The 65,539-nt window shown below is 39.7% G+C and overlaps 5 protein-coding genes across 8 annotated transcripts; 2 read left to right on the top strand and 3 right to left on the bottom strand.

The window, feature by feature from the left end:
- Window positions 1-12,128: 12,128 nt before the first annotated feature.
- Window positions 12,129-13,915, top strand: nkx2.7 (NK2 transcription factor related 7). Its single transcript, XM_033620533.2, has 2 exons — window positions 12,129-12,454; window positions 13,323-13,915. Exons 1-2 carry the CDS (start codon window positions 12,208-12,210, stop codon window positions 13,871-13,873), a joined length of 798 nt encoding a protein of 265 aa, XP_033476424.2. The 5' UTR covers window positions 12,129-12,207; the 3' UTR covers window positions 13,874-13,915.
- Window positions 13,916-19,899: 5,984 nt separating this feature from the next.
- Window positions 19,900-21,063, top strand: nkx3-1 (NK3 homeobox 1). The gene is made up of 2 exons (XM_033620508.2): window positions 19,900-20,117; window positions 20,411-21,063. The coding sequence occupies exons 1-2, from the start codon at window positions 19,934-19,936 to the stop codon at window positions 20,794-20,796; spliced, it is 570 nt and encodes a 189-aa protein (XP_033476399.1). The 5' UTR covers window positions 19,900-19,933; the 3' UTR covers window positions 20,797-21,063.
- An 8,038-nt stretch (window positions 21,064-29,101) lies between these two features.
- On the bottom strand, window positions 29,102-40,302 carry slc25a37 (solute carrier family 25 member 37). Its single transcript, XM_033618485.2, has 4 exons — window positions 40,001-40,302; window positions 34,355-34,583; window positions 33,951-34,007; window positions 29,102-32,149 (listed from the first exon to the last, which is right to left on the bottom strand). The coding sequence occupies exons 1-4, from the start codon at window positions 40,193-40,195 to the stop codon at window positions 31,620-31,622; spliced, it is 1,011 nt and encodes a 336-aa protein (XP_033474376.1). The 5' UTR covers window positions 40,196-40,302; the 3' UTR covers window positions 29,102-31,619.
- Window positions 40,303-44,640: 4,338 nt separating this feature from the next.
- Window positions 44,641-52,983, bottom strand: entpd4 (ectonucleoside triphosphate diphosphohydrolase 4). Of its 2 annotated transcripts, none has more exons than XM_033620213.2 (13): window positions 52,826-52,983; window positions 52,319-52,448; window positions 52,009-52,206; window positions 51,717-51,922; window positions 51,399-51,549; window positions 51,101-51,204; window positions 50,734-50,793; window positions 50,429-50,583; window positions 49,667-49,833; window positions 49,252-49,576; window positions 46,846-46,931; window positions 46,563-46,724; window positions 44,641-45,883 (listed from the first exon to the last, which is right to left on the bottom strand). In XM_033620213.2, exons 2-13 carry the CDS (start codon window positions 52,324-52,326, stop codon window positions 45,649-45,651), a joined length of 1,857 nt encoding a protein of 618 aa, XP_033476104.1. In that variant the 5' UTR covers window positions 52,327-52,448; window positions 52,826-52,983; the 3' UTR covers window positions 44,641-45,648. The 2 variants fall into 2 exon arrangements, with proteins under 2 accessions (XP_033476104.1, XP_033476105.1); XM_033620214.2 differs by having other exon boundaries at window positions 50,453-50,583.
- A 1,658-nt stretch (window positions 52,984-54,641) lies between these two features.
- Window positions 54,642-59,192, bottom strand: LOC117252287 (uncharacterized). Of its 3 annotated transcripts, none has more exons than XM_033619062.2 (5): window positions 59,068-59,192; window positions 57,865-58,196; window positions 57,536-57,702; window positions 56,068-57,269; window positions 54,642-55,439 (listed from the first exon to the last, which is right to left on the bottom strand). In XM_033619062.2, exons 2-5 carry the CDS (start codon window positions 58,106-58,108, stop codon window positions 55,079-55,081), a joined length of 1,974 nt encoding a protein of 657 aa, XP_033474953.1. In that variant the 5' UTR covers window positions 58,109-58,196; window positions 59,068-59,192; the 3' UTR covers window positions 54,642-55,078. The 3 variants fall into 3 exon arrangements, with proteins under 3 accessions (XP_033474953.1, XP_033474954.1, XP_078026931.1); XM_033619063.2 differs by having other exon boundaries at window positions 57,865-58,177; XM_078170805.1 differs by having other exon boundaries at window positions 57,865-58,172.
- Between the last annotated feature and the right edge of the window lie 6,347 nt (window positions 59,193-65,539).

Below are 65,539 nucleotides of genomic sequence, written 5' to 3'. Positions count from 1 at the left end.
CGGTTAAAGCAACAGACTTACTTTAAAGAGTGAATGTCTGCGCAGGGTGGGTGGGGAACAAATACCAGACCAGTGTTTGACACCAACAAACAACAACTTTCAAACACTCAAAGCTGTGTGTTTTGTAGCAACATCTGCAATCTTTTCCTAACCATAACCAAGTAGTTTTGTTCTCTAAACCTAACTGCCGGCCCCATCTTAAGGCTGTGTTTGTGCCACTCAAAGCTTGGTGTGTTTCAGCCGCATCCACCATCTTTTTCTAATAATAACCAAGTGGTTTTGTCGCCTAAACCTAACCACTGACCTCTTCTCACCACCAATAACTTCTGCATCAACAGACAACAAAAGGCTGCTCCCAGTGTCATTTTAGTAATGCCACTTTGCCAAGTGGCAAAATATATATGTAATCTAGCAGTTTGAAAAAAGTCCCTTAGCTCTCTACATTCTTCTCCATCAGCTGCCCTAACATATTCAGAAAAGTACGTCTTGGTTTATTGATCAGCAAACCCCAAAGCATGTTGTTTAATAGATGAAAACTCGACTGGTTAGACAAGCTTAAAGATGCAGTTATGGTCTGAGTACAGGTTCACAGTGTAAAGCAAAAAAATGTTTGAGATCATGTTCACGGGCCAAACCCACAAAACACATAAAAACAGAACTGGCACAATCTCATTGGTGCAAGTGTCAGATGTTGTGTGACCAAGTGTTGGAGTTTGTTTCCCAAAACATTTGTGCTAGATTTTCTGGATTGCTGATTCCCTTCAACACCACCCCTTCCACCAGATCACCAGATCTACAATACATGTGTCATCTATGATACCATGATTATATCCAGGTCTATTAGCATTTCTGATTCTGATGAAAAAGACTCAGTCCTCAGGTTGCCATCATCCCATACCCTCTGCACCAGCTTACAAAGAGCTGCACTGATGTCCATTTTAACTCTTAGACCTGCTTTAAATTCAAGACAAAGAAAATAAGTCAAAATTATTCTAAATAAAGTCATCTAACAGCCAATCCATGGACACTCTCTCAACTATAGACTTTCCAAGTGTCCCAATTTCCCACTTGGAGTATGTAGACGCAGAGCCTTCAGGTGCATGCTGCATCTGGGTGGGGCATATAAAATGTTATATGAACAACAGCAGCGAGTGACAGCATAGCTTTCAGGTGAGCTTTACTGCAATTACTGATTTTCTGAAAGAGGTTATGGATACAAATCTGAAATATCATCATCTTTAAACTTGATATGGCAATCTTATTAGCATAGACATGCCTATTATACAACCAACAAATATGGAGCGCAATCTTATTAGCATAGACATGCCTATTATACAACCAACAAATATGGAGCGTCACTAGCATTTAATTGGATTTGTGTTTCTGATCATTGTAGCTCTGTTTTTGGTCTCCTCCAGCCTCTGAGTTAAAATATCTGTCTCTTAAAGGAATACTTCACCACCCAAATGATCACACAGTGAGTCTCACACATGGACAAGTGTGCTGTTTACACGGAAGTGTTTTAAATATTACGTTTTCAGTGAAAATGCACGCGTTTGGGAAGATAAATGAGACTTGCATTACACTGCCTGATTTAAGTGAGTGTGTATAGGTTTGGGTTAGTTTTGATATAGTTCTGCTGTTTTTGAATGTAGACCCCTATGACTGCAATTCATCAAGAATGTTCTCCTTTTTGGATTCTTCATTTGCAGTGTAGGGATGTGAGAAAAACACAAATTATCTTCCTGTTATCAAGGTAACACGGGGTGAGTAACTGATATACAAATGATGAATTGGGGGATGAAGTATTCCTTTAAGCTGCTAAATCTGCAATTGCTGTATGTCCACAAGCAAATCCCTAACTTTGTCTGCTTTTTGGTGCCAGCCAGGTTAGTGTGCAGAGGGATTCTTCTTCACTGTATGCTCACGCTATGTGGGCAGAGAGACTGAGCCAAAACAGTAAACCAAAACGATAAGCTGAAAGAGGCTATGAAGCTCCATAGAGCTGAAGGGAAGCAAAGAGTTTGTGATTATTCTCCGCGGGCTTATCAGTCCAAGCATCCCCTTACATATGATACAGTCACACATCTCTCAGTTTGGCTCCCATTGTATATCCTAGAATTACAGAATATACTGTACAGTAGAGGAGCTTCATTTTGCCTGAAGGTTTATGATTTTCTACTTTGGTAACATTACAGTGGCTTTGTTTCCCTCCTCAGTCTGTGACTTCACATGAGTGACTAAGGCACGTGAGGATTCAGATCTATAATTCAGATTTTCCTAAAGATATGTTGTGTTTCTTTTACCTTCCTTTGGTAAATAATAATAATAACCACCACATATTAGCTATTTATTAATGACATCTCTATAGTGTGTTGTGTACCATGAAACTAACAGTGAGTTCTTTCCAGTGAGTGATATTAAACACAAATCATCAGCACATAACATTGTTGTGGTTTACCACATCTCCTCTGTACATGTGACAAATCCTGCAGGACCCACGGATGAAGATGAAGGACACAGAGAGCACCTCCTGATGAAAATGAACTTTCTTAAACTTGAACACAAACGAGCTGAAACTGCAAAGCGCTCCGTTTGGTTGGAGAGCCTGAGGAAAAGAGGGGGCAGAACACAAGACGCTCCATGGACGCTAATCTCAGTCAGAGGGAGATATAATTTCATGCCTATTTAGAGAAGAGTCCTGAAGGGCTTTCTCATCAGCCGCTCTCCAGTCTCATGGATAGGTGATGCAGCAGCTCTGCACACAGATTCTATCATCTCCTTCTTTAAAGAGACATTCACTCTCATCTCATCAATGAATATAGCACAAGCACGATGGACAGAGCAAAATGCTTTTGAATTTTTTTTTCTCACATGGTCAGTTTAAAAATCTGTCTCTCACTGAGCGTTGTTACATAGCTGCAGTTATGTAGTGGGCAACTTTTAAAAAGCTGCCTTCGACACACAGAAACATCTTGTTGCCAGGAAACATTTGAACAGATTTTTAGATTTTTGACCCTGTCTATTCACTTTGTTGCCTGTTGCTTGGACTGCTGCCGAGTGTACCACCGCCCTGACAATCACAACCAGAGTAATAATGAATAATGATGAAATTAGAATATAATTATGCAGATGCAATTCATACCATCTGCTTGTGTTTTTTAATTTGATGTTAATGCTTTTTAAAGCTGGTAATGAAACAGTGCTCCATTTTAGCCATCAGATACGACGTTGTGGTACCTTCTGCTTCAGAACGATGTTGTGTAAACCCTCTGCACATGCATGTGTGTGAAATACATCTGTCTGCAATGCTCACAGTGCCACTTGAATATGAGCAATAAATGCATGCATTTCTTGCAAGCATTTCCACTGTGGGTTGCACAGCATTAAGGGGTGATTTATGCTCTCTTTGGACAAACAGAGTGACCCTGTAGTCAAACACAAATGACCATGGAGCTTCTGCAAGCTGCAGGCAAGCAACAAAACCATCTTTGTTTGTCATTGTTTTAACCTCTTGATCAAATTCTGAGGGAGGAGAGCAATGTATCCATAGTGCATGCATAGTGTCAGCAATTTAATGGGACAAATGAACAATGCACTGTGGTTAGTGCGGCACGGCAATTGCCTCTCCCCTCTCCCAGTGTGTTTTATATTCATTATGTCCTTCTCTTTCCCATGAAACTTGTGGCATATTCATCAGCAGTGTGACAAATTAGATGTGCAGTGAAATGGAGTATGACTGAGAGCAGTGGAAGATTAGATCCACTCCAATCTTACCCAGCAATCACTATCCCTTCATTTCTGTGGGGAAATACCCAAGGACGGGAAAGAAAATTAGATCAAATTTTACTGAAGAAAGCGCTGGAGTGGCAGGGGAAAGAGATGAAACAGAGCATTTTCCATTTCTGCCAAGGCATCTCTAGATTTGACTTGGAATCAAATGCAATGCAGTTTTTGGTTACTGATATGCTGACTACATTAAACTAAACATTATATTCATTGTAGCGAGTAATAGGTTCACTGTATTTTGTCACCATCTTTTTTTTGTTGTAAAATTTGCACAACACTATGCTATTTGTGCACCTAACATCGGCCTCAGCCAATCAAACTGATGGAGCCAATTGAGCATCCTATTCAGTCACTTCACCGGTGGAGTTGAGATGCTCTTGAACACTCTCAAATGTTGCTTTCTCTTGCAGCACCTGACTATTTTAACAGCTCTCTAAGTGAATGATGAACACTGGAAAAGATTCACCAATACGGATGAAGTCCTGTTCCACACAATGTCATTGTAATTTTGAGCAGATGTTATTTATGGCTTCCCACTCCAGCCTTTAAGACATGGAGGAAATGCTGAGACTTAGGGATACACAACTACAGAAGACAGACCATAGATATATGCAGTTGGACATAAAGTGTAATTTCAACAGCGCTCTGCAGGACATTAAGTGACCATAAATTAATGATATTCTCTGACCTATTGATCATCAAGTGTGGATAAATTCATCCTTTTATTGAGGCCCTTGGAATTAACACAGTGTGACAGAGACATCTAGTGGCTGAAAATGGGTCATACCAATAGCTTCCCTCAGATTCAGCTTACCATTGTAATTTCATATGAAGAACAACACAAATTTATTTAAAATATGTCATTTTGATTGTTGTCCTCATTCTCTCAGTGTCCATCTGTTGCAATTCCTCATCAACAACTTAGTTTTGCTTTAAACGACAACCACTCAAAATCTGATGTCATAGAAATCAATCTGTTATGTATTCAGTACCAAGATACCTATGACATTTGTAAGAGGTGGCACATATTTATGTTCAACATGCTGTCCTTGAGTCTCCTTTAGCCCTGTCAAACCAAACCAAAAATGGCTGTGCTTGCAATTATTTTTAATATTTATTTTGATGTATTGAAATTAAAAAAGCTTGTTTTCTCATATTAAAGGGTTAATTTATGTTTCTGAGAAAACAAAAGACCGATTTCTAGGAATAACGAGATAATTTATTACAAGAAAACAATTTTGTTTTCTTAAGATCATTATGGATAATTATGGAGAACTCGAAAATGAGTGTATGGTGCATTTCATCAAACCTGATTTCAGCCTTCAAGATCAGCTGTCATGACTGTAACTGATTCATCACAGATTCATAACTAATAATGGTAAATAATTAATAATGGGTACTCCTCCATCTGACAGTTTCATCTTAAACTACTGTCAAGATGACATGCTGGTATGTCACTCCTGATCTCTGATAAACAAGTAATTATAATAATATAGTGTAATAACTAATTATTATATGTAGTAAGAGGAAACAACCTTTTGTTTTCTTGAGATAATATTTTGGTTATCTCATTATCTCACAATATCTGAACAATTAAATAGAGATCTCAAAATATCGCCATTAAAAAATTGCAAGCTTCACAGTAAGCTATCACCAGGAAGTTACCTTGAATAAGTGAGGAAATAATAGTTATAATGTCACTGCAAATTGGCCCTAATTTAGCTGAAAAATGACTCCAGCAAATGATGTTACAACTGGTGTACATGCCTCAGAGTGTGTAATTACAGACAAAAAATGTTTAAGTACATGCATCATGACTCACCATTAACCTTAACAACAAGTAGTAATACAAAGGGCAAAAGTGAGAATTTAAATTTGCTGTTGTGTAAAGAGCAGTTGTATGAACAGGCTGGTGATGCATCAGAAGAGTTTGACAGTCCATGCAAGTGACAGTCAGTGTGCTACACATAAGCACAAAGATTGATCCTGATATAGATAACAATGACCCACGTTCTGCCGGACAAGATGGAAAGTGTTTGAAATACTTCAAAATCTCCTCAAATAAGATTACATGCCTTAAAACTGCACGAGTAAAGGTACAAAACATGCTCAGTTACATTTACAAGTAACCATTTCAATACAAATGTGCAGTGCCAGTCAATCCCCTTGTAATACAGTCGTGTTTTCCAAGTAATTACTATGTTTTCATTATAAGAAAGCTATTTAAGTTGGCTCCTTAAAACACTGGTTCAAAGCAAACATCTGTATGGCAACAAAACGATACTCTACTCTGTTCTGCCTGTCTAAAAATATTCAAATACAGTCTGAAAATAGAATACAAGCACATAAGAGTCAGCTAAAAATGAAACAATGAGACTTTTTTTTTTTATCTCTCTCTCTATATATATATTCTGTCTTTTTTGTCTTTTTGATTCTGCAGGAGGTCAGAGGTCAGCTTCAGCAACAGATCCTGTTTTCTCGAGCATGTCAGCATGGATGCACACTAACACAGGGGGTGGTGGTGTTGGAGTAAACCTGTAGGTTTAGGTAGCACCTCTCATCTTCAGAGTCTCTCTGTAAACCATAATGCATACCTTGGATAACACAAGGAAACACTCTCACATCTCAAACTTAACTGAGACTGCACTCTAACTGAAAAGTCTCCCATTCCCCTGACTGCAAGTGTCAGTGTCAGAAAACATTTTGATGAGTATCCTCCATTGCATATTGGCCACAGAAAGGCTGGGTTCAGTTTCACTCAGCCTCAGACAGCGCTATCTCCTCTTTCAGCTGCTATCAGCCTCCTATTTTTCTGTATGATGAATTAGGGGTATTTTGTGGTAAACTGTACTTAGCTTAGCTTCTTATGTTACAGCGAGGGGACAAATGGTGGAATCAATAGGAAAGGCTTTGATTTTAAGGAACAGGAGTCACAGAAACTCAGAGGGAGCATTGCTCCGAGCCTTCAGAGAACACTGCTGTAGTGATTAAGTAATTTACCCTTCAAACTGGACACCCTGAAATCCCTAAGGTGTCGAACAATTCACAGCTGACTGTGAGTTTTACCCCCTCTGCTTTGAAGTTCAGGTTTCTTGGTTTGTCAGTAGAAGGTGTGCTTGTTTCACAGAATATCACTGCTGAGAGTCCTTGCATTGCATTAAGTTTAAAGGTTCTGTTGAAACATTATTTAAGACAGTGCTGTTTTTATTTTATATATCACATTGCTAGACTAAGTCTACTTTAATATTTATGAGTAAATAATTCATTTCTTGTTACCTACATTTTTATCTTATTGTGCAACATAGATATAACTATTTGAATTGTGTCAATAAAGGCCAGGGATTACTTCCCTGGACTTGTACAGTGCGGGACACTGGCACTTTTGAGCACTGATAAAAACTTAGAGATGGGTTCAAATATTACAGTTATGATGGGACTTAACTTCACTGGGCTACCAGCACATCAGGGGTCTCAAATCAAGTCAATTTTATATAGTTAAACATCACAGATTTGTCGCAGAGGGCTTTATAATCTGAACAACATGACACCATCCATCCTTAGAATCTGTATTTAGATAGGGGGAAACTACACAAAGAATAAAATAGAAAAAAAGAGTATAAAAATAGAAGTAAAAAATATGTAATAATAAAATAGTATAATAATAGTACAATAGTGTAATTTTTAAATAAAAGTAAAATAAAATAAATTAAAAAAAAGAAATAATTTAATTTAATTTAATTTCGCTGCACTGTTAGGGGAATACAAAACTCTCATCGGGGCAACCTGACCAGCAGAGGTCAGCAGTGAGCCTCACACATCAGGAATTGCTGCTGCGGTGGAGATATGTGGAGACCAGCAGCTTCCACAGCTTACAGCTTGATGAGAGCAGATATTGCTGTTGCTCTTTATTATGACTAAAGCAGATGTTGCTGTGATGTTAGCAGGAGGTGCCATCACTTACTCACCAGATATGGCTGCTGTTTTGTTGGCTTTGTTTTTTGGGCAGTTGCTGGAGGATGAGTCTCTCTCCAAACCTACTGCTCTTAGGCAGATGACTGCTTCACAGTGTGAGGAACAGGAGCTGTCTCTGTGATGTTACAGAACAGGCAGACATCAGTGCTGTTTTTGCCAGGGTGACAGGTGTTTCACTTGTTTCCACCATCTAAGCAGGCAGGAATATGGGTTGTTTCCACCATGGACTGTGTTTGCCATGGCCAGAGCAGGTCTGTTCACTTTCCTTGCTGCAGGGTGAGCAGTCATGTTTGCTGTTTTTTTTGCCATGGCCAGAGAAGCAGCAGCCACCGCAGCAGGCTATATATGTGCTGGCTGCGGTCAGACTGGTTAGCAGCTTAGTTTTTCACTTGCTGTATGAGTAAGTTGGCCTGCTCACACTACTACTTGCTAAAATCAAGTGGTTATTTTGCCAAATGTCTGGTGACCCTGTTGGGAGTGATACTGACTACTGTCTTTGTCTTTCTCTTCTATTCTTGCTGTTATTTAGAGAATAATTGTTCATGTTCCTTTGATAAATGTTTCATCACATGGTGATCCAGAAGCAAGAGGAGCAACAGGTTCCACACACACAGTTACAGAGAGGCCTTACGCCTCTGTAAGACCATCTGCAGAAGGTCTAAGTTAAACCTCAGAAACAGTGACCTCTAGTGGCACATAGGTGATACAGGACACAGCTTGTGGGTTTACCAGTATACATCTGTACTGTAGATAAAACCGTGGGTTAATTAAAGAAAGTAACTAAGTACATTTACTCAAGTAATGTGCTTGAGTGCAATTTTGAGTCACTTGTTCTTTATTTAGGTATTTCTATTTTATGTTATTTTCTATTTTCACTCCACTGCATTTCAGAGGTTAATATTTTACATTTTACTCTACTACATTTATTTGACACAATACAAAATATGAAACACCTAATAAATTAAGATGTTACCTATAACAGGTTAAGATGAGACTTAATTGATACCCTGGTGAAATTTCAGAAGCTGTATATAAAGTAATTAAAATGAGCTCCACATTTTCCACCTGCAACATAATGAACACATCAATGAATCAGTAATTATAATCCAATAATATAATATGCTATAATTTTGAAATGAACCATTCTGCATAATGTGTATTTTTACTTTTGGTATTTAAAGTATAATTTGATGTCAATACTTCAGTACTTTTCCTCAAAGGTCTAGTGATTAGGGTTCAGGGGATACGCTGGCAGAAATTAAATATAAAACTCATAACAATGTTTTCATTAGTGTACAGTCACCTGAAACTAATTGTTGTGTTTTCATTAGCTTAGAATGAGCTCTTCGTAGTTATATCACAGATGCATAATGAATTACTGAACCGGCCTATAGGGCACACGCCCAGGGGTCTAAAGTGTCAGGGGCCTCCTGGTCTTCATCTGCAAAATGTCACTCAAGTTAACACATACCAACCGGGGAGAGACACAAAGAGATGCAAAGGAACTGCAGAGACACCAAATAGCTACAAGAAGGGGCAAAACAAACATAAAGATACAAAGATACAAAATGATTACGAAGAGACACAAAACAACAACAACAACAAAAAAGCAAAATTATCTCAAAGAGACACAAAACCACAAAGAGATGCATAACAACAGGACAACAACAACAAAAGAAGCAAAACTACCACGAATTCTGTGTGTGTTCTGTGTAGGTGAGGTGGTGGCACCTTTTGCATATCTGTGCCGATGGGCCCATTGTCTCCTAATCCACCCATGCATGGATGTATTATTAGATTTATTAAATTATTAGATGTATTATTAGAAATGCCTGGTGCATGCATACACACACACACACACACAAAAAAAACATTTCAAGCTTCAGACTGAACAAACCAAACACTGGCTCTAAAGAGGGCCTTTCGTGTTTTTGTGTTACCTGAAGGGCACCAAAGGTTCTCACACACGCTTGGAAAGGGATGAGGGAGGTATTCACTTGGTTGTAATCTGCAACCTCATGGCTAGATAGCACTAAATCCTACACATTGGTCCTTTAAGTAAGATTTTGAATGCAGGACTCAACAGAATATTTCTGTTCTGTAGTATTGCTTCTTTCACCTAAATGAAAGATCTGAGATCTTCCTCCACTGCTACAGGTGTAGTTTAAACAGCCTCTGAGGACACAGCAGCGGGGTTGAATTTGTTTCAGACAGCTCCCCAATGCTTCACATACATCTGTGTGTTTCACCTGGGACTGTGTGGATGGCTGTTTTGTAAAAGTGGGAACATTTCTTTTCTTTTTCTTTTTTTTTTTTAAATGTCATTTTTTTTTTAACATTTATTCATAATTGACAGACAAAGTACAAACAAAGGACATACAAATTGGACAACAAAAACATTTTTAAAAAATCCCAGCATCTCTAATCCCCTTCGAGTCCAACCTCCACATCCAAACCACTCTCATCCTCCTTCCTGAATCAAAGTACTCCTCGAGCAGTATTGGTCTCAAACACCACCATAATCCTTCTCCTCTCTTTGCACTTCATCCCACAGTACAAACAACAAGCAAGTCTCTGATTTATAGAACAGCACCAACAAAGGAAAGTCATCAGTTTTTAGTTCATGTCAGCAAAACCAAGTAAGAGGTTTAAGAGAGAAAAACAAATAGCGTTACTCATACACACATATATACATATAATATTGACATTAAATAATTTTCCACTGGTGCCCATGTTTCAACATATTCTGTCTCATTATTTTGCAACCTGAAAGCTACTTTTCCCAAGTTTATAGTTTCTATTGCTTCAGCGATGCATTATTTCTGAGGTGGTGCTTTTGAGCAAATCCAATTATTCATGATTACCTTCTTTGTGGCCATACATGAAGAGAGGAAGACCTTTTTATCCTTTAATGAAACTATTGAAATTGTGCAAATCTCCCAGTATACATGACTCTGATATGAGAGGAATAGTTATGCTAGCATGGTTCATTGCCTGCTTTGTTATAACAAACCAGGCTGAACATTTATTTTCTTATTTCTCTGACCTAAGCAAACTGACAGCACAGCTCCACCCAAACTTAACAGATCGAACTGGTTTAGGAAATTAGCCTAACTCTTCTGGAATGTTTGTTAGTTGTGGAAGATGGTAACTCAGCAGGTGGCAGTGATGCAATGATGCAATGAGTCAGCAGACTGGACTTAAAACTAACCAGTGGGTCCAAGGTTGTAAGTCTGAGTACTTAAGTAAAACAACAATGCAAATGTACACATTGCTGTGAGATAACATCCATTAATTGATTATCCATTAAAGTGTTAACTAGTTCCATTAAGTCATGGTGATTTGATAATTTCTAAATAAGAAGAAACATGAATCATGACACCTATGCAACAAACCATTCTGAGTTCTGCATAAGCTTGTGTCTTATAGCCTTACTCTTAAGTTTTTATTTGTTATTACTCCAACTGTTCTAAATAAAGAACCGATCAATAATTTCAGCCATTGCTTTAAAAAAGCTCCTTCTCAGGCCTTTAAGTGTCCTTCATCTCCGCGTCCCCCAGTGGGACAGGCCGTGTCTGTCCTTGTTCCTGTCTGTGCGGACGCGCGTCTCGGCCTCAGTCAAGCATCGCAGGCTGGCGCCGCCGCCTCTCCACTTCCACAACATCAGGTATAATGTTACTGTTTGTTGTGGCCTGAGAAGACTAATAACGCGGCAGGAAAACAATGTTGATGGTAAAGCTGTTCGACATCACCTAAGATCACTCAACCCCGGAGGACCTGTGTGCGGATTAAGTGGCTTAACTTGGCTGACCAGAAGCGTGGTTTGGGTGCGCACTGAATAAATGACACCCTTTAAAAACTGGTTAATTAATCTGGAGCAGTTTCACTTGTTTTAAGTGATGCAAAAGTGTCTGTTTTTAACACATTGATTGTCAGTGTGTCTTAAATCCATTAAAAAAGTGAGTTTTGTTATTCAATGTATTAAACATTTAATGATTTAACTTTTAAAAAATAAACATTTTTCAGTAAACACCACATTTCCTGTCAAAGTAATTACATTTTTAAAGAAAAAAGTTAGGCTGATAACTATAATAATATAACTAATATTTTTGTAGGAATTCAGAAATGTAATTAAAAACCCTCACACCGTCAACTTACTTCTTAATTAACCCTCTTAGCTACACCGTCTCACGCAGAGAGATGATGTGAGGTGTAAGGTGAGAAGAAAAGGAGCTGTGCGCGCAGGCTGGGTGTTGGCCACTGTTTTGGAGAGGGGTGACATATCTGTCTCTACCTTGCTCTTAAGCCGGACCCCTGAATGATTTAAGTCTCCCCATGCCCTCACCTATCAGTCAGTCCAGAGACACGTCCTGCAGCATCACCAGCAGCTCCAGCCCAGCGCGTAATAAAGGATCTAACTAACCCACAGCAGCTAAAAGAGTTGGGATGCATCCCAGTTCAACTACCACGACGCCTTTTTCAGTGAAGGATATTTTGAAGCTGGAGCACCACAATGACTTTGACAACGATTTCTTGATGACTGATCAGGTTGTTCCGATGCATTATCAGCACGTGCACGCTGCGTCCAGGACCGGGGACGTTTATGACTGTCAGCCGGAGCCGTGCGTCTCGGGGACGCAGGAGAAGCTCGATATTCACAGCTCAGCAGCAGAAGAGGAAATAAATGAGCAGGGTGAGATAAATATACATGATAATCAGTCACTTCAGGTGTATACAGGCTGTTGCTGGTTGGTCAGGATTAGGCCGACTGATGGAGTGGGGCCTTGAGCGCGTGATAGCAGGGATAAAACCTGTCCCACCACGACCTGTCACGTTTTTCTTTTCCTTAAAATCTCAAATTAAAAAAAAATCTGTTTATAAAATACAAATGGTGGAGCTCACATATTTGCAATATTTTCCCACCAACATCCAAAAGGGATCAACTAAATTTTGGAGGATATGAGGAGGCAGTGATGGTGACTTTTTTTATTTTTTATTATAAAGAGAAAAATGGCTCAGGAGTGTTTATTTTACTACAACTTTCCCTGGACCTTTATTACCTGAGAGATCAAATTTTAACTCAGAGAAAACTTTGTACTGTGTATTTATTAATTTATTTTTAAAAATCTAGTGAAAATATCGTCTTCATAACGTCAGAATAATTATAATTTTAATATCATCCAGTGTTTTTTGTTGTTGTTTTTCATTTTACTTTTCTTCTTTTCTTCAAACAAGTGGCAGAAATATAAAGTAAACTATGTAGTTTTTTTTCTTTTTAATGTTAAAGCAAAAATATCTGAATAGCCTATATTATAAAATATACTGCAAAATAATCTAAATAATGTATATTTAAATAAGAAAAAAGAAGTAAAAATTGGAGAGATAAACATGACATCCAGCTCCATCAATAGGATTTAAATTTTAAATACAGTATTACGTACTTAGGATTTTTTAATAGTTTAAATGGATGAAATGCGTCGTTTCTTTTGAGCCAAATTATTCAAGTTGTATTAAATTTTTGTTTGTCTGACTGTTTTGTTTTGTTTTTTACTCCTGTGTAGAGATAAGCGGTGTTGACAGCTCTCCTGGCTGTGACAAAAACTCCAAAAGCAGAGCCAGGCTGCGCCGGAAGCCCCGGGTCCTCTTCTCCCAGTCCCAAGTGTCCGAGCTGGAGAGGCGCTTCAGACAGCAGCGCTACCTGTCCGCCCCGGAGAGAGAGCAGCTGGCCCACATCCTCAAACTCACCTCCACACAGGTCAAAATCTGGTTCCAGAACAGGAGGTATAAATGCAAGCGGCAGAGGCAGGACAAGTCTCTGGAGCTGGCGGGGTATCCACCTGCACCCAGGAGGGTGGCGGTGCCGGTGCTGGTGCGGGACGGGAAGCTGTGCAGCGCAGGGTCCCACTCAGCACCTTATAATGTGACTCTTGGACATTTTAATTCTGTGTTTGCATACGGAAACAGCAGCATGTATGGCTGCAGTTATCACAGTGTGTCACCGTCAGCTGCACAGATGTGTAATAACCAGCTGGTTGATTTAACGGTTAGCAGTGAGGGACATCTCAACCACGGACACTTTCAGGCTTCGTTACAGGGTGTAAGAGGCTGGTGATTAAAACAAGAAAATAGTCTGAATTATATCAAAGATTTGTGGTATATTTTGGAAAAGGAATTGTATTTGTTTGCAGATTTCTCTTGATAAAAAAGAAAATTAAAAATCAGCAGTTTGTTTAATTCTCACTGTTTTTAATATCATTTTATATTTTTCGTGGATTAAATTTGACACACTTAAATTTGAAATTCTGAATTAAGGATGTACAATTGTATATGGCTATCGGGTTATTTTACATGTCAACCACAAAATGCGTTTATATTATTTTCTTCCATGAGCAAAAATTATCATTTTCTTTCGCTGACAGTTATTATGTTGAAATGTAGCCTAGTTTTTACACAGGTTTTTTTTTAAATTATCATCCTGTCTCTGCGTCAAAAACATTAAATTTACAGTTCAATTTTTACAAAGACCGATTGTAAAAAACAAAATAATACAAAATAATCTAAGGCGCGTTTTAAAATCATTCATATATATAAGCTCTAATTACAAAAACCACACACCAAATGTGTCACCTCTCCCTGTTATAAAATGTAATGGTCCTCTTAAGATCCAATTAAATCCACACATACCTGATCAGATAGCCTGCAGTGATCGCTTATGGAGCTGTCGTCTGCGCAGCTTTATCACGCAGAGCCATCAGAGAGCTAATGGACGAGGTGACATCTGACCTGACAGGGCTGCTCTATCAAAATGACCTCATTATTGTCCCATTCACAAATCCACTGATAAGGATGGAGAGCTTGTCCTGTCCCGGAGCTCTGCTCGGTAAACAAACCCGCAGACAGAGTGGCTCTTTAACTTCTTCAAACTTTCAGTCAGACTGGGAAACAGTTCCAGTCTGACCTGTCACTCACTGATGGGGCGCTGATAGGACTCACTTCACTTGCACTACAAAAACATAGCTCCCAGTTTCATTTAATTGTTGATTAGCTGTTAAACTTTGTGGTTAATATATTGTAAGGCAACATACAAAAGATGGCAATGTGGATGGATTTAGAATATCACATCAGAAACTCACAGTAAAACAAAGATTTTTTTAGTGACATATTTGAAAAGTATAATAAATCTTGTATGGCTTATGCAGCACACATGCTCCAACGTTTGTAATTACAATATATAATTATGAGATAATGAGTGAATGGATTGAATGTGTGTCAGTTTGTCACTTTTAATTGACATGGAGTCTGAGCTAAAGCGCCCGAGGAGGAGAAACACCTCCAGGAGGAGAGAGGAGCTGAAGGAGCAGCTCTGCATAAGATAAGGATGAAGTTGTAGACAGAGAGGAGACCAGAGACACTTCAGGAGATCAGATAATGCCTCTGTGTGTGTGTGTGTGTGTGTGTGTGTGTGTGAAAAAGAAGTCTTTGCAGCAGTAATGTTAATGGTAGGCATGTTTAGCAAAATCCATGGTTTTAAATGTGATCAGTTTTGTCTGACACTTTTTAAAAAGTAAGAAATACCTCACGTCACTTACAACTTCGGTCACAAATATACAAACAATGCAATAAATAGATAAATAAAAATGATTAATTGCATAATCTTACAAACACCAATCTGTAGAGAACAGTCATAAAAACAGGCAATATGATAAAAAAAAAGTAGACAGTGGTAGACTATTGCACATAAACTATTTTAAAATAGTTAATAATAAGCAGTTTCACTGTGTGATATTTGATACAGTCTTGGGATTTGTTCAGATATTGACATGATGATACAAATATTGGGGGCAACTGGTGCTAATGGGGCAGAAATTGGGCTGAGAGAGAAAAAATATCTGTCGTGTTTCCACCACTTCAGAAGACATTAGTTTGACTTGCATTCATTTCCTGGAGACTTACCCTATCTACTACTTGCCTAACCCTAACCTTGACCTATACCTAACCTTATCCTAAACCTAACCCAAGTCTTCACCCTAAAGTTTAATGACATAGGATATGGCAACTTCTGTCCCCAAAAGGAAGGTGATTCCCCACAGTGTGATTGTTTAAATAGATTCATGTCTCCATGCATAATACAGAAACACACACACACCCATACAGGTTGTGTGTGTGTGTGTGTGTGTGTGTGTGTGTGTATGTGTGTGAGAGAGAAAGATACAGAGAGAGCTCTATGAATGAAAGCAGAATAAAGATGCTTGATTACACTGCGGTGATGATGAGGGTCAGAGGATGACGTGAGTCTGGCCATCAGTAAAAAGACCCATTATGGTTTACTCAAAAAGGTTTTAAGTCATGCTGTACCATAGTTACATCAGCTTTAAAAAGGGCAGACATGTCTCTGGCTATGTAATAGCCTTGAAATGCCAGTCTGATAATCTGGTGTTTATGATTGGTGCTGAGATGATTCAAAGACTCAGGATCAGAACTCCTCTGTCCAAACCACTATGAGCTACAGGAGGATAAAAGATGACTATTGACGGTGCATAATCAGACTCCCTTCAGACTAATCCTGTGGTAAAATGGTTCATTGTGTGGTTGATCCTGTAGTTTGAAGTGGCTGCAGGCTTTGTTACTTTGTGAGGACTTGATGTTTGGCTTTAAAGCTCCCTCTAGTGGAAGACTTTCACATCAGTTTCACATGACAAAAACTCATCAGTGCCAACATGATATCACACAAACAGGCTGTGAGTATCTCTATAAAAGTTTATACAGATTAAACTGGGGTTTAGACAGAAATGAAGACACTATCAGGGTTAAGAAAAATGTAATAAAAAGATTTAGACAGAAGAAAGATTTACAGATTATTAGTTATAATAGAGGTTTGTCTGTAAACCTCTGATTGACCTGTTCAGTCTGATGACATTTGTTGTGTCGCACAATACATGGAGCAAAGAACTTGTGCAATAACCCAGGTGCAGGTTACAGTATAACACAAAACTGATGCTGAGGAGATAAAACTGTGACAATTCTACAGTTACAACAAAGTCTAGCTGCTCGTCATCTCAGACAAAGACACAGCAGGAACACAACAGAAGATTGATGGCACAACAACTTTCGGTGGCTCAAAGAAAACATCGTCACCACATACTTCGTACTGTGGAAGACAAATGCCTTCCTGGGTTAAAAGGTCAGAGGTGCCGCTGTGTCACATCTATGCACAGCTATGCAGCCAAGTATCTGCGCACTGAAGGCTCAGGAGACAATAAATAGGAAGGAAACGTCATTGTTATGAACTAAGAGCAATCATGTGGTTTGTGTCAGGATAAAGGAAGAGGATGACAGCATAGCTGGTGGAGTCACTCTCACTGCTGGCTTTGTTTATGCTCTTGTCACTGAGCTGACTGCTTCTGGCTTCTTATTCAGCTAAGTGAATAAACTTTTGATGACAACCAAACATTTGTCTGACGTATTTTTGAAGAATAAGCCTCTGAGTTTCCAGTGGATTCAGAAAGTTACCAACATTTAGAAGCTGGACAGGGGCGTAAATACAGACAATGCAGACACTGCTGTTGCACTATAGGGCCCATGGGATCGAGAGGGGGAGACGTGAAGAGAGATGACCCTCCAACAATGTGTTGGACAGGAAATTGTGAGTGATTCAGATTGCCACCCCAGTAACAGGCCTATATGAAGAACTCGAATTAAAATATAAGCAGCCAGTAACAAAATTATGATTCTACACAAACTATAAAAAACTGTAAAAAAACTACTCAATTAAATGAATGATTCCTTATTTTATATTTTTGTTTTATATGTATGCTGATGGTGTCCAATGTCAAGTCTCTATTTGATCATGTGACAAGATGATACGATATACGGCAGCTAGTTTAGGGTGTCTGTGTGTGCAATGTATCTTCATACAATGGTTTGTATGATATCCTATGAATTAGCGCCTCATGAGTGGTATCATCATGTAAATGCACTTAATGCAAAGTTACATACTTAACGTAAGGTTACATAGGTCCGGTTTAGACAAGTACAGTTACATAGGTTACATAGAGGAAACGAAACATGGTTGTCTGTGGTCATGTTATGTACTTACAATATGTATGTAATTTACGTAGGTTAGGTTTAGGAAAAGAAACATGGTGATACCTTAAAACAGCTCAAAGTTCACTTGGTGTCAAATGGGACAAGAACACTGGTCTCCTGGGGCAAAGTTCAGTGTTTGTTTGACCCAACAACCACCCCAACCTGCCTCCTTACGCAGATATTCGCTCCTTAAACTACCTCTTTCTCTACTCCCATTGAGTGATTATAGCCTTCCCGATGAAGTGGGTTGTATACGAGTTCCTGTGTGTTATTTATCATAGGTATATATACAAACAGTGCATAAGAACAGCCTGGTGTGTTAGTGTTTTATAAGTAGTGTCATAATAGAGTGCACTGGGTCCCACTGTAGCTGCCTTATGTCATTGAAGCTAGAAACCCTCTATCTATATATTGCTCTACATTTAGCACTATATGATAAAACAAATACACAAACAGGTTTTAAAAATGGAAATCAAAACCTTGCTAGACAGAGGGATGAAAGCTTTCTGTGCTTACAATTCAACACAGTTTTGCAGACAGATGGTCGCAGACAAAGAATTCAAGGTGAAACATATCACACTGATGATCTTAATACTGTGTTGACAAGACAATGGCTAATGCTTAAGAGGAGCCTCAGTATGGCTTTTACAAATGATGTTTCACAGGACAGGTACAGGTCACGCTCAACTTTACACACTTTATGTATTCATGTTGCACATTAATGAAAAGATGATAACAGAAAGTTTAATTGTTGCACTTTCATCAGATCAAAGCAATGTAATGGAAGCACTCATCAGTGTGACATTGTGGTGTCGCTGACTGCTCAGTGTGTGGTTGGTGCCGTAGAAGCTGGAGGAGTCAGCGGGGCCAGGGGCCACGGAAGGGATTATGTTTATCAAACCTGCAGTTATGCATTTACGAATGAAGCACGAACTCCCAGAGGGACACAGACACTGCTAGTAAATGTCTCATTCTCTTGGAGAAAGTCAGGCTGATCCACAGAGAACAACAAATAAACAAGCACCGAGCAATTACTGTGTCTGTTTCAGGAGCCGGCCTAAATGTGTCGAAGTCATTAGTGCTCCAGTAGGTACGACCACCCACTCTGACCCCCTCTCCCTCCTACTACTGTGTCCGTGCAGCAGCAGATAATTGATGGGGGCATAAAGCTTAAGACATACATCCATTTACCTACTTTGACGATTAATTTAAGAGAGATTATCCACCATACACTCCAATAATAAAAAGAAAGACTCATCAAATACTTTTCAAAGTAAATACTCTCTATGAACAAACTATTTGCCAATCTGATACTAGTTCACTAGCTTCGTTTCGCATAAATATTGTGTAAATAGATCATACAATGTACAAAATATGGGATTTAACGACAATACACAAAACATATAGCAGCCTATAAAATACACTCGTACACTTTTCATTATACAGAGAGAATTCTCTAATATTCTTATATCTTATTTATTTAAAGGATACACAAAATAATAGAGACACCTCTCTGTATAATGCAATATAATGAGTGTATTCATAAATATTGTCTGTACAATAGCACCACAAACCACAGCCTCTAATATGCCCCTTAATTTGAATTATTGCAGAGCTATTTTTACTAGGCTGTCTTAGTTTAGGCACACTTTATCAAGTGACAACTAGCGTGTGATATTAGATAAAATCTTTATCAAAAATGGACTACAATCATATATGATAAAATAAGCATATCGTGTAGCTTAAAAGTACACAAACTGCATTTTACAACAGATGTTTGTTTTTCTTTTGATGGGCATGTCAGAATTATTGAAATATCACATTAAAAAATGTCTTTTTGATAAGACATTATTATTGTTTGAGCCCAGAAATTCCCATCATGATGATTTAAAGAAGCAAACAAATGAATGTTAATGATGACAGTAGTAGAGTAGTTGGCTCTACTTGTCCCGCCTACTTCACTTGCCGGTGTAGTCGCAGTAAACCCGCCCCTGCTCTTGTATAAATTCAGCCTGTGTGAGTGTGTGAAGAGACACACTGCTGTATCCCTCTGCCACTGAGAGGACTCCGATTTGTGGATTACTGGATGGAGATGTCTGACTCAGTCAAACCTCTGACCTCCTTCCTCATAGATGACATACTCTCCATGAAGGACAGTGCAAGGCTCAATGCTAAATGCTGCTCACAGAAGATGGAAAGATGGAAAGAAGGATCTGAGAAGTTGTCAGAGCAACTTTGCCCGCAGGAGACAGCATTTGATGTGCAGACAGGTGAGCGCCTGCAAGCTTTCAAAAGCAAGAAGTTAGTGGATAGATGTTTGTTGACTTGGATTTGCAGAGTAATGTTTTAGAAGATGGAATGGATCTTTAAATTATAGGTCTGTATCATGTGAAATTGTGGTTATTTTTTTATAGAAAGTATATCAAGAATGTTTTTCTTAGAGGTGTTTTTTTTTTTTTTTGGTGGTTGTTTTCCTTTGCAGCCTGTCATGCACACTACTCTGTATTACCTGTTAAAGGGTAGTTTTTTCTCTTAATGACTTGTCCACATCTGTACTTTACAGAACCTCTGGACACATCCTGTCCCAGCACCAAAGAATCCAGTAGCTTCTCCTCCACTGGGAAACAGAAGCGCTCCAGAGCTGCGTTTACACACCTCCAAGTGCTCGAACTGGAGAAGAAATTTAACTACCAGAAATACCTGTCAGCCCCAGAGAGGGCTCACCTGGCCAGCACCTTAAGACTAACTGAGACCCAGGTGAAAATCTGGTTTCAGAACCGGAGGTACAAGACGAAACGAAAGCAGCAAACATCAGAGTGCAAAGCTGAAGGACTGGGCCTGAGAGAAGACCTGGTCCGGTCATCACTAATGACCTCTTTCTGCAAAGCTTACCAGTACAGACCCTACCTGTGGGACTACAGTGGCCCTTGGGGGCCAACATTATGGTGAAACTGAAATGATGTGTGAAGCTATGATTTGTAATCATAAACTTATGTTTGGTATCCCTGATATTTAGGCTCTATGTTCACTGCCAGAGTTGATTCTTTGCTTTTTTCATGTTGATTTTGAACCCATGTGTTACATTAACCAGTGTACCATCTGAAATGATTTTGTTCATACACACATCCTGTATTTTACTTTAAGAAAACAGATGTTATACAATATCATACATCTTGTGGTTATGGACACAATGTGGGTTTGCACAATGAAGCATTTGATTACTGATGTTGTGGATAAATTCATAATTAAATGAATGTTGACACATTTTACTTTCCTTTAAAATCTGAGTGTGTTAAAAGAAAATACAGAAAATACAGAAAATACATTACCTGACTGTAGTCACACTTTCAGCTAGTTTTCAGCAAACAGACCGGTAGCTCAGGTTGTCTGAAGTTGTTAAATGATAATGGTGGCATATAATCTGCAGAGGAATACAACCTATGTATGCAACAACTATTTGCAGTTCACTGTGTAAATGGTATGTGTAACACTATAATATGGACAATTTCAGTCTTGTACACTGAAATCACACACTATCTGTGTGGAGTTAAATTCTGATAATACTGTAAAGCTACACAGAAGATAAGACGAGGCAGAGATGAGGGCGATATTGTAAATGAGGGCCAAAGAATGAGATCTGATTTCTTTAAAGAGCCCCTGACCTGATTACATGGAGATAAACCACTCTTCAGCTTTCTGAAGGTGACATCATGAGGAGAGCTGTATGAAACTAAGAAACTGCATTTTGTTATCTGAGACATTTCAGAATATTTAGCTTAAGATGACTCAGTGTGGCAATCAAACAATAAGTATATTGTATGAAAAAACAAAATCTGGGGGAAGCAGTGAAAAGTAGGATACCACAGAGAGAAGCATACCTGTCTAAAACTAAGTAACCAGTATTGTCATACATCAGAGTAACCACTTCACCATCCTGACCTCCAGGTGATAACACATCTTGACATTAAATGTAAGTTTTAAGGCCGTTAAAGTGTATCTGCGGACGGACTGCGTTGTCTTAAACATCAGGGTCAATCAGAAGATGCCAGTTTTGCTCGTGCTACTGAGGCATAGAGCTGATTGTGGAGTGATTATTGTCATAACAAAACCTGTTTGTTAACATGATTACCACTGTGGGACACTCAGAGGGTAAAAGAAGGTGAATGGATTAGAAATCAAAATGCCATCTGACACTGTAGGAAAAGTCTTAGTGGTCAGTGTTGGTTATTTGTGAAAATAAAACAAGATTTATGAATTATACTCTGTGAAATGTGCTGCAAGATATCTGCTAAAACAGGTGGGCCAGACCAGTAAAACCATTGCATAATATCCCACAAATAACAAACAAAAATTTTCCCTTTTTTTGTTTAAAGAAGTACATTTTAAAAAAAAAACAAAAAACACTCATCCATTCACAAAACAGATGGCAAACAGCCTGTGATGCCTTCAGAAGAATAAGTGAAATTTCAACCATAGTTTTCAGTTTTTCCACATTCAGTCAGTCCACTACTCGCTGTCATTACATGTGCATTTTTCTATACATTTCCACTCCTGTGTAGTAATCCCAGCATCACCACACCAAACTAAAGTTAAAAAGAACTGTATTCTGATCAGGGTGGAAAAGCCTCTGAGGCAGCATTTTACATAAAGAAAACTACTCACTGTTTAACTTGCTCCTGAAACCTGACACCTCTTAGCCCTCACAAGTGCATCACTATTAGGTGTGCAAAGTCATCCAGTGGGCCTGGCGGGAAGGTTTTTGCCCCCGGGCCGTATGTTTGACATCCCTGCACTAGAGTGATAAGCTAATGTGATCCAGTCGCAAACTAAATTGCGTTTATATGTCCAGATTTAGATGTCAAGTAGTCTCTAGTGTCAGATAATGAAGTGACCAGATGCAGAAGTTCAAAGGTAAAGTTCCAACAACAACCCTGTTGTGTCCATCACCAGTGTTGGGACATTCAGTTATTGTAAAGTGATTTGGGTACATGTCAGCTGTATACATTACTTACATTTCTGATGCAGTTTGTTCACTTGGGTCTAATCTATAAATGTAAAACTTTTTCATATAGCTTTATTGAGCAAATTAAAAAAGAAAAAGAAAAAAAGAAGCAAACTCATGTTGTCAGAGTTGCAATATACATAGTCCACCAAAGTGTTGGTACACATAGTTGTAATGCACCACAACTTGCAACTTTGTTATGCTCACCCATTGACCTTCTTCTTGTTGCTTCAGAAAATCTGTAAAATCTGGTCACATGGCACTTCAGCCATTAACCTTAAAGGGCATCTGCAGGTGTGTGCCAGGATAAGACAGGGCATGTCCTTGAGCTTCCTTGCCACAGGTATCACACAGGTAGATGCACTTTGTTATCAGTGAATGCACGGATATTATCCGTGCCTTGAGTATAAAATGGCGTGTCTTTTTGTTATCGCATGGCTTCCTGTAAGTAAGTTGCCCTCCACAGCTGAGGTCGCTGCCTCCTTAATCCTGAGGCTGAACCTTCAGGGTCAGTGGAGTTTGATTGTGAGTTTATGAATGGGGTCTGGCAGGATATTCTACAGGGAGTCATGCCTCATTGTCACACTATGTTGTGTCATCTGACAGCCAACCAGTCATACCCATTAAATCTTTATTCAGAGCATTTACATATAAAACAAAACCCAGATTGGGTTTATAGAGTCGTGACTTCCAGTCTTTATTAGAACATGAAAAATAAATATTTTACATCTGAAGCATTGCAGGATGTGGGCCTTTTTAACAAAACATTTCACACATTCTGAATCAGTAACTTCACCATTGTTAAGTGTGCGTCGTTGATCACACAGTAGGGTGTAAAATAATTCCTTAAAGTCCCCATCCACTCAAAATATGTTTTTCATATGTTTATGTCCCCTAAATTGTCTGATCTGGACTAGAGTAACTTGTATCTGTGCAAAGTTTGTCACTAGAGATGTGTTTTTACATTCCTTTACTGAGGGGGGCGATGTCTGTGCACGAAACTGAAACCTCTAGCTGACTTGTCAGCGGACTTGTCAGTACAGAGGAATGACCGCATATAAAGACAGAGAAAGATAAAGATAGATAAATGCGTCTTTAATTCTTCCCACTGTACAAAAAAGAAGCCAATATATCTTGGACACGGCCGCTGCCATCTTGCGCTAGTGACATCATTTGGAGCCAGAGTCTATGCAGTAGCAATCTCCATAGCATTGATTTCTTGTCCATACAGCCGTCAAAAAAATCGTGAGCAGCATCACTGATCACAAGCATAGTGACTGGCACACACAGCTGTCAATCATGACGTCAAAGCCTTTTTATTGCATCAAATAACCAACTAATACTAAACTAATCAGATAAATGAGCACTTGAACACATTGACATGATAAGAACTACTTAAAATGACAAACACTGTGATTGGGAAAATATTATTTGACACGACCTTTAACTTTTTATAGTGGAGTACTTTTATTTGGCCCATGTACCATCGGCTAATATGGAGAGGGCAGGATGTACTGCAGCCAGCCACCAGGGGGCGATTGAGATGTTTTGGGTTCACTTTTGGGAAGCTGTCATGTTGTCCACCTTTATTGTGCCATCTGTGATACAGAAAGCAGAGTTTGCATTAGCATATTGAAAGTTTTGACAGCAAACATGGTAGAGTGTGTTTCTAGGTGTAAACTGAAACCAGTGTGAACTCACTGTGATACCACACCAAATAGCTAATGCTAGTTAGCCTACAAACTGTCAAACAATATAAAAAAATATGAAATGTTAATCACACGTACCATTCTGATGCAATCTACTTGTCACGGATGTAAATGCAGAACAGTCTCCTTATTTAAGTCTGGGTCTGACTGAGGTTCAAACATGAAAGGCTGAGTCTCTCTGATGCTTCCTTGAACATTAATGGAAACCATCTTGATAATGCGTACTGCCCTTTCACCAGTCAACCTAGGGCTAGTCTCCCATAGCAAGACCTATCTCCACACTTTGTTTTAGTGCTGTGACAGTGCTGGAGAAAGCAGAAAGCTAAAATTAGAGCAAGCAGCAGTGGCAAATGGATCGCAAGGCCAGATCCAGAATTTCTGTGAGGGAGAAAAAGTAGATCTGCCTCCAGAAACTTTTTATATAGGAAAGAAATGTTGAACTATTTCTAGTATTTTTACATACTTAGAGCAACTTTAGAACTATTTATATAAAAGCTGAATAGCAACAATGAGGCCTAAGTGAGTAACCTAGAGTCTCATGGAGGTTGGCATGCAGATCTGACTCAGTACACTACCTAACAGTGCCGATAAGATGGCATGCAGGATTTAGGGCTTTACATATTTTAGGAAGGGTAAGTTTGTGGTAACACAACCAAAGTGTGAGCAGAGGACTGATGCAACTGATAAAGGGAGACTTGAGAGCTGTCACGCCAGTAACCTGTCTGACTTTGTGAAGTAGCTGCCCTCATAGGGATTTGTCTTATAGCTATGGCAACAAGTGTCAGATTATCAGGAGCTTATTTTTCTTATTCCTCACTGTTTCTCTCCACATCCTTATATTTTTAAGTGCTGATCATTCTAACCTCTTAAGTCTTTCTGTGGAGAGTTTTCATCAACTCAGTTGTCGTATCTAGAGGCTGATATGAGCCTGGATGGTACTGTCCTATTCAAACGTGCAGAACATAGTATGGCATATCTTAGAATGTAGAAGCTGGAGAAAAAAAATGAATCAAACATGAATCTCAAATCTTAACGATTTCCTTAAACTGAAGTGCGCTCTTATCAACAGCACCATTCATTCTAGGCCCTTGGAGTAAACAGGTAATTAGACATGAAGAGGGCAGATAGCATCTGTTTTGACGGCATTGAAAATCTGACAGTATCTCTCAGCGTCTCTCAGTGTCTCAGGCCGCGCACGAGCACGCTCATCAGATAAAGGAGCTTGTTGAAGGGTGAAGTTGAAGGTTAGGAGAACTATTATTTTTGCACTTGCCATTGTAATACCTGCACTTCCGCAGGCTCAAAGAGACATGGTGCATTGATTCAGAAACACAGAGGACTTTAAAAAAAAAACATCCTCCTATCTGTTTACCTCTCTGGCTCTAGGGGTGTGTCTGTAAATCTGTCTGTGCACCACCTGGATTAACTGGATTTGGAGAGTAAATGATGAAAAGCAGTTAGGAGGAGCGTACAAAATCATGGCCTTATCTCCTCTATACTGGGATCATAGCTTCTGCCAGTACGTGGCTACATAAAGATTTGCTGGGATATGGCAATAAAGCTGGTTGATGCCAAGAAACACAGTGTTAAGTCTCTGCTCTCAAGAGTCTATGGTCTTTGTCTATATATTTAGGGATCTGATTGTGAGACGCAGTGTGGTCACGGAGCCATCGTTGCGCTCTTCAAGGTGGCCAATGATGCTTTGAAAAACAAGCAGATCTTCATAACAGATGAGTAGAAAAACCAAGCCCGACCACAAAGACAGCCTTTGTCAGTGCTCCAATATGCCGTGACTGTCTGACAAATTTGTTGGAGTTGATAAGGAGGTTTAAAACAGCCCTGATCTTTTCACATGGGAACACTCATAAACTTCCTCGGGTAGTGTAACTGGATCCCTCATGTTACAGTACCAGTAGAGCAGCTGCCTTTCTTCTCCCATCAGCAGATACACTGCTGCTTATCCGATGGTTGACATTGATTGCGTTACTGCGAACAAGTGTGTGTGTGTGTGAGGGAGAGGAACAGGGGGAAGATGGGCAGACAGAGAGAGAGAAGAGTAATTTTCCAGTGTTCTTATCTGTGGGAGAAAGATATAAAGTAGTGGGACAGTTTACTTCAGATTCGAGTGATTAGAGGACAGTATGACAAGGACATGGGCTGAGGGAGCTGCTCATTGTGCGCTTCGGATAAACAACCTGCTCAAGGACAAGGGCAAAAACTAAACACATCAGGGACAACAGCCTTACAGCACAAGTGTACGTGTCCTGAGGCATGCTGCTGTGGAATAAAGCTCTGCACTGTCTGCATCTCAATAAAAAATCTGATCAGTCACATCAGTATGTCATTACAGACTGTATTATATGTAGGACACACATGTGAAAAACAGTTTTCACCTTCATATAAACAGCAGAACAAACAGAAACATTTAGACATACCATAGGATCACTGTGAGCAAAATGAGGTCAGTGAGGGCATGCAAAAACTGATGTATGTATGCAGATGATCTTCAACTTTTAGTGCTGTGTTCAGTGATATTCACAAGTATTGAGTAACCAGAATTATGTGATTGGGCATATTGTCTCTGCATATGTGTTATCAACTATCCAATGTGCAGCTGGACTTTATGTCCATGTCCACGTAGACCTGCAGCTGGCTCTTTAAACACTGCGCACAGACTGGAAGTGTTTCTTTCTATGAGACAAAATAGGCGCAGAGCCAACAGGGCAGGACTGATTATGTCAGCATGTGGATCCAAACACAGTGACATCACATGTCAACATCATCTCTGCTGTTGGGGATTGTTCCCCAGGTGTGTGGACAACCTCTAAATGGTACTATATCTCCCTCTACTGGAGCTGTATAACTCCTGCAGGATACACACTTTGAAGGGTACACAAGGGTACAAAGGGTTCACACAAATGTCATACTTACTTAGCTATGCAGATTGTCTTGGTTTCGAGACACATCCCAGTTTGGAGAAGCAGACAGGAGTACTAACATATAAGGTCAGAAATGCACTGGTGAGGATGGGGGGTCAGCAGCAAAACATATTTTGACCATTTAAAAACTGTCAGCAGGACAATTCACCCCAAAATCAACAGTAAAAAATCAAGAATGTTTCAACCTCATTTTCCTTGAAGGCGAAACTACTAGTTTTCTGTTTTGGAAGATTTAGTGACTGAAACTATGAATGACTAGTTTCTGTACCTGTACCTGTTACTCCACAAAACCAAAATTACAGATTTTCTTACAGAATTGTTTTGGTGTGAGTTGCAGAGTGTTGGTGATATCGGCCATAGAGATGTCTGCCTTCTCTCTTATACAATGTAACTTGATGGCGCTCAGCTTGTGGTGCTCAAAAAATACATTTGAAAAACTCTACAGCAATGTCTCTTTGCAGAAGACTGATACATGTAGCTCACTTAGCACCACTGAGCTAGCTAACGCTACGGCTCAGCTGAGGAGGACACCATAAATGTTTACATCTCGCACTGCCACAAGGTCGTGCCCCTCCATGAGAAGATGCTTCCTTTTGTACAAGGTACTGTTGGTGGATGTAGGAAATTATCTTGAGTAACCGGGTCATGATTTCAGCAAAGAGACATCGCTTTTGAGTTTTTCAAATGTATTTTTTTGGTGCTTCAAGCACCATTAGACAAATGCCATCTACTTCCATTATATTCAAGAGAAGGCAGACATCTCTATGGGCAATATCTTCAGCACTCAGCAACTCACACCGAAACAATCTAGATTGATAAATAGCACTACAGGTAAGAGGAAAAATATGTATTTTGATTTTGATCTGTCCCTTTAATGGTTCTGTGGAGTAACAGAAACGGATTGTGCGAAAAACTAGTCAGTTATGTTTTCAGACACTAAATCCTGTAAAACAAACAGGAGGCCATTTCACCGTCAAGGAAAATCAGATTTGTTTGTTTTTACAGGTGCGTTCAGTATAATCCTTGTTATTTGTCACAAACTGACACAAGGAATAGACACAAGTCAGGTTAAAGTCCCAATTAAGTGTTTTTACAAGAGATTAATAATAATGACTATTTATAAAAGATGAATGCAGGGTGTGGTGGGTGAGTGCATAAGCTGAGGGTGGAATGTATGAATGAGCGTCGCATGTGTGTGTGTGTGTGTGTGTGTGTGTGTGTGTGTGTGTGTGTGTTCATAGTCACGGTGGAGGCCCTAACAGGTGCTACTAGTTCATCAGTGGAGGCGGAAAGGGAGGGGTCATTACTACATTCATGTTAAAGGCTTTCACTCTTTGGAAAAGACTAATGTATCTCAACAGTAGGTAGATACAGTGTTGCCTATTTTTTCTTGTTTAAGTAGAAATATTATAGTTACACTGGAAAGATGGGAATTTCAAATTGAAGTCCCAAGAACTGTAAAACACTTGGTGGCTGTATTTTAATGCTGAGAGAATAAAAACCAATATGTTCCCCAACATCTAAAAGACTGACTGTGACAGGCCATACAGAGAATCAAAGTTAATACTGAATAAGTTAAGAGAAAACACACAAAAACAACAGCACTCATCACTTGCATGTTTATTTCAGCTCCAGTGTTACATACTGTAGCAGCATCATCACAATCATTTCATATTTGCATGGTCATACTTCCAAGAACTCCAGCTCTGGAGATGGCACTCTATCATCCCAACTCCCCATTTCAATCATTTGTGCGTAATTAGCATTAAACTATTTACATTATAGAAAACCCCACATGGAATATATCAGCTTTGCTGTCGCCTTTAAAATGTACGTATCTATTAGAAACACGACATTGACACATTAGAAGTACTTAGACACAGGTGCTGAGACAGTTTAGGAAACATGATTCACTGATATGAATCGACATGTCAAAGGAATGATGGGGTGCTGTAGGGCAAGCAGTGCTGAATGCAAGTACAATGCAATTAATCAAAAACTAATCTGACTTCATTTTATGTTTGTTTATGATAAGTAGATTTTTGTCAGTGGATGCAACTGAAAAAGAAAAATTACATAATGTGGGCAACACTCACCTAAGTGTAATTACACTTAGATTAGAATGAAACATTATGAATTGCTTAATTGAGACACTTTTTCATATTCATGTGAAATCCTTCTCATATTTTCAATTGAATTCAAGTAGTTAGTCTAAACACAGATCAGTCAATAAAAAACAGATCATCATGTAATTTTCCAAACACATTGAAATCTTTTCATAACAATTATATTAACATACAATTTTCATTTTTCACTGCATTTTCTAAAGTACTTCAGTAGTCTATGAAACTTTTTGGAGTGTAAAATGAAAATGCGGAGGCAGAAAATACTTTTCTGACACACATACAAATAATAAGCCTCTAGAGAAGGTATAGTTTAAGCAGTGGGGCAATTAAACACCACTATGGGGCAAAAACATGGCATGACAAGTCACAGCAGGCGGGCAAATAGCATCATAACTGCAGGTTAAATGTAAGATGCATAGAATACAATGCATGTCTTTGGTATATTAAAAAATCATCCAAGTATAATGAATCTGTTGCTAAAGGGTTTGTGAGACCGCTGGAATCTGATGAACTCACTGAACTTTACCAAAGGGGGTGAAAAAAACCCTCCATAATTAAAAATAAATAAATCTGGCTGCTCGCTGGATTACATCAATATCTGCAGGAATGTCTCGACTACTGAATGGAAAATAGTCAAGAGGCTGGTTCAAGCGGCGAGCACACAGGAAATGGGAAACTACAACAGGATGAGTGGAAATAAATGACAGTGCATTGCCTGCTTACCAGCTGATTTCTATCAGGATTTCACTGGTCTAGTAGTAACAGAATGCCCCCAGTTTCAGAGTAATGTAAAAGTTGGGATGTTACATTTTGGGATCACAGAAAGTCAGTCAAACTTAATGCTCTGAAAATATTTTACATACAATCTACAACCTTTAGAGTCAAGGTCAATATGACGCAAACAAAACAACTCAAAAGCTAAACATCACACATGTACAAATGCATGTGAAGGCGAGGTGAGACGTGGTCACCTCCCACGTAACAGCCTCGTTTGATCCACCTTTGGATCTGCATAATGACATTTCTCAGAAATAGTCACCCTCAAAATATATATTCATGCCTTTGAATACAAAAGCTGCCCTCTTTCTGCAACAGGTATGATTCTTTAAGTGAGACTATTATTGTGCGTGATGCAGGAGCAGTGTTTGCTTTAACAAGGCAAATAACTAGAACACAACTTGGTACTGACAGAGAGAAATAGTCTCAGGGAGGAAATAGTATTTTGCACTAAAGTAAAAAAAAAAAGTGAGACAAAAATAGGTTTGCTGCAGACTGACATCTGACCATTAGATGCAGAGATGATAATTAAAAAACAGCATTCAGTTACGCTCGTTCAGATTTGACCAGTTATGACATAAAGAGTGCTGTAAGATTGGATCTCATAACAGAATAGGATGTTTCCTTGCTAGAGCTTGAACCCAGGAAAATAGTTTCATATTTATGAGGCACTTGGAAAGCGTCACTGTTCCGTTCACTGTGGAGTGAAAATGAGGAATGTGTTGTAATGTTGTTGTTTTTTTTTTAATAAATACACAATGAAATAAAACAAACAGCATTGTGTTTCTTCCACATCCGTAAAATACAGGCCTCTGAAAGCTAACCAAATAAATAAAAAAGTTCCAATATCGAGAACTATAAACATCATTGAGGACATCTTAATTATACGGCCTCCACATGTAGAAAAGACAGTCTGCAACGTGGCGGAGAGGAGGAGGAGGAAGATGACGTCATTGTGTATCTGTCCTTCTAAGGATAGTTATCTCTGCTGCATATCCTGGTTGTGTAACATCATCTTGACTTGAGAATGCACACAGATTATGTTAAGTGAACAACAATGGGCAGTCCTCCTCTGCCACTCCTTGACCATGACGACTTCCCTGTGAGACAATAAGTGCTGTTATTTCCTCAAACAGCACACAGTGAGATCGCACAGCTTCAGGCTGGAGTCTTCTTTCATCGGTTCCAGTCTAGGTGTGGTTGCTCCGACACATTTCCATTACATTGGTCCAGGTCTTGCCGCCTGTTTCGGTTGCTGCTTCGTCAGGAAGTACTTGAAGAACTCGTACACTGACCAGGCAATGGCAGTGGAGGGCATCTGGTATATAACCCGAGCTTGGGCCCCTTTGAAGAAGGCTGCCAGACCACCGAGCCGGTACACTGTCCTGAAGGCATTAGCCATTCCCGATAAGTGGCCGCTGATGTTCATGGAGTTTAGCGCTACGTTCTCCTGTGTGTTGAGGAGAGTTTTGCAAACATCAAGTGGAGTGGTTATTGCTGCGGAAACGGCGCCTGCTGCTGCTCCAGACACTATGTGGGTGCCAGGGTGGTAATGTCTTTGGGGGTTTAACTGTTCCTGCATCAGCTCGTAAGTGATGAAGTGAACAGCCTGGAATGGGATGTTCATGGTCAGCTGAGTGCTGTAGCTGCGGTAGAAGGCTCTCACACCCTCAGTGCGCCTTACTGTTTGGAGACAGTCCCAAAGTCCTCGATATGGCGAGTTGTACATTTGCATCCTCTGCTTAATCACTGAGCCATGGAAAGACACAAGTAACCATGTTAGCATGTTTATCACATACATCTATATTGATTCTATACTTTGCACTCGAGACAAAAATATCATAAAAAAAATGGCAAGAACAGACATTTACATGACAATTATGTGACTGTTTCAACCAAACGATAATTCAAAATTACAAGTATTTCTTTGTTTTAAATAGGTTTTAAATGTGTTAAGGGTCCAGAGTGTAGGGTTTAGGGAGATATATTGTCAGAATTGGAATATATTATAATAAGAGTGTTTTTACTTAGTTTATAATGACCTGAAAATAAGAATTGTTGTGTTTTCGTTACCTTACAGTGAGCCGTTTATATCAACGTTTAGGGCAGGTGTTTGTCTACGGAGATCGCCATGTTGCACCACAGTGTTTCCCCTACCATTATATTAGGGGGGCGCCCCTCTGCTCTCTGTATCACACACGGCGGAGTTCTTCCCCGATGTGCACACACACACACACACGCACGCACACACCCACCAGCGGACAGAGAGCACATGTCGGAAAATATATTGCGTCAACCACCTGAAAAGCAGACAAAAATATCTGCGTTTTTTTAAATGCTCCCAGGGTGGTGGAGATGGTGAAGAAGAAATGTTCTGATGTTTAGTTCAATGTACAGTTCAAATAATTGTTCAGTTGTTATACTGACTGCTGTCACTAAAAGAAACACATGAACACCAAGATTCCTTTAAGTGTTTGTGTCGATGTCTGTCTCCGTCGTCCCCCTAAATCTTACACACTTATCTGGGGCTGCAATATTAATGGAATATTAATCTTGATTTTGGCTTCCCACAAATAAACAAACATAATCAACTATGTTATTGATGTTTAAAAGCCATGTCCCGCTAATCCCTCGAGGATCAATAAAGTATTTCTGATTCTGATTCTGATAGAAAACTCTGCTGCATTTCAAATCAAGCGCCTCCTAAAATAACAGCTACCTCCATTTTTGAAGAGCTGTCATGCCGCTTTGTGTACACTCTGCAGTGGGAGCTAATCCGTAATCAACCACCATCATCTGCTGTTTGGACTTGGGAGTGAACAACTCGTATGCAAAGAATGCATGAGACGTGTCTGCGCCACAAAGCAACACAACTACCGTGTTAAACCACCTGAAAAAACACCACAATCTGCAGTGCGATGAGTGCACAAAGGCCAAGAAGAGTAACCCCGACTTTACTGTACCGTTACCGCTAATGTCCGTACTTGTCCAGCATCAACTCAGATATTCATGACAGCAGCAATGCAGTGCATCACGGTGGCCGCTGTAAAATAACATATATACAGCGGATACGTTTGCTATTTCATGGAAGCTGCACTAAATTCAGAACCTTATTTTAAATCTTATTTTGATGCAGGAATGTAACATGATATGAAAGTGAGAATAGTGCTATGTTGAGTTAATTTGGGGTTAAAGACTTTAGTACAATTTTATGTATATTACTTTGCTTCTAGGAGATGCACTGTGAATAAGGACAAGAATTATTTTGAGTGCAAATATTTGTACACTTGCGGGGCTGTAGCACAACATGGGAGTGAATATAGTGTTCTGTATATTTCAATGTGAAAATGCAATAAATTATTTTGTCCATAAAATCTATAAATGATCGTGATAAATAACTGTGATCTAGGGACATGCGTATGCATGTCGATCAAAATAATCGTGAGGCTCATTGATTGCTTTTGGATGCATATATAATACTTGCTAGTATATATACAGAATATTGTAAACTTTATCCTCTGAAGGACACAAACAACATTTTTTTTCTTACCTTCAGCTGGGTTCATGACTGCATCGTGGAGAACGGTGGCCACACTACCTGCAATACCTGTTAAGACATTAAGAGATTGTGTCAAGTTTAAGTCAATGACTGTGATTTCAAGAATTTTAACATCAAATTCATTTGTTACAGATACGGGTCTTATTTTAGTAAAGGTCGGGGTGAATTACCAGTTTTTTCATGCTGTTTAAATGCTAAAAAACACAACACATCTCAGATAGCAAGTTTGGATTTGTCCTGTTTGGAATATAGCCCCATCCTTGCCACTGTAAACAGGATATGGCATTAAAATGATTTATCCTAACTACACTGCTCCGGGCCTTGTTGCTTAGCCCAGTGTGAAAGCTGTTAGTGTGACGATCAAGTGATTTGTGTTGAGACGTGGGAACATGTACCATTGGCTAAATGGCTGTTGCCTCCACTCTGAATGACGTCACTGAGTGAGCGTTTGACGCGTTCGTAGCAGGCGAAGTAGAGCGCATGTGCAGGTCCCGCTCCCATCATGGTGATGTTGAGGCCCCTCAGCGGCCTGAAGACCCCCTCTGTCTGGATGATCCTCTTCAGAGCCTGGTAGACACTCCTGTACTGTGCATTTGGGTCTGGCTGCAGGCTCTGCATCCTCGTCTGAAAAAATAAAGACAGATAAACCATTGTTTGTAATTTGCTAAAGTACTAACGCCAAATGTATGTGACTCAGAGTGGCTTCAAAGTGGGCACCGGTTATTTGCCAAATCATGATTTCTACTTGCATTGTTCCTTGTAATGCTGTCACATTGTTGTGACAGTAAGTGTACTTGGCAGCAGCGAGGTCCTGACTGACTGATGTGTGTCTCTCCCAAGGCTGGCGTGGGCGGCTGTGGCAGCTCTTTGTTTTACATAACCACGCCAAGTTATCTGGACGCCACAAAGCATGTTTTTATTTGTGAAGAGATCTAGGGCTGGCTCAGGAGATAGGCCAAGTCTATCTTCCTCAGCGTGTTCCCATGTGTTTCCTTCCTTCGGCTTAACAATAAAATATCAATTACATTTCCGTCTGATACAGATTTGGGAACTTGGGGCACACAGTTTGCGTTTTAAGTTTGCGTGACTGGCGTGGTGCATTACAAATCACATTGTTCAGAGGCAAACATGTGATTTTTTATATTCAAGCCAAAGAACACATGAAACTGGTTTTCTCTCTAGATAACACGAAGGATAAATTATGCTGGCTACAAAGTAACCTGCAGACAGTTCAAACCCTATATCAGGACTGTGCTCTTTTTTAGTGATAACTCTCTTAATGCCTGATGATAAAAGACATCTCATGCACTTATCAGCCAAAATAGGTAAGTCTTCGGTAACCACAAGCCCAGTACTCAAAGTTTAAATAAGATACAGTGAAGGTTAAATATATAAAATTCCCTCCTTGTGTAACTGGCATGTTGCTTATTGCATTGACACTGAATACCAGAGGACAATTAACAAATTCATTTTTCAACCGTGAAAAAATTGGCGCATGTATCAATATCTTACTTTTAACAGTACTAGCCTCAGATGGGATATGTTAACAATGACTGAAGTGTGTCAAATGCAACAGGCATCTGTGTGTGTCCAATAAAAAAATATTTTTGTAAAACAATTTATGAAAATGACTGTATCATTAAAAAGTTTAATGACTCAAAATGCTTGGCTAACAGCATTCAGTGAGACAGTGTAATTTTAGATGTTAAACAAAGCTGTGGTCTGATGAAACTTTAAGGATCTGTTTACCCATGAGATGAAATGTAGTGAAAAACTATTTGTCCAGCAGTTTCAGGTCTGTTTTTTAGAAAAAGCGTGCAGATTATATCATCATTAGGTTCTCAGTGGGACCCACTGCATTTATTTTTAATTTATTTACAAATTCTAAGCATTTTTCTACAGTGTTCACAAAGCAGCTTGAACCTGAGCTTACTTTCTTTGGAGCATTTAAGAAAAATAATAAAATAAAATACTGTTAAGAATATGAAAAGAAAAAATATCATCTTTATCAGGCATCACATTCCCCTTCCTAACTGCTGTATCTCTCAAAAGATTTGTATATTTTTTTTAACTGTCTGATATTTTTACCTTGGTTTAATTACTTCCTTTAGTCCTCTCCACAAAAATCACCCCACAAATAATAATACACATGCTTTTAAGACTGGTGCGAGCACAACATTGTTTCCAATTAAATTTCTCTCTTAAGTTATGACCCTCCCTCTGTGTCCAAGAACATTTTTGTACACTGCCAGGAAGTAGATTATTTCTTTCTAACACTAAATCAAACATAAGTGTTATCTGCATAAAGATGGTATTAACATCACTGTCACACTGTGCTAACAAAACCATTTAAGCGTACTAAAAAAGGAAACACTCCCATCTTCTACATTACACTGTGTCACATCTGTCCTGTCTCTGTGGCGGTTTACTAATCAACACTGCAGATGAGCTGCTGCATTCACACACCCTTTACTGTGTGAGGCCGATTCCAAATGTGCAAAACACCGATAAGATCCCCCTCCTTGCATTAGGACAGGCTACTCCCGTAGTCTTGGCTGAGTCTCGTTCTTTACTGGGAGGTTGAAAGATAGAGGTTGACAGGGTCAGTAGATTGTTACCACTACCTTCTGAACCAAGTCTTATTAAAAACATTCTGTTTAACTCATCTCAGGTTTGACAAGAGACACTAATTCATTACTTCATAAAACACATACTGGAAATGAATGCATTGGAGTCTGTTTTTGATGTTTTAAGATGCACTGTTTTACTCTACATCGCAACTGTCAAAGTAACAAAAATAATATAGGAACCATGCTTATCTATTTCTTCAGAAATTTCAGAACAGGTTCTTTGTCAACTTCAAACACGCACTGATCAAACTGAATGAGCACCTACAGCTGTAGGGTGCTTGTGTAAACCTGGAAACCTCAAGAGGAAATGGCAGCGGTGGTTTGTGTAATAAAGGCAAATGGGTTCATTTGGAAAGACTGACACAGAAAAAAAGAGGATATAATATCTTTTTTTTCTTGCAGTATGTTAATACAGTTGTCTGTGCCACATCACGATTATTGTTTGGGCAGCACGCCAAATTATCAAAACAACACTACATTGTTAGGAAACAATGGCTGAGCAGAAGAGGAGGATTGCAGGGGGCAAAGTTCACATTCAAACCAACACTTAGCGATTTGCTTTGCAGACACAAGCCAATTTTTAACAAGCTTAAAACTAGCCAATAATGTCATTCAGTTACTGAACATAAACTTCAACATCAGGCTTCAACTTCTTTTTTAGTGATACCTCTCTTAATGCCTGATGATAAAAGACATCTCATGCACTTATCAGCCAAAATAGGTAAGTCTTCAGTAACCACAAGCCCAGTACTCAAAGTTTAAATAAGATACAGTGAAGGTTTAATATAAAAAATTCCCTCCTTGCGTAACTGGCATGTTGCTTATTGCATTGACACTGAATACCAGAGGACAATTAACAAATTCATTTTTCAACCGTGAAAAAATTGGCACATGTATCATTATCTTACTTTTAACAGTACTAGCCTCAGATGGGATATGTTAACAATGACTAAAGTGTGTCAAATGCAACAGGCATCTGTGTGTCCAATAAAAAAATATTTTTGTAAAACAATTTATGAAAATGACTGTATCATTAAAAAGTTTAATGACTCAAAATGCTTGGCTAACAACATTCAGTGAGACAGTGTAATTTTAGATGTGAAACAAAGCTGTGGTCTGATGAAACTTTAAGGATCTGTTTACACATGAGATGAAATGTAGTGAAAAACTATTTGTCCAGCAGTTTCAGGTCTGTTTTTAGAAAAAGTGTGTAGATTATATCATCATTAGGTTCTCAGTGGGACCTGCTGCATTTATTTTTAATTTATTTACAAATTCTAAGCATTTTTCTACAGTGTTCACGAAGCAGCTTGAACCTGAGCTTACTTTCTTTGGAGCATTTAAGAAAAATAATAAATTAAAATACTGTTAAGAATATGAAAAGAAAAAATATCATCTTTATCATGTATCACATTCCCCTTCCTAACTGCTGTATCTCTCAAAAGATTTGTATATTTTTTTTTAACTGTCTGATATTTTTACCTTGGTTTAATTACTTCCTTTAGTCCTCTCCACAAAAATCACCCCACAAATAATAATACACATGCTTTTAAGACTGGTGCGAGCACAACATTGTTTCCAATTAAATTTCTCTCTTAAGTTATGACCCTCCCTCTCTATCCATCCACAAGCCAATTTTTAACAAGCTCAAAACTAGCCAATAATGTCATTCAGTTACTGAACATAAACTTCAACATCAGGCTTCAACTTCAAGATGGCACGTAACGAACAAATTTGGGTTTTGATTTGCTACACCAGTCACACATAGACTTAAATTTAGGTGGGATTTCTCTGTTCGTGAACTCCAGCCAAGTATTTAGGCTGGCCTTTTAAATGTGAATTTACAATTATTATATGTACAGGCTACCTCTGTGACGGCCACGGCATTTGACTGCAGAGCAACTCAGACAATGTTTTTATTTGTTTGAATGTATGAATGACGTCACACAAGTTTTAAAGTTTACATGATTATAGAAGAAAGAGCTCCTCACTAATAAATCCAAATCTGAATCACATTTTATTTATACCAGGCATTAGGTCTGCAGCTCACAATTGCTTTAATCATTCATTGTCCTGCAGACTATTTTTTGAGTCATCGTTTAAGCTTATTTGTGAAAATATGCTCATCCAAATTTCCAAGAGCCTGAGGAGATGTCTTCAAATGTCTTGTTTTGTCCGTCCAGCTGTCCAAAGCCAAAAGATGTTCAGTTTTCAACGGTTAAAAAAATGGAGAAAAGCAGCAAATCCTCAAGTGTGAACATATAACTCAAAAACAATTGCCATTTTTGATTAATAAAAATGACTCAATGATTAAAATAGCTGCAGATTAAGTTTCTTTTGACCGACTAATTGATGTATCGACTAAGTTTTCAGCTCTGCTATGTACTGCAGTGGTTGCTCTCTATCAAGAACAGCAAAATCCCCATTAGTCATACTGTACATTTTCTAAATTTGCTTGTTTGTTTGTGCATGACTCAGTTACATACCTTTTTACTATTTCTACCCCCACTGGTTTATACAAAATGTCTTAATTTAATCTTTAAAATAAAGAATCTGGTTAGATATTAAGCTAAATGTTGTACTTCCTGGGAGCACTGTCAATGACACCAATCCAATCTAATAAATGCAACAAATGTCTTGATCATGTCAGTGACCAGATTGAGACCATTTTAATATAGTGTTGATTTAATTTTGTAATCTTGGACATTTCAACAGGGATACAGATGTCTTTCGTTTATTGGTAAATGCATCTATGGGCAGCCACAAAGGTAAACTTTCTAACTACACTACAGAGTTTAGAAACAAGGTGAAAACCTATTGTTTGTTCTTTAAGATTGGAGGTACATTTAAAGGCAGTTTGACTTATTTTTCAGCCAAGCCAGGTACTTGACCTTCACTTACCTTAATAGTCTGGGTAACTCATGTCGTTTCACTGTATGAAAAACACTGACTGAGACAAAAACTTGAGATAGCATGTGTTTACACTCAGCCAAACGAGTTCATTATCAAAATGACAAGAACTTGTGCTAACGTTGCTAAAGAGTAACTTGGGTAAATTAAGGTGACACTGTTCGCCCACTGAGCTCGCTATGTTAGCAAAGTTCTCAGAGGCTAAAAAAGTAAAACTGTTGCTAAGTGCTCGGTTTAGCTAACACGTAGTGTTTTTATTTCGGTTTAATTTGTGCTAGCTTACTTAACTAGTTAGTTGAGTTGGAGCAAACAGGCTGTCGTGCTTAAATTAGCTAACACTGGGGCTAACTAAGGATGGGCAGCAACATTTTAGAGCTAACGTTCGTTAGCATGCGATAGGAGCCTGTCTGTGCAGTTAGCAGCGCTGTGTAGCTCGTTAGTTAATGAGCCGTGCTGGTTAACAAGTGTGATGTGCTGCTAGGCTGCCTGTGTGTACGTTACCTTGACAGAGTCCACGGGGTACATCACCGTGTGCTCCAGTATGCCAGCCACGGCTCCTGCTGTCATGTGGGTCGCCACTGAGACATGAGGTGGCAAGCTCTCGTAGTCACCGTCCACCCCGAAAGACTCATCGTCTTTGCTTTTGACCTGCGACATGTCCAGTGCTGCCACCGCAGAGTCCGAGCTCAACTCCATGCGTGGACGGCTCTCCCCGACGGTCTTCTGAGCAAGATAACACTCAGAGAGGTGTCGGCGGCATGGATAACCACAACATCATCACTACTTACTGGAGTTCCAGCGCCCGTGTGACGTTCACACCCGGGGGCGTGGCTCAGAAACGTATGGACCAATCATTTTCCGGATACTGAACAATTGGGCGGGCTCTTGGTTTGGCGCGGCCAATGAAAAGTTTCCGTGGTAGATTACTCTGACACTTCACTATGCTCCTGCGCATCCCTGCTTGTCTCTGTTTTTGAATGGGTTTGACAAAACTGTATAATCGCACTGTCCGACTTGAACAGATAAAAAAGGTTTGGTCTCCTTATCAGGCAGCATCTGTTCTTTAATACTGTGGAGAAATCATACAACTCTCCTTTCTCATAAGGACATATGTCCAACTTCTCTTCGCACCGAGCAAGTGGTGGAAAAATATTCAGATCCACATGCTATGTAAGCAGAAGTACTAATGACTATGTACAGTATAAAAAAAATACGACTTTGAAAGGAAGTGCTTCAGTGCTTGTTTCAAAATAACTTATGAGGTAAGTGTCAAAACACTCATTATGCAGAAAGGCCCTCTCCAGAGATTCAAATTAATAATAAAATTGATTAGTATTGCTAATTCATGAACATTTAAGGCTCTATTTAATGTTGTAGTTTATTTAATTGTTTAATCAGGAACACTGCATCATATTCTGTTAACTGATCATATGTATTGTACATAAAACTTTAAACGAAAGGATAAAGTGCAGTAGAAATATAAAGTGACAAAAGTGGAATACAGAAATAAAGTACAATAGCTAAACTGTATTAATTAAGTCAATGTAATTAGTTACTTTCCTCCATGATGGTGGGTTGTATAATGTATGTACCGCAAATATAGACAAACAGGACAGGAAACAGGAGTTCTTACTTTAAAAAAATAAAAATGTTTTATTGGTTATTTCTTCATCTGTATCTCTTTCTCTCTATCTCTTATCTTTTACTTTGAATGTAAAGTGATTTTTGTTTGGTTGCTCATAATCTTTAGGTTGTGTACAATGTAGAGCATCTTCAAGATTGAAATCAGTGACAAAAAGTGCTACTCCATGCTACTGTGTAAGCATGGATGGATTACTGATCAGGTCTAGTGGGCACAGGCCCAGGGGCCCAAAGTGTCAGGGGGTCCTCTTGGTCTTCACCTGCAAAATGTCACTCAAATTAACACGTACTGGCCAGACAGAGGCTCAAAATGACCACAAAGAAATGCAAAGGAACTGCAAAAAGATATAAAATAACTACAAAAAAGGGGAAAATGATCAAAAAAAGACACAACATTACCTCAAAGAGACACAAAATGACTACAAGGAGATAAAAAAGAAGCAAAACAACCCCTGTCTGTGTGTCTTGCTCCTATGTAAGAGAGGTGTTAGGGCATTTTGCATGTCTGTGCCCAGGGGCCCATTGTCTCATAATCCCTGTAAAATACTAGCAAATTGTTCCAGCGACATGTACTTTTGGTCTTTTGGATTGAAGAATTATGAATGAATTTGTGGGAGAATTCACTGGAGAACACCAGATTAAAAAGGCATAGAGGAACCACAGACTAAAATAGGCTCTCTAAAACCACAGGGTGCTACAATGAAAGATCTTTATATCTAAATAACAAAGAAAGTTGTTTCAAGAGGTAAAAAATAAATGAAAAAAAGTTACACAACAACCTCACACTGCTCTCTTACCTGTCCCCCTGTTAAATTTGAACATACTGATCTGCAGACATCATCCCTACCTCACATCATGTGAACAGTCATATGAAATAGCCTAGAGAGAAAACAGAAGCCTCTTAACAAAGGTTAACGCCACATCCATGCCTCAGTTTCAGCTCCTGAATAACAAATGTAACATTATCACACTTAGCTGATGCTGCCAGGTTCAGATTAATGACACATTCAAATTAAATTAGCTCAAAGAGACCAATCATCTCAATGAGTCTAAATGAATGTCTTAACATGTTTCTCATCACACCTCCTATTCTTAATAATTTATATTCTGTTTGTTTTTTTGGCCGTGTCATGCTGTCTCTTGTTGCGGGCCAGAAGTTTAAATTTCACCTTGATATCCAACTGGATGCCAGTTTGTGTCCGAATGAACATACTAAAAGATTCGGTGGCTCTCTGTCGATCCACTCTCCTTTGTACACCACAGAGAGATCTCAACCTTTGTGTTTTTCCAATTCTGTGAACACGCTGTTGGTCAGAATATTTGATTTGTAAATGGTAGCTATATTCTATTACAGAAAGAAACACAATATTAATTATCTTCACAGCCAATGGGTTGGACTGGATCTATTTACTATCCCGTGTCACTCTCCATTGGCTGAAACACAAGCTCCAAACACAAAGCACACTGCAGTGTCATTGTGGGTGTGTCGGCGGAGCAGTGTGACATATCAATGACTCAGAACTGTAGGAGCCTGGCATCTTAATGAGCCACTTGTTCCAGCAGTGTTCCTATAGTGTGTATTCACGTGTTCGGTAGGGGAATTACAATCAGACCTGTAAGACTGAAGACCTCCAGGACTTTATTGGACCATGTTCAGTCTAAACTATAATTCACAGGTACAACAGGAACAAGCAAGTTGTTAACCAAATGCTTTGTATCATAAGTAATGTGGACATGTTGACATTTAAAGTATCTTATCATTCAATCTGTAAGTGAAGTAATATACTCTTTTATAATGGACTAAAGTTGTTTTTGACTTGAACTGAGGCGACTAATACCACCTAGCAGAATTATTATAGTTTTGTATTTTTAAGTAGTTTTATGTTTATTTTGTTTTTTTATTTTTTATTTTAAATACAGTTTAGTTTCAGTTAGTTTCCAGAGTGGGTTCGCTTGTTTCAGTAATGTTAGTTAATTAAAATGTATTTTCCGCACATAGTTTTATTTTTAGTTTAGTTTTAGTTAACTATAATGACCTTGCCACCTAGTTGAGGTCACACAGGATGTTCTAGTGTGTCCCACACGCAGAGTGCATCAAGTATTAACTCTTGTCTCACACAGAGCACAGCAAGTGCCGAATGATTGTTAACTGGAATGAGACACTGATCACTGTATGTTACATACTGTCATCAGTATACAGGTAGTTATCAGCTGAATACTGTGAGGAGCCTCGATGAAGCTGTTTACTTTTATATATTCAGCAGTTTTATTCCACAGCTGAGGATCCTCACATGGTGCAGTTTAAATTACTTCTAACTTGTTCCATTTTCGCTACCAGCAGCCTTGCCAAGTAGAGCCCAACCTATGTTTATGTTGGCCGATTTTATCAGCTGATATTGGCCGCTTAGAGATATATTGGATTCAGCAAAAACAGCAGGGGTGTCAAACTCATTTTAGTTAATGGGCCACATACAGCCCAGTTTGATCTCAGATGGGCCGGACCAATAAAACCATCATGTAATAACTTATAAGTTCCAGCAGCTCCAATATTTCCCCTTTTTAATGTAGAGAATTGTGAGTTTATTCTGAAGATGTTCATCCTTTTACAAAACAGATAAACAGCCTGAGATGTCATAAGAAAAATAAGCACAGTTTCAACAGTATGTCTCAGTTTTCCACATTCAGTCGGTCTGCCTCTCACTGTCATTACATGTGCATTTATTCACACATTTCCTGACACAGATACTTTTGAACTGAAGCTGCTGGCTGACAATATTTTGCACAATGTTCAATATCTTTAAACATGCTCAGAGGTAAATATTCATTGTTATATCAGAGAACTCTATTCCAGTCAGGATGGAAAAGCCTCTGAAGCAGAATTTTACATGAAGTAGGCAAATGCATGTAATTGTTTAACTTGCTCCTGAAACCTGGCACCTCTTCTAGTGGGCCAGATTGGACCCTTTGGCAGGCCGGTTCTGGCCCATTGGCCATGTGTTTGATATATACTTAATGTTGTCCAATATGCACTGATATGAAAATGCCTGGGGTAATTTAGAATGATTAAATTTAGAAAATATCCTCCAGACAGACAGAGAGAAAGATAGATAGATAGATTATACATCGGTATCGGCCCTAAAATCCAGTATTGGTCGGGCTCTATTGCCGAGGTCAGATAGAAAAACACGTTTCTCAGGACGCCTCTGCTGCACAGCTACAACACACCATCAAATTGTCTACAGCACATGTACTGAGCTCATGTTATCATTAATGACTACGTGCAGATTATTACAACTGATTGATGTTCTCATGCAGCCCTTCCACTTAAATCCTAAATCTGTAGTCGACAGGAATAAACTCTTGCCTTTTCAGTGATACACAGGTTGGTGTTTACATTACACTTTTAGAACAATTACAGATTTTAGATTGCCTGCAGGGAAACACAGGCACCGTTTGTTTAGTCTGATGTCCCCCTCATGAAACAAACAGCCAGACGAATATACCATAAAACCTTTATTACTGAATTTCAATGTGACAACACTTACTTCGCATTCACCTGTGCAAACATTTCACTATAGACCATTTTCATATAAATAATGGGGCATGTGCTCTCATTTGCAATCCCCTCACAGCAGTGATATGACAGCTTCTGAAAATGAAGCCCAACGTAAATATACGCAACGGTATCCAACTTCAAAGTCAGACGACCCAACGTAAGGATTTCAGCAGGGCGTTAAGAGAGACTGATACTCTCGACAAAAGAAAAGATGTGTTTTGGAGAGTTTCCCCCAACAGTGACAAGACATGTATTGCACTAGTATAGCTATTAAAGGCTACTTGTCTTGTTGAGGCAGAACAATCTGGGAAAGACACACACACACAAAAAAAGAAACCATTTCAGCTGGGATATACATCTCAACTGCATTACAAAGTGCTCCTTCCACTAATTATAAATCATATTGCATTTGAGGTTCCTGTAGAAATTACGAGTGCTTGTACCATTTAACAACTATAAAAACAAACAAAAAGATGTGATCATAAACAGAAAAGGCATAAAGAAAGGCAAAAGTCCCAATATGTCCAACTTTGTGAAATTCAAAGTAATATTATTTTGGGTATGGGAAAATAAAATTGCTAGCAATCAAAGTACCGCTGTGTTTGTCTTTTTTTTTTTTTTTTTTTTTTTTAGAAATAAATAGAAGACATCTGGAGGCATGAACAGGCAAAATGTGGATTCTAAAAAAAGACACGTCATTATTAAACAAAATAACTTAATCACAAATATTTCCATGGCTCAGGTAAGCCTGAGGACTCACATAAGATCTTCATCGTTAGTCCAACTCTCACCACCATCTCTGTTTCAACTCACAGAAAGGTTTTCAGGGTCGCACACTTCAAAAGCTCACTGAACAAGCAGATGGCCTCAGAGAGAGAGAGAGAGAGAGAAAAAAAAAGAGATCTGCTTTGGAAAGCCAGACATGATGTCAAGACTTTACGCTCTAGAAACTTTAGAGGTTGATAGGGAGTGTGGGGGAGCCGAGGCCGTCTTCCAACCACGCTACAGATGAAGGATTGCAGCGCTGCGCTGTGAGCCGATGGATGCGGCGGAGTCGCAGTAAGTACAGCATAATAGACAACAACACAATGAAGAAACAAGCCAGGAATAAGTAGTGGTTGTTTACAAAAGAGAAGCTGTGCCGCCAGTGGGAGTGCACTCCTTTAAGACTTTCCTGCTGGATGTCCCTGGAAGAGGCAAAAAACACATACGTATTAGAGCCACTTTAAACAAAGATATACTGCCTAAATACAAAAATTCCCTTCACGGCACTGGTCATTATATGTTTTGACCAAAGCAAGTTTGACTTGATGGATAAGATTCTTGGAAACATGCTTTAAATGCTGAGCAGAAAAGCAGAAGTTTTACTGGATTATACTGATCGTACTGATCATTGTTTCAGTTCTCTCCTCATGTTCAAAATTAGTGAGGTGTTATCAAAGATAGCTCTCATGATTAACCGTTCATTCCTCCACTTACTCTAAAGAATAAATTTAAGGCAATCACTAAAGCCATCTTAAATTACTAACACACAATGACTCCGATTTGTTGGCCAAAATTCAAAGCTGGCCCCTCCTCCCCAGCTCAGCGGCTCCGCTCGGATGCTTGTTTATAGATCTGGCACCTGATTTCTTTTTTATAGATTCTTGCCCCTACACCCTGCATGCTGTTATTGGCTAGGGTCTACACACACCACTGCCCAAATGTTGACGCCCACAAACTTCCCAAACACAGCAAAATATTTTTTGCGAATTGAGAGAGATTATTTTGTATGAGTCTATACATGTTTTTTCAGAACATATACTCATTCTGCCTTCAAGGCTTGGCTTAGTTAAGTGACAAAACGTGGGAGAAAGTCTGTCTTACCTCAAAGGCAGAAACCGTGTTCTGTAGAGAATAGCCCCAAGAGTCCACTGGACCTCCTTATCATAGACCAGTAGGGCAGTCTTCAGGTTTTTATAGTTGGCTGGGAAAGAGAAGCCTGAGTGCAACACTTCATACATCCATGCTGATTTAAAACACTGGTACCTGTCGGCATAAACACAAAGCTATTGAGAACAGTCTTGTCCAAACATGTAGGCATTTTTGGGAATGTCATCAACTGGTTAGTTGAGCTTTAGAAGCAGTTTGATAAGCATGTGTGACTTACTTCAGTCTGTGGAGATCAGCATGTGAAGCATACAAGCCAGAGTCAAAGCGTTCCCTCAGAGTCTTCCACTGGGTCGAACAGTAGCTCTGTAAATGTTAAAGGACAACATCAGGACAGGTTCAAGTGGTGAGACGTCAATAAATAGTACAACCCTGATGTTGTCCTGTAAATGTTAAAGGACAACATCAGGACAGGTTCAAGTGGTGAGACGTCAATAAATAGTACAACCCTGATTCCAAAAGAGTTGGGACGCTGTGTAAAATGTAAATAAAAACAGAATGCAATGATTTGCAAATCCTTTTGGACCTATATACAACTGAATACAATACAGACAGGATGTTTGATTTTCAAGCTGGTTAACCTGATTGTTTGATGCCTGCAACACATTCCAAAAAAGGTGGGACAGGGGCAACAAAAGACTGGGAAATTGTGGAATACTCACAAAAAAGAAACTGATAATTTGGTATCAAAGTGGTATCCTCAAAAGGCTCAGTTGTTCCCAAGCGAGGACATCACAAGGTTCAGCACTTTGTGAAAACTACAAGGGTAAGTAGTCCAACAGTTCAAAAACAGCTTTTCTCAGAGCACAATTGCAAGAAATTTAGGGTTATTACCATCTACAAACCAGAATAAACTATTCAGAGCATCTGGAGAAATCTCTGCACGTTATGGGCAAGGCGGAAAACCAATTTTGAATGCCCGTGATCTTTGACCCCTCTGATGGCACTGCATTAAAAACCAACATGACTGGATACTACCTGGGCTCAGGAACACTTTGGAAAACCACTGTCAGTAAACACTGTTTGTCGCTGCATTTACAAATGCAAGTTCAGACAACAACACTCTGAAACTTAGCTAACTTCTCTCAGCCCGAGCTCATCTGAGATGTACTGACACAAAGTGGAAAAGTGTGCTGTGGTCTGATGAGTCCACATTTCAAATTGTTTGTGGAAACCATGAACGTCGTGTCCTCCAGGCTAAAGAGGAAAAGGATCATCTAGACCGTTACCTGCTCAAAGTTGGAGAGCAAGCATCTGTAATGGTATGGAGTAGAGATAGACCGATATGGATTTTTTAGGGCCGATGCCGATACCGATTTTTTTCCATCACCCTTAGCCGATGACCAATTATGGACTGCTGATTTTCTTGAGCCGATATTTGGGGCCGATACTGCTTTTGCTCCCTCAATTTACATCAAAAAAATGACACAATGATAACAAATATTACAGGTCTCAAGTTTAAAATAAGAAACATTTATTGAACAGTAAAAAATACTAAAACAAGATGGAAAGTTGAGGTAGAACAGGTAGAATATTATTATTATTATTATTATTATTATTATTATTACTATACATTCAAATAAAAAAGAGTTCAGTGCTCTTAAATCTTCCAGTAATGTCTTTATAAAATAAACAAATATTTAAGCTGAAGCATAAATAAAACAACAACTACTGTACACAGTAGGATTCGCTGCATGTGCGCTGCAGGGTCTTCCAGCAACACAGCTGCCCGTGGATGCCTGTCTGTAAATCATGCCAGGGAAAAATAAATCCACAAACCCACGCGCGTATCGGCCGATGCCGATACAAGTAAAAAACTCAAATATCGGCCCGATATATCGGCCGGCCGATGTATCGGTCTATCCTTAGTATGGAGGTGTTTTAGTGCTCATGGCATCATGGGTAACTTGCACATCTGTGAAGGCACCATAAATGCTGAAAGTAACATAAAGGTTTTGGAGCAACATATGCTGCCATCCAGATGATGTCTTTCTCAGGGATGTCCCTGCTAATTCCAGCAAGACGATGAGCTACATTCTGCACGTGTTCCAACAGCGTGGCTTTGTGGTAAAAGAGTGCAGGTACAGTGCAAACCTGTCTCCAATTGAAAATGTCTGGTGTGTTATATAGCGCAAACTACTACAACGGAGATCCCAGACTGTCGAGCAGCTGAAGTCGTACATCAAGCAAAATAGGAAATAATTTACCTTTCAAAATTTCAACAAAATTTCGTGCCCTCAGTTTGTTAATACTTATATGTGTTGTTAAAAGAAAAGGTGATGTAACACAAAAGCAAACATGCCCCTGTCCCAACTTTTTTGGAACTTGTTGCAGGCATCAAATTCAATTTGAGTTTATATTTACAAAAAATAATAATGTTTGCCTGTTTGAACATTAAATATCTTCTCTTTAAATTGTACTCAATTGAGTATTTATCAAAAAGGATTTGCAAATCATTGCATTCTGTTTTTATTTACGTTTTATACAGCATCCCAACTTTGTTGCAATTAGGGATGTACATTAATCTCTGTTGCTCTCAAATAATTATGGAATAATTAGTTATCAATTGAAGGTGTATCTGGCATGCTTCATGAGAGTAAATGTGATCTTTCTATGCAGCATTTACCTTGGCAGCCTGGGCATATTTGGAAGCGTTATAATCCCCGCCCATGCGCAGCACATCCTCCGTGCAGTAGTAGAACTCCGAGAAGCCGTAGAACTGACTGTTGCTGTAGTCGATGGCTGGCTGGTAGATGCCACTGAGGGAGGTCAGGGTCTCATTGGTGCGGTTGAGGTACGGCTGGAGAATCTGTCTACACTGGTCAAAGTCTCCTGTGCCTCGCAGATACAGCTTCTGTGCAGATGAACCAATTTCGTCCTGCAGGTCTGTAGGCAGACAAGGGTCCAGGAGCGGAGAGTCTGCTGTCTCACCATTGTGCTGACCTAAGAGCCTGGAGAATCAGTAATATGTTAAATACACACAATACTGCGCACTGACTGGTACATGAAACATTGAAATGTGATCTAGCTGTGGTTCTCACTTGTTTCGAGTGACAGTATTTCTGATGATGCTCTCTTCGTATCTTTGGCGTGCTGCATTTCCTCCAAAACCCAGGAAGGTGGAAACATAAACACGATAAACGTGCTCTGTGCGATGTGCGTCACATCCCAAGTTGAACTCGGCGAGTAAGTTCTTGGCGACTTCCTCCTGAGGAACAAAAAAAAATCAGCCTGGGAATGATGACACCTTTATAATATACCAATGCATATTCTTATCTGTTTAACATTTATAGATGACAGTGGTGCTCACATGCAACACATTAATTAATACAGGAGGTCGCCTATGTTTGAGGCGGCATGTCTAGTTTAATGTATCTCAAAAGATCAAAGACACCAGATGCTGAAATTATCTGACACGACAGGGAAAATTCATTTGTGCATCATGCAGGGTAAAGCAAAATATGAGAACAATTAGGAAAAGCAGTGTATGCCAAACATGTTAATGTCCATAAATCACAATAGTAACAAAAATGTTGACACTGACAATTTCTGTTGCATTTGATGATCTCTATGTGAATGATTTGATGTTCTCAGTCCAAAAATCCTGCTATTGAGTCATGCAGCAGGCTTACAGTATGCCTTCAATAGTGATGAATGGAGAGCAGATCATCTCCACGGGACAAAAATGGTGCATACAGGGTTTTAACCAGGGAATGACAGAGATCGGAAGGAGGGAGAAGAACAAAGGGTGAGTGACAAAAACCAAAGACAGCACAAAAACAGAATTGGTCGTGGATAATAACCTGCTGTGGAGAAGCAAAGCTTACAGTTTTGGGCACTTCGTATGCGATCTGTGTGGAGACCCCGCCCATGTCCAGGACACCAGCAGTTCTTTTCCTCACCAGCGCCTCCTGCTGATCACTGCCTGGGACATTTACCTCCACTACAGCTTCGCCATCTTGAAAGAATGACAGGAGAGGTGACAGAGTTACACAAGGAGAGTGTATCATGCGATAAGAGTTTTACTACGTATTAGTGTGGTAGACAAAACTACAAAGTGCTTTTTAAAATGGCACATTGTTAAAACACTACTTGCTTGGCTACTTACCATTGTGCACATGGTTAAACCTTCCGAGGACAAAGTTTATCCCAATCCATGCATAGACACCTAAAACCAATGAAAACCAACAGTTAGGTTAGCATCTTCAATCTTGCGCTACTTTTAAGTTATGGTCTACAATACAGTGGAAAATCTTTCAAAAAAATGCAAATTTGTTCCCTTTGTTAATTTGTTATTGTAACAAGTGTCAGGAAATCTGTAAACATCAATGAAGTGTTAAATCAAACTATGGCATTATGTTAAATATGTTCTAACAAAATCAAAATGTTTCATAATGAATCTATGTGAAGCTGCAACTGCAATACATTTCAGCTGAGCTTGCTTCCTTTCTGTTCTTATCATTCCCCTTACTGACCTTCCTGTTTTCCAGAGATCACTTCCACATGGGAATCAGAGAAGAGGAAATTAAAGTGGACTGGGATGTCTGTTCGCAGATCCTCAAGAAGTGCTTCTTGTTGACTGAAATAAAACCAGAGAAACGTCATCAGAAAATTCACGTCATATAAAATATCAGCACTTTTACCATTTCAGTGTAACGTCGTATTTTTTAAACCCCCGGTATGAACATTTCTTGCAGCTGTAATTACATGTGGAGCTTCTGGGGGTTGTGCATGTTTGCATTACAAGATGAGGCTCATGAAACCCGACTGTACCTTTCAGGAAGGATTCGCATTCCAGCTGTGCACAGGATGTACAAGGGTGTTTCTTGGTGCTTATTTTTGGGGATGTGTTGGGCTGCAAAGCTCAACAGTGGATAGAGATAATCGCTGGCTTTTTCAGGTGTTTTAGCCAATTCGGAGATACCTAGAAGGAAGAAAACATTTAGACAAAAACATATTTTATATAGTGGGTAAAAAACTAGTCTTACTCTATATTTAATTATTATTTAAACAGTGCTAATTGTTGTGTATCTAATGCTCATACTCTCCTTTAATGGCTGTTTTTAAGCAGCCAAGCTCTGCAGATCTTACCTGGTTTAATCTTCATGACGACCGGCTTACGGTGTTGATCTCTCATTTGACGAATGTCCAGCAATTCATGGGGATTACCATTGTGCCGGGGCCAGCAGTAAACAAACACCCTGGAGCCGCTGCTGCCACAGTCCACCACCAGGCCATAGTTCAGGTTGGGGTTGCTTGTATCTGTTACGTCCACATCAGTCACCCTTGCCAAGTGTCTTTTGGACAACAAAGAATTGTTAAGACAATGCTGTCTGTGTACATCATGATTATGTTGACACTGAGCGGCTGTGCAGCAGTTTACCTGTGGAAGTGATTTTCCTCTCTAGTCCAGTTGGCGTGCCCCTTTCCAGTGACAAGCAGCAGGTAAAGCAGTCCTATGAGGCAGAGCACGAGGCCGATGAAGAGCAGCTGTCTGAGGGAAGGTACGAGGAGCCGAGGAAGAACCTGGGATGACAAGCTGAAATGCCATGGGGCTGGGAAAAGGCACGAAAAGCTGATCCTGTCAAGGGATGCAAGAAAGGAGAGCCTGAGCAAAAAATAAGCCATAAAATGTGACAGATATGAAACTTTCAATATCTGATTTACAGTCCCAAAGATGACAGCAGACCAACCTTCCCATGGTGCAGATTGTCTTCTACTTGGTGGTGTGCTTGATTTGTGAATCAAGAATCAGTCAGCTGAAGATGGGAGCTTTGGCTTGTTCCACGGCTCCATCCAGTTTTCTTCATGTGCCATCATAACCTTTAGGGGAAATGTCCGAAATGTAAACATTTACAAGGCAACTTCTTAGGTCTCGTGCGAGAAAGGCCTAGCGTTGGTCGAAGTGCTCAGACATGTTACGGTATGTTCTCGCCTCGACGAAAATGCCGTAATGGACAATGTAACGCATTTAAACTGTAAACAGAAATGAACCAAACTGAAAGGACGCTACTTTAGTTACAAAATAAAAGTCGTAAGGTTAGCTAACGTTGACGGTTGGCACCGTGTAGAGTAACTGGTGCATGTGTGGCTGTTGGAGCAGCGAGCTAAAACACCAGCATTTCACATACTGTTAGTAATTATCAGTGTCAACACAGTTTACTTATATGTTCGCGGCCTTTAAAATATTTCATACTTACTAATAAAAATGTGAAAGTCCCCTCTTCTCTGGAAAAACAGACATTTCTGCGCAGCCAGATGCTAACCGCTGGCTAGTGTTTAGCGAATATGTGGCAGGTCTCCAGTGAGTGACGTGTTCCCGACCACGGTGCGCTTGGTTTTTTGTCTCCGCGTTGCCCGAACAGGCAGCAAAATAAAACTCACCGCCCAACGGTCCTCTTCTTCTTCTTCTTTCAGTTAATAGCCGGGCGCAGCCGAGATGAAGAGGCAGTATCGCCACCTACCGACTGGAATTTCCACTGACTCCACCTTTTGTTATACTGATGTTCTATGCTCTATCTCTAATTTCTTCTACGGTTTTTACCATTACAATAACTATGTATATATCTATTGAGAGATATATTTACGTATTATATATTGCTTAATTTTTGTTAGGTAATATTTGCTTTTGTTACATTATAGAAAATAAGGGTGTGGATTTTGTTTCAGTGTGGATTTTGTTTATGAATTATATAAATTTTTATGCACCAGTTTGTGCATTTTCTGCATCAATTTACAAGGTAAATGTCTTTATTTTTAATTCTGCTGTCATGATTTAATTGAAGGGGAATAGAGTTGCAAATTATAAGCACTTTCCTTATTGGTTATTAGTAAAATTGCCAATGAATTCATTGATTAATCATGATTTTGAAAAACCATAAAATCTTAACTTATACCAGACAATACCAAATGTGTTTTTTTTTTCCCTTAGTCAAAGCTCCCAGCAACATACTGCATATACTTTGACAGTGTTGCATAGCCTATCGACTGATCGATTAAATAAATGTCACATGTTCAGTTAAATTATGAACGACTTATTGATTGATTGTGAATTAATTGTTATCATCTCTGGAGGGACAAATGCACCTGTCCGAAATACTGAGGGCTCCTGTGGTATAATAATGCAGCTGTAAAGTGTTTTATGGTTTGTAGTGAAATAATGTACAAACCATTTGTTGTCTTTTTTCTCTTACTTTTTTGTACATTCATTTCTCTTACTGTACAGCTGCATTATTATAACATACATTTATCATGACCTGTCAAGCCACCTTTTTTCATTTGTATGTGTCATCCCTGTATTTCCTGTTTGATTTTTGTAACCACTAACTGTGTCATCTTGTTTCAGATCCCATGTTCTGTCAAGTTCCCTTCCTTTGTGACTACTTTCCACACCCTAATGTGTTTCACTTGTGTCTCAATGTGTTTCACCTGTGTCTCAATGTCTCCCTTATCTTAGTTTATCTAAGTCCCTATCCTCCCCTTGTTTGTTGTCAGATTATCTTCACTGTTGAGTAAGAGGTCCAGTGTTTCCCTAATGTTCCTTGTGAGTGTGTTTTTGACTGTTTCTGCCTCTGACCTCCCCTTTTGCCTATCAGACTGAATCTTTTGCCTGTTTGACTGACTACCCGTGTACTGACCTGAGCCTGATCGAAGACGCTGGACTTTTATCTGAGTCTGTGAGTCTGCTTTGTGAGTCCTTCACCAGTTTGTGTTTGACAACATTTTATTATATATTACATTGTAAACATTGTACAATTTGCTCTGGCAATAGTGTACAATATTATTGTCAGTAAAAGCATATTTGAATTGGATGTTTGCCTGTTAAATGCACTTTTAAACCTTAAACTTAAAATTTTCTCTTCTTCGGTGCTGCCTCCGACCCGTCCCTTCTGAATAGAGGAACAGTAACTGTCAAGGAACAAACTTTTTTGTACTAAAATATCATTTAAATACATAGCACTTTGGGTACCCTCTGTTCAGTCCATATCTAATTTTAAATCAAAACACTGGAAACAGTCATTTCTAATGTGATTTTATACTGACAGTGTACTGAAAAGGTCATAATACACAGAAAAGTGTTCCTCATAAGTCACATGTTGTCTGTTGAATTCGCCATCATCTTAAAAAACGTGACAGTCAAAAGATTTACTTGAAATACAGCACAGATGTAGCTGGTAGTTCATTCAAGGCACTTTAGAATTAACATGTCTGATGTGAGACAAGTATTAACTACATACTGCAACCTGTCAGTGCCAAATACAGTCAGTAAAATCAATCTGTGTTGGTAAGGCTTAAGTTACAAAAATAAGAAAGACTTGTAGTTATACAAGCTAGTATACGAATGTAACTGACACTGTAAAAATCATGCATTGTATTTTACTCTAATGATTTAAAGCTTCACTCATTCACCTTAAGCAGTGCTGCTCGTGTGTTGCAACCTGCCCATCTCTTCACTACGACCAGACAACTTGGACCGTACTGAATGTCTTGCGGTTCATCCACTGGTGCTGACTGATTTGCCAGCAGCAACTCAAGTCTACATACTTGAGTCTCCGGCTCCGTTGCTGAATACTTAGCACTGTTATCACCGTCACGTCTGTCCGAGACAGGTCGACGCGTTGTACCCGACCAAGTGGCCAGGGCGCTGGTGAGCCCATGTACAGTACATCCTGTAAAACGCAGTCCAGAGGGCAGGGCAGGGAGACCAGAGAGAGGTTTTCCAGTAAAGGAGAGCCAATCAGAAGACACTTGAGTACCCTCCTCAGGGACATCCAGAACATGATGGGCTTCATTTGGTTGTGCTCATAGGAGAAACTTCAGAGAAAGAGGAGACACAAAGAAGATGGATAACAATAAGAGTGTTATTTCAATAGGAAGCAGTTGTCGTAATAAGTATTTTTTTAACCTCAAGGCCTTCATCGAATCATGACTTTAAATACATTAAATTCAAAATGATAAGAAATAAAGATGTATGAACAGATTAGTTGCGATATTGGTACATTACACAAAGACAGCCGAGATAAAAGTTGCTGGATTCATGTTCCTGTTCCTCTTAAAATAGATACAGGGCTCATCTACCTTGTTGACTCTTGTGAACAGTATTGGTTCTCATTATTCTAGTAATAAACATCAATGTTTCTAGAGGAAACATTTTACTTCCCTATCCAACCTCCACAGCGAATCCAGAGGTCAGGTTTGGTTGACCAACAGTGTCTATGGGGCTTGTTCAGAGGAGTAGATGCTTGTTTCCATTTTCATTTTACTTAGTTAGATAATAGATACGTATTATGCCCATGAGACGCCATTAATTCCTTTGCAAGGCTCATCATGGCCGCGTCAAAGATATGAACATGTGCAGTCTGTATCAGGAACAAGCAGTTAGTCCACTGACTCCCAAACGAGGGTCAGTAGTTCCTATAGTGTACCTCATTAGTAGCCTTACTTGAGTGAGAGGGAGCTGAGGTAAGGCAGCTTTGGAAGATCCCTGTCTTCCCTCTGATCCTCCTCTTCTTGTTCTTCCTGTGGGGTGCTTGGGGGTTCGGCAGAAATGTGCAGGTCTCTGAGTCGGGGACAGGCATTGACGAGCTCCAGCAGAGGGGTGTGAGGGCTAGTTTTCACCCCCTCAAGGGTGAGAGAGACCAAAGAGCAGCCTGCAACATGCAAGGCAGGAAGGAGATCCACTAGAGGGCCTGGGTAGTGCACCGAAAGGCTCCGCAGCTGGCCTGACCACGCCTGGAGGCCTGCAGCTAACACAGACCCCTGGCTTCTTCCTCTAGTGTTTTCATCATCATCAACGTTCACAGATACGGTGTGGATATTAGGACATGCTCGACTGAAACTGTCCAGAGAGTTGCATGATAGGCCTTTGACCTCCTTGAGACGCAGGATGAGGCGTTCATCACCTGACAACACTCTTCCTCTCCTTTTTTCCCCTGCTTGGTTCTGAGAGCAACTTGGCCCTTCATCTGTGCTCTCATCTTCCTCACTCTCACTACCATACTCCTCCCACAACATCCTCTCCTCCTCTTCATCCTTATCTTCTTCCCCTGCTTCTGCTTCTTCTCCCTTTTTCCTGCAACTGTCCATGCCCTGTCTGTGCCTCCACTCCCTCCACACCTCTTCCAGCCTGGGAACTCCTTCTCTGTCAGTGAACTCTTGTGTCTGGCTGAGCTGTCTCTGCTGGATGAGACGGGAAGCCTGCGCAAGGCCCTCCATGGCCACTCTCGTCAGGCAGGGCAGGGAGAGGAGGAGGTAGGCTGCTGCCGCCACAGGGTCCCCCTCTTGTTCCCCAAACCCGATATCCAGAGCCAGCAGGCTGCTGAGGGGGAGAGGAGACAAGGGTGCAGAGGAAGAGGAAGAGGAAGAGGAGGAGGTGCTACGAGGTGACGCAGAAGAACAGCTGGAGGATGAAGAGAAAGCCCCACCTCCAAGAAGAAGTAGTGCAGCAGGGGAAAGGAAATGACAACGTGATACGTCCAGATGGCGAAGCAAACGACAGCGGTGGGCAATCGTGCTGATGACACATCTGTCACATAGTGTACCAGCCAGGGTGAGTGAGCGCAGGGCAGGTAGACGGCAGAGGGTTTCAGACAGGACCTTTGAGGGCACCTGCTGTGCTCCAGATAGATCCAGACTCCACAGACCCTGAGATTAAAAGGAGGAAATATGAAGACATTATAGAATTACAAGCCAAACACAAGATATCAAGAGGAACAAAACAAGTTCTATCGTAATCAAACTGTGTACATCAGTGGTGATACATCCAGGCATATATTTAGCATTTTACTTAGCTGTAGTAATCTGCCAAACTGTGGAAAACACTGACAAGATTGAGTGAAAAACATAAAAGTTAGACATGTTTCTCTCTTAAAATAACTGATCCAGCATCTGTGCAGGTGACTCCATCTCACCTGGCAACGTGCAGCAATGTGGGCGCAGAGTGCTGAGGTGACCAGACCAGGACATTTATCCAGAGACAGGCCACGGAGTTGGGGGACCAGCAGGAGGTGGAGGGCTGCCCGGGACATTTGCTTTCTGGCACACAGCAGCCCAGTCAGCTCCTCAACCAACTCACCCGCTATATGGAAAGTAATAGATAGAAAGAGAGTCAGACAGTTACAGGCAAACTTTTTAATTTGCTGAAACACTCAATCTCTTGCAGTACATTGTTTAAGCCCACATGCTTAAAGGATGTGAGACCTGTGAGAGAGGGACATTCAATACGCCCTCAAACACTCACGCAGTAAGTTGAAAGGCCCCATGATGTATCTGAATGAATAATGATCCAGGTAGTTGTCGGCATAGTCCTTCACCCACACCTCCTTCATGTTGTCAACAAGGCTGAGCAGACACAGCCGCGACAAAGAAAGGACAGAGCCATCTTCATCTGTCTTCCTCCAGTTCCCCCTCCACCTTCTCAGCTTCTTGCGCCCGGGCTGAGCCTTCGCCCCACGACGTTCACCTGAAGCTCGGAACAGAGGCATTGTCCAGTAGGAAGTGGACGTTGGATCTGTGTGATGGGGAGGCTTCTCCTTTGCTGCTGGTGGGCTGAGCTAACAGGATGGAAAGGAGCTAAATATATTGATGATAACAAAACACATAACAAATGTTTTTATAGTTTAAGGGACAGAGGTCAAAACATTTAGGAATCACTGTGTCATTTATATGCTCTTCACAGTTTTTTTTATCTGTTTCAAAAATATCATAGACTGTGTAACCCTTCTTATACGTACTATTCATTAGTGGTGGAAAGTAACTATGTACATAAACTCAAGTACTGTATGTAAATACAATTTTGAGGTACTTGTACTTTACTTGAGTATTTCCATTTTCTGGTACTTTGTGCTCCTACTTCACTACATCTCAAAGGGAAATATTCACACCAGTACATTTGTTACTTCACAGATTTAGACTGATAATACAAATAATAATAAATTGATTACACTATTGTATTAATAAGACTTTATTTATCAACAGAAATTTACAAACTACCCAGCAGCGTATTAAGTAGCCTTGCCGAGCCGAGCTACACATTTACCAGCTGCAGTGATGGACACATGAATGCATTACTGATGATAATACAGTTATATAGCTGATTATATGTTATTCTGAAATGGGCCATTCTGCATGAGTACTTTGACCTGAAGTAACCTAGCCTTCATGTTCACACCTACACTACTGTACTTTAACTGAAGTAACTTTTTGAATGCCGGACTTTTACTTTACTTTTACTATACCTAAGAAGCCTAACTCTTCCTCCACTGCTACTGTATAACTAAGTTACTGAACTCAGCTGAGAATAGAGACAGACCGAAGACAGGGAGATATATATATATATATATATATATATATATATATATATATATATATATATATATATATATATATATATTAATGTGTACAGTGTCCAGTAAATAAGACTTCCTACTGCAGTTAGACTTACCTGCCAAATGTCTTTGAGACTTTTACGTCCAATAATCAAATAATAAAGACTCCTGTGAGTGTAAAGCAGAAATAATGTGCAAAACCTTTGCTCTACATGACTCACAGCAACACTTCCTGGCTCTAACACTGGGGGTGGCGTAAAACTCCTGAGTTTTGTCTCGCAGGTCCAACTTCCTCTTCGGCTGTGCGGGCTGTCACCAATTATTTAAGGGACAGCCTTGAGCTCCAACCTGAGTCTCAGTCCTAAATAAACCACACATTAGTATTCTATACATGTTGCCAATTTAATTGTTGAAACAGCAGTGCAAACCAAACGGGTTTTGTCTTCCTTAAAGACAAGACTCAGGCAATAATACCCCGGTTCCTGAAGTAGCTGGTCGGAGCTTGGTCAAGGCTAATAGGCATTTTAAAAACGTTTCATATACACGCTTAGCAGGCTGTTTAATTATCCATAAACGCTTTTAATCCATTTTATTTCGCAATCTCTAATGTTATATAATGCCTGGTTAAAAACGGCATTTAAAATGAGAACATTATTTCTATGATTCCCTAAGATTTAAACACTGCTTAAAGGTCAAGTATGAGGGATTTAGTGGCAGTTAACATTAGCGGTGTGAGGTTGCAGACATATCAGCTGAAACTTCTCCCATGTGCTAAGTGTGTAGGAGAACTACTGTGTCTGACATGAAAACATGAAAATGCAAATGACCCTATCTAGAGCCAGTGTTTGGTTTGTTCGTTCTGGGCTACTGTAGAATCAAAATGGCAGACTAGAAGAAGAGGACCAGGCCCCTGAAGAAGCAAATTTGGGAATCCTAAGATAGCGAAGGAATGGCCCATTTTTCTCTGCCTCTGATTGGCTTGCCTTGACATTCTTACCCTAACCATAACAAATCCCACTCCTCTTGCCTAAACACTAACCAATTTAATCAACAAAGGCAACAAGTACAAGTCAGTCATAGGAAGGTCATTCCTTCATGATATCCCGATCCTGGGATTCGTAAATTTGCTCCCAGGATGAGTGCCAAGCCTTGAGGCCAATTTTCATAGTGGCCAAGCAGTATAATTACATTGGTCACATGAAGCCACTGAGCGCAGAAATACGTTTCCCATTGACTTACATTGACGCTAAAGAGGCATCTGTAAAACACGTGAATACATTTTTTTTCCAGCAAAATTTATCCCCATTCAGCGGAGTGTTATATTTGATTTGAGGCAGTTGAACTTTTTTGGCTTTATGCACCACTGAGCAGCTTTCATAGGAATGGACAGAGCCTAACCTCCAATGCTGTATCCAGTTTTCTTTACACATCATGAAAAGACTCACTAACGTTACCTATGCAGGTATGAACGGCTCATTCTGAGATAACAGCAACATAACTCTTAGTTTCAAGTGATTATACGCTAATGAAAACAAATTTATTCATATTATATTCTTTCTCTGCCAATAGAGTGCTCCAGGAATGAGTCCTAAAACCTGAAATTGAGTTCGCAATTTGCACTCTTGGTTCACTTGTCTCGAAGTCAATAATTTTTTGAATGGGTTTTTGGTTAGAGATGCTAACTTGCACGTTGGCCTACAGAAAAACATCATCCCTAATGCACTCCATATATCCCTCTAAATCCTGTGCACTGGACCTTTAAATGAAATGACCCAAATATTTTCTCACTTACCCCTGTGGATATTAAGACATCTCAACAGCTTTGGTTGACTGCAAAACAAACTAAAACAAAAAACAGACTTGGTTACCAGGGGCAACATCATTTCATACATAATGAGAACATAGTGCCTTACAGTATGTTGAGGGTTACTTCCTGTTGTCAGAGATATGGCTATGCTTGAGTCATTAGTGAGACCTCCTTGTCCACTTACACCTCTTTTTGACAGTCATGGGCTGACTTGGTTTGGTTTGGGCCATCAGTTAGCGTGGCAGGGATTCATACTAAACATTGTCAAACACTGTCTGATGAGTCTGAAGCAGTCAAGATTTTCTTTAACTTCTTTGCAAATATTTTACAGTTGTTTATCCAGTCTTAGATGTGAGTCTAAGATAGTTCCTGAATACTTGACATTGTCAACTTCATTTATAACCTCACTCTTTATTCTAACCATGAATCTTTCATTTTTGTGTCATTTATGTGTAGAAAAACAGACTGAAACCGTTTTTTTACATTCAGTCTTAATATAGCACACTCAAGCCATTGCGATACAGCATGAAAGGATTCAGTGAGTTGGTCAGCGGCCTTACTAGATGTTCTGGCAGATGTATAAATAACTGTATGTTATGCCCCACCCTTGGGCACCTATAGGTCGAACAAAACGCCACCACTGACCCAAAATAAGACACCTTTAAAACATTCAAACCCATTTGATTTATTAACAAATCCTGCAAACAAGGCAATAAAATCAGTTTAAAATCAATACACCCAGCCAGAAGCTTTTCTATTGAACTTCTGTGAGGAGCCGGTAAATGTCGTCAGCTGTAACTTTTATCAGTTAATCATTCTTTATATCTAAATATACAGGATGAAGGAAATAGCCTGAAAATTCCAGCTCTGGCACAGCACCATGCAGAGATCCTGATGACCAAACTCCATGAAGTGTGTTTGGTCCTTACTAAGCAGGTATTGTACACACTTTCATCTTGGTATCTGTATTTCCCTCTTTTTGTTTCAAGCATTTTCATTTGTCGACCTCTGTCTATGAGTGTGCACTGCAGTCATGGCTGATGATGTTTATTCTTACGATACAGGTGAAAAACCTGCACTCTGCAGTGGCCTGTGCAGCCATGAACACTGTGGCTGAGCTCTATGATCACCTCTAGAGGGCCATGGACCCGGAGGTGGAGGGAACAGGCCGGGCCTTGCTGCTGAAGCTGATGTCATCTACGCATGACTTTATTCAGCAGCAGGTCAATCTTACACTGGATGCCATGGTGGCAAACTGCAGCCATTGTTGCATCCTGAGCGGTCTGTTGAACACAGGGCTGAGGTAAGAGGAGAGAAGAAGCAGCATTCATTTGATAAGCTGAAACATTTAAATGAAATTAAATAAGATAATAAGACATAGTCACCTGATCTGGTTGTCTCATAACCCCCTGTCTTTGTCCCTCCTCAGCCACCATTGTGTTGCGGTTAGAGCCAGCACAGCTGGCTGACAGCCTTGGAGCCTTCTTGCTGTTTCTAAGATGTGCGTTGATGGTGCACCAGACGTCAGGTGGGTTATCAGCTCCTTTAGATTTAGTATAACACTTTACAATGTGTAATGCTGTCATCTTGATTATTATACTGTAACTTAATGTTGAATTATTCTGTACATAAGACATCTATCAACATGTCTTTCCATCCTGGGTCTTCCTGAGGCTTCTTTAATTTTGTTTCCATTAAAGTTTTCTGTGGAGGAGCCTTTCCTCATCTGAATGGAGAGTTTAAGGACAGACAATGTCATGTACAGACTGTAAAGCCTCTTGATGCAAATTTGTAATACTGGGTTTTAAAAATAAAACTGACTTGACTTAATAAGCCTCAGTAAAGTGGGATGGATCTTAACTTAACGTGGATGCATATGAATGTTGAAAATAGATGGCATAAAGTTGTTGGTTAAAATGCAAATTAAAAAAACTTGAGCAATGCTGCAAAATAATGACCGGCAAACATCATAATTCAACAGAAAGAATCAGTTTAACATTTGAGGAAGGCAAGACATTTATCAAAAAAGACAGTGCTACAGCTAATGAACACGACTAAACTTATGGAAAATACAGATGCAGTAGTTTAGTTTAGTTCAGTTTAGTTTAGTTTATACTTACTCTTGATATGGACATCACAGTAGCATTAGAAATGTACATTTATGCACAAGAACCAGATGTCCTGTGATAAGTGTTTGTTGTGAAATGCCTATTTGCAACACCTGTTCACAGGATACCTTTTTTTTTTTAAAAGAAGAAAATTGGAATATTGAAAAGAAAAGAAAATGCTTCCACAAACACATACACAGAATTAAAAGAAAACATCAAGAAATCCATTTACAAACCACATCCACAAATACCACAAATACTTCACCAAAGATACATCCACAAATAAACACATAGAATACATCCAAGTATCCATACACCAACATACAAAATACTGGTGTGTCTACTGTGACATTAAGTGTACCCAGTGAGCACCATCTAGGATATTGACTGTGATTTCTGGTTCAAAACTGGTTAATAATCACTACACATATCACATTGCAAAAATTGTATATATTGTATATATATTATATCTTATCAGATGGCACATTGAAATGTGTCTTAATGATGAAAATACATGTATTTATCATGTAAATACATATAAATTGTATTGTCAGTAATATGAGTCAATAAGTTAATGGCTGTGCTTGATCCAATTTATTTATTTATTTATTTTTTTTCTTCTACTTGTCTGCATTGGTCTTCATAGCTTAGCGCCACAAAGGGTGTAAGCTTCTTGTGAAGACTGATGCACTGTTAATCTTGCAGTCAAGTATTTTATACCCATAATGCGTGGTTGTGACCGTCACCCACCTTCCCTGGAGACTAGCCTAACAGCCTTTATTGGAAAAACTTCCTTATGATTCTCCAATCCCTGACGGAGAAACATTAACCCTACACCGTGAATGTGAATGTGAGTGCCAAAAGTGTGATGTGGTGCATTAAAACTGAGGGACATAGGAGACAGGTGGGGGCAAGGCTGATGGCTACAGCACACTGCTGTCCTGCAGCCCGTGCAGGCACCTGGAACCTGTTCCCATCTGTCCCACAAGATGTAGGTGTATGTGGTGCTTTAAAATTGGAGAACAGATAAGGATGGGCCGGGGTCCAGCATGGAGGGCTACCGGACACCACTGTCCCATAGCCTGCCCCATCATGAAGCCCCCCAATCCATCAGTGGTCTGAGTGAGAGTGAGTGTATGTGGTGCATTAAAACTGTGGAATGTGTGGTGAGTGAACTAAATGTGGTTTAGGAGGCCAGGCCAGTGTAGGCCCGGCCCGAGGGCTGGAGGGATGGATGGGAGGGGCTAGAAGGGGAAGGGCGGGAGCGGAGCGGAGCGAAACAGCCCCCCAGGGGGGACTGGCCACGCCGCCCCAGGCCCAGGGAGCACGAGGAGACCCCGCCCCCCAGGCACACAGGGCGAGCAGTCCAGACGCACCCGCCCCCAGGGAAACCGCCCGGCCCCGCGATCCCCCACAGAGCCAGGGAGCAGGCCCGGATTGAAGGGGAAGAAGGTGCACCTAACACATGCTTAAGACCTTGAGTTCTGATGAACCGCTGTGGTATATTGTGGTGAGAGAGACAGAGGGATTAGGGGTTACATCATTAACAGAAACACGTTACATATTACACAACAGTCTTTCTAGAGTTGTAATATTTATATGTACAGGTGGCATATGCTCACAGGCTGAGTGGCACTATACAGACACGTTTAGTGAGTGAATAAATGGTGACCATTTCTCTGTAAAGTATGTTAATTGGTTTCTGTGGCCAGCAGATATTTTCTCCAGCGAAATATGTTCTACAAGGAGATTCAGCCAATGGTTGATGTTGAGGGTCTGTTTATCTTTCCAATTGACTAGGATTGTTTTCTTGGCGATGGCAAGAGCTACAAGAAAAGAGTTGCAGTGGCTGTTTGGGAGGTCAATTGTCATCATGTCACCAATTAAGCACAGGTTGGGAGATAATGGGATCCTGCAGTCCAAAATGGAGGAGAGTTTTTGAGTGACTGTTGACCAGAAGTGCTGGACGGGTGAACATAACCAGAGTGCATGAAAGTAGGTGTCTGCAGTGTTCTGAGTACACTGAGTGCATGTGTCAGATTGACTAAAGCCCATTCTATTCATCTTTTGTTGGGTGATGTGTGTTCTGTGGAGTATTTTAAATTGGATAAGTTGTATATTAGTGTGTCTTGTCATCTTAAATGTATTTTTGCATATCTGAGTCCAGAAGTCAGGGTCCGGTGATACACCCAGCTCTTTTTCCCATTTTAAAATTGGTAAATGTATAGAACTGGTCTTTGACAGTAATTTATAAATCTTAGAAAGGTTCTTCTTATTACTCGGAGAAAGCTTTGTAATATGTTTGGCAAATTCTGGTGGCTGCAAAGTGTCCTGAGGCACTGGAATTCTCCTCTTGATTGTTATTATCAATTGTAAATATTGTAGAAAATTGCCATTTCTTATTTCAAAAGTTTGAAATAAGTTTGTGTATGTCATAAGTATATTGTCTTGGAAAAGGTGATGGAGATGAGTTACTCCCTTCATCTCCCATGTGCTAAAATGGAGAGGTCTTTTGTTAATTTCAAAATCCGGGTTGTGCCAAATTGGAGAGAGCAAGCAAGGTTCTATCGGAGAGTTTGTGATTTCTAGTGTTTTCCACCAGGCTGATAAGGTGGAAGCAATCATTGGGTTCTTAAAACAGTTATGACGTCTGAGTGTAGTGGTGATAAACGG

Source organism: Epinephelus lanceolatus, chromosome 9, assembly GCF_041903045.1.
Source record: "Epinephelus lanceolatus isolate andai-2023 chromosome 9, ASM4190304v1, whole genome shotgun sequence".
NCBI classification, from domain to species: domain Eukaryota; kingdom Metazoa; phylum Chordata; class Actinopteri; order Perciformes; family Serranidae; genus Epinephelus; species Epinephelus lanceolatus.
Note: the sequence above shows the minus strand (reverse complement) of the source record. Positions and strands in the feature narration are given on the sequence as shown.

Bases quoted from the DNA above. Each gene is read 5' to 3' on its own strand.
- LOC117252287 (XM_033619062.2), bottom strand. From the start codon at position 58,108: ATGCCTCTGTTCCGAGCTTCAGGTGAACGTCGTGGGGCGAAGGCTCAG. The intron at 57,270-57,535 runs GTGAGATGGAGT...TTTTAATCTCAG, and splicing joins ACATTGCTGCACGTTGCCAG to GGTCTGTGGAGTCTGGATCT. The intron at 55,440-56,067 runs GTAAGGCTACTA...CTTTCTCTGAAG, and splicing joins CTCAGCTCCCTCTCACTCAA to TTTCTCCTATGAGCACAACC.
- nkx2.7 (XM_033620533.2), top strand. From the start codon at position 12,208: ATGCATCCCAGTTCAACTACCACGACGCCTTTTTCAGTGAAGGATATT. The intron at 12,455-13,322 runs GTGAGATAAATA...ACTCCTGTGTAG, and splicing joins AGAGGAAATAAATGAGCAGG to AGATAAGCGGTGTTGACAGC.
- slc25a37 (XM_033618485.2), bottom strand. From the start codon at position 40,195: ATGGAGTTGAGCTCGGACTCTGCGGTGGCAGCACTGGACATGTCGCAG. The intron at 34,584-40,000 runs GTAACGTACACA...TTATTTTTTCAG, and splicing joins ACCCCGTGGACTCTGTCAAG to ACGAGGATGCAGAGCCTGCA. The intron at 34,008-34,354 runs GTACATGTTCCC...ATGTCTTAACAG, and splicing joins CAACAGCCATTTAGCCAATG to GTATTGCAGGTAGTGTGGCC.
- nkx3-1 (XM_033620508.2), top strand. From the start codon at position 19,934: ATGGAGATGTCTGACTCAGTCAAACCTCTGACCTCCTTCCTCATAGAT. The intron at 20,118-20,410 runs GTGAGCGCCTGC...TGTACTTTACAG, and splicing joins AGCATTTGATGTGCAGACAG to AACCTCTGGACACATCCTGT.
- entpd4 (XM_033620213.2), bottom strand. The intron at 49,577-49,666 runs GTGAGAACCACA...CTGATTCTCCAG, and splicing joins AATACTGTCACTCGAAACAA to GCTCTTAGGTCAGCACAATG. The intron at 45,884-46,562 runs GTAAGACAGACT...TGCCTCTTCCAG, and splicing joins ACACGGTTTCTGCCTTTGAG to GGACATCCAGCAGGAAAGTC.